Source organism: Coffea eugenioides, chromosome 9 (assembly GCF_003713205.1).
Source record: "Coffea eugenioides isolate CCC68of chromosome 9, Ceug_1.0, whole genome shotgun sequence".
NCBI classification, from domain to species: Eukaryota; Viridiplantae; Streptophyta; class Magnoliopsida; order Gentianales; family Rubiaceae; genus Coffea; species Coffea eugenioides.
Genome location: NC_040043.1, coordinates 36,710,090 through 36,782,178, shown reverse-complemented (window position 1 = coordinate 36,782,178; position 72,089 = coordinate 36,710,090). Strand labels below are relative to the sequence as shown.

The 72,089-nt window shown below is 36.5% G+C and overlaps 4 protein-coding genes across 5 annotated transcripts; 2 read left to right on the top strand and 2 right to left on the bottom strand.

Annotated features, from left to right (window-relative positions):
• The first annotated feature begins 283 nt into the window (after positions 1–283).
• On the top strand, positions 284–2,209 carry LOC113783667 (stromal cell-derived factor 2-like protein). Of its 2 annotated transcripts, XM_027329871.1 has the most exons (5): positions 284–713; positions 1,249–1,389; positions 1,472–1,588; positions 1,768–1,809; positions 2,044–2,209. In XM_027329871.1, the coding sequence occupies exons 1-4, from the start codon at positions 615–617 to the stop codon at positions 1,777–1,779; spliced, it is 369 nt and encodes a 122-aa protein (XP_027185672.1). In that variant the 5' UTR covers positions 284–614; the 3' UTR covers positions 1,780–1,809; positions 2,044–2,209. The 2 variants fall into 2 exon arrangements, with proteins under 2 accessions (XP_027185672.1, XP_027185673.1); XM_027329872.1 differs by lacking the exon at positions 1,768–1,809.
• A 23,947-nt stretch (positions 2,210–26,156) lies between these two features.
• On the bottom strand, positions 26,157–56,841 carry LOC113782493 (golgin subfamily A member 6-like protein 22). Its single transcript, XM_027328385.1, has 4 exons — positions 56,538–56,841; positions 54,995–55,097; positions 27,543–28,624; positions 26,157–26,689 (listed from the first exon to the last, which is right to left on the bottom strand). The coding sequence occupies exons 3-4, from the start codon at positions 28,600–28,602 to the stop codon at positions 26,157–26,159; spliced, it is 1,593 nt and encodes a 530-aa protein (XP_027184186.1). The 5' UTR covers positions 28,603–28,624; positions 54,995–55,097; positions 56,538–56,841.
• Positions 32,667–53,140, top strand: LOC113782848 (DNA-directed RNA polymerase III subunit 1-like). Its single transcript, XM_027328781.1, has 27 exons — positions 32,667–32,891; positions 33,010–33,139; positions 33,628–33,777; positions 34,518–34,695; positions 36,494–36,681; positions 36,813–36,925; positions 37,998–38,097; positions 39,410–39,625; positions 39,795–39,943; positions 40,034–40,175; positions 40,256–40,396; positions 40,557–40,745; positions 41,277–41,472; positions 42,794–42,887; positions 44,535–44,769; positions 45,754–45,945; positions 47,132–47,230; positions 48,396–48,599; positions 48,688–48,966; positions 49,765–49,912; positions 49,997–50,148; positions 50,502–50,657; positions 50,735–50,848; positions 50,977–51,065; positions 51,465–51,669; positions 51,797–51,999; positions 52,854–53,140. The coding sequence occupies exons 1-27, from the start codon at positions 32,818–32,820 to the stop codon at positions 52,900–52,902; spliced, it is 4,185 nt and encodes a 1,394-aa protein (XP_027184582.1). The 5' UTR covers positions 32,667–32,817; the 3' UTR covers positions 52,903–53,140.
• LOC113782492 (vicilin-like seed storage protein At2g18540) lies at positions 53,959–55,069 on the bottom strand. Its single transcript, XM_027328383.1, has 2 exons — positions 55,043–55,069; positions 53,959–54,993 (listed from the first exon to the last, which is right to left on the bottom strand). The coding sequence occupies exons 1-2, from the start codon at positions 55,067–55,069 to the stop codon at positions 53,959–53,961; spliced, it is 1,062 nt and encodes a 353-aa protein (XP_027184184.1).
• Positions 56,842–72,089: the final 15,248 nt, after the last annotated feature.

The window sequence follows — 72,089 nt, the reverse complement described above, 5'->3', positions numbered from 1 at the left end:
TTCATTTGCTTAAAATACTCAAAATTTTCATTTTGCCGGCCAAAACACTTAGTCAAAACATTGCTCAAAATTTTCATTTTCCGGCTCCACCATTTCCAGCCCCCCTCCCCCTCTCTTTGTCTCTATTGGTTTGGGTATCGACGCCACCGTCCTCAACTCCTCCCTCTACATTGTCGACGGAGAGTAGCGGGTTGTCCTCTTCGACCGGTTCCGCGGTGTCATCGATGACACCATTGGAGAGGGTACTCACTTCCTCATCCCCTGGCTCCAAAGCCCTTCATCTTTGACATTCGTACCCGTCCCCACACGATTCCGATTACGATTAGCCCCACCTTCATCTTCATCATTAGGATCTTCCAAGCATCAGAGCCTGTGATTGGAGCTCTGATTTCCATAAAGCTTCAACCGTGGCTCCCTCAGGCAGCCAACAGCAGCATCAGCAACAAAATCTCTCTCGAAGGAAACCCACTTCCGGGTCATCATCTTTTTCTTCTTCGTATTCGGCTCAACAAATTTCTCCCCCGACTCGAATAGTTTATCGAGAACCGTCTTCCAAGTCCGATCTCAGTTTGCTCTTTTGGCAAACTACCTGGTTCATTGGCTTACTTTTACTAATGGCAATCTCATTTTTCGGTCTCGCCATTTTCCTTTTTCTTACCCTTGACTCCGATTTCACCTCTTCCCTCGTCTCTGCCACTTCTGAAGGCATCCAGGTAAACCGAAAGCCCACTTACTACTTCAAATTCGTGGTTTTTGCGTTCCTGTAGTTGCACAGATATGCAGTGCATCTTTGTGTGTGTGTGTTTTTCCCCCTATTTGTTGAAACTGTATGCAGAAAGTTGTTTTATAGTTATTTTTGGTTCAAAATTTTGACCAAGTTTGTGCTATTATAGGCATGTGATGGTTATAAATTCTAGCGTTTCAGAGGTTTCTAAGCTAAAAGAGGACAGGGAAAGAGGAAATGGAGTTGTTTGTGTAGAATTAGTAATAGCCTTCGACATGTTTGATGAAATGCCTCGATAATTTTTGTTAAAAATCTAGTTGGGTGTCAGTTAAAAATTGCAATTTGGATTTTTTAAAGAGCTGATTTATGAATTAAATTTGATTTTTTTTCCTTTTTTATAGTTTGTGGTTTCTGTTGTGTAGCGAAAATAAAAATGGTGTATGATGCTTTGAGTTCTAATAGTTGTATAATGGGGCTTTGTGCTAAGTCATTCTTATTTTGTTCGGCATCTGTGATTTTGGTAGATTACTTATGGGTCAGTGACCAAGTTGATGCATGGGAGAACAAAGTTTAGGCTGCATTCGCATGATGTACCATATGGCTCTGGTAGTGGGCAGCAGTCCGCCACTGGTTTTCCCAACGTTGATGACTCAAACAGCTATTGGGTATGTTTCTTTTTCTAGTATCTATTTTTTGCTAGATCATCATAATTTTCTAAGGTTAGGTATGATTAAACTTGGCTTGCAGATTGTTAGACCTGTATCAGATACCAATGCCCAACAAGGGGATACAATCAAAGGTGGTACCATCATCAGGCTGCAACACATGAGGACCAGAAAATGGTTACATAGCCACATGCTAAATGTAAGTCTTACTATGATGCCTATTGCTGTTATGCCTTATGCAATTAATCTTCTTATCAGTAAATAGCATGTAATGGGTAAAAACCACTATGCCTTACGAACTTATGTTGATAGTTACTAGGCCACTCACAGTTTGTCTATCAGCTTCTAAAACCGTGATACTTCTCTTTCTTGTGATAGATTCATAATTGATTCTACAATAATGTACTGCCTTGGTTCCGGGTAAGCATTCTGGTTTGTGTTTTCTTGCTAGTGCTCAACATTTGTGTAGATGACAGTAGATTGTTAGAAGAAAAATTTCTTTCCTGATAGGGTCCTTGAGACTCATTTGCATTAAAAACCATGAAAACATTATTGATTGTTCCGTATATACTCCTTTATCTTTCCATTTCCTTGGTCCTGCAGTCTTGTGTTGTCAAAATCATGCTTATATCTTGTTCTTCCTCTGTTTTGCAGTAGCATTTGATAGAAGAACTTTCAGCCTACAAGATACAAGTGAGCTGTTGAGAGTCGATTGACTTTCTTGATGTGTAATTCATGTCGTGTAAATGAACGCTAGTTACGCTTTTAGCTCCTTCTCATTAGCTTACCATTTGTCAGGTATGTCTGGATATCTGTACGGACTTCTTGTGGCCATTTACCTTACTAGTCATGTGCTCTTCTGTTATTTATGAATCATTCCTGTGAATCTTTTCATGTATGAAACATGATGACAAATCTACTCTCGCTTATGGGAGTTGGCATTTTCAGTTCTCATAATCACGGTGCTGCTCAAGTTTGATGTTTCTAGATTTTTGCATCATAGCATATTTTCTTATATGCATTTTGTTCTTTGGGATAATTTTACAAGTCCTTTGGGCTTCTGATTGACAGAATGTATAGCATGGAGCACTACCTGCAAGTTGCTTCTATATCAAAAAAAAAAAAAAAATTTCTGGCAATTAAAAGTGTCAGTATAGAATTCGAAATCCTAATGTTGTACTATAGCTATCCTGACACTTTCAATTATCAAGAAAAGGGATTTTTGTTGACGGATGGGAAGTTATAACAGCATAATTTTCCTGACACGTTTGAATATATGAGCCTATCCCCACATTGGAAGGGACAACACTCGTCTGAGGTGTGAGGAAAAGTAAAGTGTCAGGTTAGATTATCTATACTGACACCTTTAAATGCCGTTAAAAGTCATTTTTGTTGTAGTGCTGTCAGTTTTTCACTTAAATTAAAAGCACAATGGATGTTAGTGAATATTTTTTAATCACAAGGGGTGTGTCTTAAAAAGAGTTTAATCATAGAGGTGTCGAATTAGTAGGGTTGGGCACGGGTCGGGTACCCACCCCTATCATGATTTGGCTGACCCGACCCTAATATATCGAATCAGTCATTTTCCGACTCTAACCCGCTCCTAATGTCTTCGCATACACGTTATTCGGGTACCCGAAAAAAAAAGGTGGGTCATAGGGTACCCGCCCCTAAAAAAAAACTATTTTTCAATTAAAAAAATTATTTTTCACTTAATATCAACATGTTTTTCAATGAAAAAAACATACTTTTCCAATTAATATTGGTAGAGATATTGTAATTAAAGTCCATACATCACCATTCTCACACATTTCATCCAACAATCAAATCGATCTCATAAATTTAGTACATATTAGAATTATAATATCAAATGGACAAAACGAAATTTCATAATAATTTTGAGTACATCACCATTCTCACACATTTCATCATTCTACAACACAACAAACACAAGGATAGTAAGTATTTGGCAACTTCTCCAACTTCCTTAAGGATGTTATGGTACAAGACTGCATCCCAAATAAGTCGATTGTGAAATCAAGTTCGAAAAAGAATTGAATAGAACTAATTATTTTTGAAAAAAATATAACCAAAATAACCTTAAAAAATCTTCCCGAACTTCCTTACATCTTTGGAATAGACCTTATGGTATTAAAGGTGATGAAAAAAAAAGAAATTTCTTACACTAAATAAAAGAGACATAATTGCAATAAAATAAATCAAATAAATAAATAAATGAAAGACACAAATGTTTTAATTATCTAGCTAACAGAAAATTGAAACTCCAAATACAAATCTTTGATTGTACTGATGCAAAATTTCCAGGAAAGATCAATGGAGGTAGAATAAAAATAAAAAGGATGAACAATTTTTATAATAGAGTTTCACAAATTTTTTTCATTTTGTTCATTTGGTTCATGTTTCACCAAAAATATTCACTTTCTTCGAACAAGATGAGGAGAGGTGGATCATATAGAATTAGAATATGAGGCTGTGAGCCACTTCACTTGCACTTAGAATTAAAAATTACAAAGTTATAAAATGATTCCTAATTTTTTAATATTTATAAAATATACCCTGCGAGTCGGGTGCCCGCGGGTTTTTATTTTTCTGATCCGTATCCGTACCCAATTTTTGCGGGTACCAGACCCTCATCTGCCCCGCTAAGAAAAATTGGATTGGATATCCTATTTTTCGTTTCGGATCGGATCGGATCGGGTTCATCGGGTTTTCGGATTGGCGGGTTTTTTTGCCCACCCCTAGGAATTAGCCCATAATCTAATTTTCCTAAAGAAAGATTTTGGGTAAAAATAAGATGAGACAGAAATAATGCGAGAAACTGATAAAAGAAATCAAGCGATCGATTTTTACCAAGACGATGTTTCTTCTCATTTGTGAAAAAAATATTTCCGAACTTATCAACTTTTGATCTTTGGAAAAAAAAAAACACAAAAGATTATCCATGATTTATCGACACGAAAAAAAATAAGACATGTAGCATACTTCGAAGAGTTATTTCTAGGTTTTTGTTGTTTATGAAATTCAATTAGATTTCAATGGCACATTGATGAGTTATCTTAAAATACAAGTATATAAATGGAATATGCGGCAATCACAATAGTAGAAGAAATATTTAGGCAATCACACAGTGTTTTGTGTCCTTTGAATTGCGGACCACTTCAGGAACATTCCCGCTGTGGAACATCGATATGCATAGATTGGTTTTATTAATTTATTTATTCTAAAAGTATACTCAAAATTGCAAAATACTTCATTGAAGTTGTCTATGGAGTTCACCGGAATCCATGGAGAAGGGAAAGCGGTAGAGATTATTTAGAGGGTATACCCAACATCCAAATTTTCTACAAACACTTTCCATATGTGCATAAGGAAATTCAATAATTTAAAAAAGCTTTGAAATCGAAATTTTTTTAATTTAAAAAATTAAAGTACTTAAATTTGGAAAAAATTATTATGATGGCGTGGCATTTCCTACTTTGACATCTACATAAGTGGTGATACACCAGTGATCTAAAAATCAGTGATACATGTCATCACTCTCCATTTTAATGCCTTACAAAGCTTTTGCAAAAGGAAACGAAGGAGGGGTAATTTTCTACAATTTCATCTTGAAGGAGGGCAATGGTTTGGGATGAAACTGAAATTAAAAATATGTCTTATAGTTGCCTGCATTTTTTTTTTGTTTGGGTTTGTGTGTTGGGTGTGTGTGTGTGTGTGGGGGGGACATATAGTTGCCTGAATTGTTAATGCTATCTATGAATCGTAGTTTTAATTGCACCTTTTGCGTGTACTTCTTGGATAATTTGTTTGCACTTGTTGAGGGCTGACGATAGTTCCTAGGTCCTTCTGCAACTTGTTGAGAATGCCATTATGGGAAGAGTTTAGAATTTGGTACTTTTCCAGTTGCTTCCATAGGCTGCTAGCACAGAAGATGATCTAGTCTTTGCATTTGGAATCTGCCAAGAAGGGTGGCCTTTGTGATGAAGACTGCACCCCGTAGAGAATCTTTTTCTAATCCCATTTCCAGATTCTGAAGAAGCTTGAACCTGGTCACAATTACGTAGTAGATGAAAATATGAGAATAATATCTACAAGAGATATCTAAAATAGTAGATACCGATCCAGCATCATCTACTCTACCTCCACTCGTGTTCCTTATTATTTTCAAACTGCAATTGTCTACACCAACCAGAAACTAATTCAAACTGCTAAGACTAATAGCAATAAAGTAGTTAAAAGTTCAGGAGGATTCAAAACTAGGTTTAGCTTGACACTGATTAATTGGATTATTAGTTTTGTTTTTGTTATGACTAAGTTCACTTCTGCTAAGCATACGCAAGGAAGAATGTCAGATTTTTTGCAGCATGTCCAAAAGTACAAATAAGGTTGTATTGGCAATGTCAAGTTGAAAACGAGAGATCAAAGGGGATAAGTAGGATGTCCTGAATGCAAAGAAAAGATTGAAGAAAGGATCATTCCTGTTCTATTCTTTCTCACTCTTTTCATTTGGCCCCATATCACGACTAGGTTTAGGCACAAGATGTGTTAGGTCTGACCCTAAAAAATTGACAAAAGGATTTTTGGTAACTCCAAAAGACAAATAACAACGCAAAAATAAATAAAATAGGAACACAAGAATTTATATAGTTCGTTTAAATTGACCAACGTCCACAGGGGGAGAATGATCAATATTTTACTATGAAAAAGAGAGTACAAAAATGTCTTAGGAAACTATTTCTAGGTCTAAAACATCTAATACTTAAAATACAAGAGAGCCCAAAATATTTGACTAACCAAAAGGTTTAATGATCCAAAAGTCAAAATAACCCACGAAAACTCTTTTGGTTTGGTGCACTTAATTCCCATCACAGGCCCACTATATTTATAGGCAATTAAGGGACAAGTTCTCTTATAGAAAAGGAGATGTGAGACAAAGCCACTTTAACAATTCTCCACCTTAGCATGTCCCCAATATCGACAATAGCACATCTGCTTCACCTTCTCCATATAAGCTCCAATGGGCCTAAATCACTAACAACGAGTAACAACCAAGTTCAAGCATTGCTTGAAATTTCATGGGTCACCTCCTTGTCACGCACTTAATAAGAAATATATAGCACCAATATTATTCTAAACCATTTGAGTAGACAAAAACAATTCAAACAAAGACCAAAGAAGCTGAGTTAGCCAACAGACTCCCTGGTCAATACACGCCACTCTACGCCCCATCAAACCTACTTAGGTCTTGAATTAAAGGTCACTCCAAAATTGCTTATCAACATTCGTAAAGATCTCAAACTCTTGGGGAATCCATGGAGAAGGTAAAGCGGTGGAAGTGATTTAGAAGGTATACCCAAAATCCAAATTTTCCTACAAGCACTTTCCATATGTGCACAATAGAAAACTCAATGATTTAGAAAAGTTTCTATATCCAATTTTGAATGTCTATTCAGCTTTCGCATAAAATGTAACACCCCCCCCCCGGGCAAAAAAAAGGAGGACGAATTTTCTACAATTTCTTCTTGACGGAGGCAGTGGTTTAGGATGAAACTGAAAAACAATAGTTGCATGAATTGTTAATGCTATCTATGTATCATTGTTTTTGTTGCACATTTTGGGTGTACTTCTTGGATAGTTGTTTTGGCATTTGGTGCTTTTCCAGTTGTTTCCACAAGCTGCTTGCAGAGAAGATCATCTAGTCTATACATGTGGAATCTGCTAAGGAGAATGGTGGCCTTTGTGATCAAGACAGCATCACATAGAGAATGTTTTTCTAACCCAATTTCCAGATTCTGAAGAAGCTTGAACCTGGTCAGAATTATATAGCAGTTGAAAAAAGGAGAATATTATCTACCATAGATGTCTAAAGCAGCAGATACCGATCCAGTACAATCTACTCTCCCTTCACTCGTATGTCGTATCCCTTTCTATCTTTGAATTGCAACATCAAACCGCTAAGATTAAAAGCAATATTGTAGTTAAAAGCTCAGAAGCATTCAAAACTAGATTTAGCTTTATAGTAATTAATTAGATTACTTTATTTTTTGGGGTAATGGCTAGGCTATATGCACACATATGTACGGGAAGAATGAAAGATTTTTTAAAATATGTCCAAAAGTACAAATAAGGGAGCAATGGCAGCATCAAGTTGAAAATGACAGATCAAAGGGAATAAATAGGAAGCACTCAATGCAAAAGAAAAGATTGAAGAAAGGTGACCACTCAAGTTCTAGTATTTAGCATTCTTTTCATTTGGCCCCATATCACGACTAGGTACATTCAGGTACAAGATGGGGGCTTACTTAGCTTATTGAACGAAAAGCACTTGGGAAAAAATAAAATGCTATCAATGCACTGATCACATATACAAATCATCAAGAAAGAAGCTCTATAAATAGCAGCATTGAAGCTGATCAAAAGCATAGGATGAATTAACAAAGCAGCAGATGTCCTCTAGAGTTCCCTCAGAACACTTCACTGGGGGGGACATGTTTCTTTCTTTGACTCATTTAGGGCCAAAGAACTTTGCCTACTGAAGTGTTTGGGGGAACTCCTGAGTCCATTTGATATGTACTGAATAAGATTCCAGATTTTTGTTGTTGTCTTCAAATTTCTTCCTAGCTTGTGAGCTTGAGCGAGCATTAGGATTGTGAAAAAGTAGTTATTCAAGCTAGTTGCTTAGATGTTTTCTTACAGTTTCTTTGAGTTTACTTGTGTAGTTATATGCCTTCTTTCTTGGTAGAGATGAGTTGCATGAAGCAAACTACATAAAGAAAAGAATAAGGAACTTCAATTAGCAAATGCCTTGTAAATTACTAGTTCAAATTACTTATAGCCTATGCTCATTGTTAGTGTCATGCTGGTATTTTATAACATGTCTAGTTTCTAGCTAATGCTTTAGATGAATTAGGATGGCTTGGGGAGATAATATCCAAAAAGAAACGGAGGAAAATGCATAAAATTGTTTCAGTACTGTGCAACAACTATCATCGGTTTCAAGCTTATGTAGAGTTTGTTAGAACTATAGAAAATCTCAGTTACTGTTGCTCAAAAATCATGATAAAAGTGTTTTTTCTTTTGTTGCAATTCCTTTCAATTTGTCTTACAAATCCAACCCCCCTCCCCCAAAGGTTTCATAGGACTATTGGCAAGGTGACAATAGCAATATGTAGTAAAAAGGGAATTGCAAGATTTGTAATGGTGGTTAAGAGTACAGATACTCAAGCATGTTCCAGCTTTAGTGTTTCTATTAGTTGTACACGATAAATAGTGCATAGTGCCATCTAAAAAATGTTTTTGTGCATAGATTTTCATAAATTTGTATAAATGGTTTAACAAATGGATAAGTAAAACTACATAATCACTTTTTAAAGATAAAAGTCGTGTACTTTTATCTTCGATTATGTAGTTCGATTTCATGATATATGACTAAAGTTAGTAGTGTTATACTATTTACATCCGTATGTTGGTTGCCTAATGATCAAACCTATATTTTTCTCCAAAATCGAACCTCATTTGATATGCCTCTCAAAATAAGTTTCTTACTTCAGGTAAAGGAAACTGTTTTCGATTTTGCCGCGCCTCATATGTTGGACGATTTGAAGACCGAGGATTCTGTCTTTCTATAAGGAGAGAAATACACGTATTTACCAGGTGATTATTCAGGCATAAAGGTTGCATACATTGAATAACATCAAAGGGATTATTTTCAGTCAAAGGGAAGTCCGGATACCGGTACCAATTTCATGGCAATGTTTCCAGGCCTCTCTCTATAAACTTAGCGTGGATTATTTTCTTTAGGCAATTCGGGGTTCTCTGGCAGAGGAAGCATTATTCGTGATACTTAGGCAATTTTATTGATGGGTTGACATGGAAGCAGGGTTTGAAGCTCTGTCTTTATTGACAACTCCGGCCAGCGCTCGCTCAAATGGACTGGAAGATTGTGATCAGCTTAGTTTGCAATACAGTAGCAATTCCATGGAAAATTGTGTAATTTAAGAAATTAAGAAGTTTGCCTCGGATGAAATTTTTTCTATTAAACTTGTGTAGCGGCGAGTTAGAAGTCTTTATCTAAAGTTGAAACTTCAGAAATTCGAGATTTTGATCCAATCCCCTCTCCCTTTTTGATTTCTTAAAATTTCACCCTTCCCTTATTATTATTATTATTAAAAAGTAAGTGGCAAATGCACTCGCTAATATAGATAGCTCAAGCAAGGCAACAAAGCACAGCGTGCTGTATGATTTGAGATCCTTCTTAGTCACGTAACTGGCCTAAATATCATGCTGGATAGGGCGCATGTTCTTATATATTAGGTTTATATGGTTATGCTCATTTGTAAGCAAATAGTACTTTTTGTTTTCCTTACTGCTTATTATGCTTATTGGTGATATAAGTGCATTGTACAAATTCTAACATATTCTCGTGATTAGATTAAGTATATTTATCTATTTAGTTCACAATTATATATCCCTTCTTAATTCAATACAAACCCTAAGAGCATGTTTATGGTGGCCATTCACAAACATGTAATTAAATCAAGGCAAAATTTAAGAATTTAATTAAGATAAATAATCAAAACTTGTAAGCCCCGATGCAACCAAATACAACCAAAATACTCAACCAGACAAGTAGTCAAGTAAATACAATGACAAAGAATATAAGCAATTTTAAAGCACAAAAATAGAGTAACAATAAAGTAAAAGAAATTCAAACCAATCAAACTCCCAAACTTCTTCCAAACTTGGAGTTGAATCCACCAAATAGTTTCTTCAATTGATGGTAGTGCTGACCAACTTGTACAAGTGAAGGCTCACTCCTTCCTCACCCCAAACATACTTTGGTTGAGCAAAGGAATTTTACTACTCTCCAAGTGAACCCTCAACTAGCTACAATTGAAAGCTTACCCACTCAATTAAGAACTACTTTATACAAGTGAGGCAACCTTTATCAAGGTTTTACCACTCCAAGTGATAGGTTCACCTTCACCAAGGTTTTACTCCTCCTAGAGAGTAACTTTCACTTGAGCAACCTCACAACCCAACTTTCCCAACCCCTTATACAACCAACAAAGAATATTTCTACTCAAAGATCTCACTTGTAAGCTTGTATTTAGTGTTGGCAAAAGTCTGTGTCTTCTTGTGCTTTGGGGTATTTATAGAAGGTGAGAAATGGCTCCAAAAGGCTCTCCAACGGTCAAATATTAAATGCTGTCGAAACTAGCCGTTGGCCTGTCGGACGTCCGAACCATTTGCTCTGCGTCCGAACCATGCGTCCGAACCACCTATCGGACGTCCGAACCATTTGTTCTGTGTCCGAACCCTGCGTCCGATAGAAGTCAGAATGTTCAACGTTCATTCTTTTTGTGTCGGACGGCCGAAGCAATGAATGAGCGTCCGATCCAAGCGTCCGAAGAGTATCGTCGTCAGTCGGACGACCGATCCTCTATCGAGCGTCCGATCCTCTACGTCCGAATCTTCATATTTCTTAACTTCTCTTTGATTCAAATCTTTTCGATTCTCTTTTGAATCAATGACCTGTTCTAACAAATTTCTCACATAAAAACATTAGTCCAAATCTACATTTGGGTTTGTTAATCATCAAAACCAAGGACTGATCAACCAAGGTCAACAAAACTCCTTCACAAAACCTTGACCCTAGATATAATTTAGTTCAGCATATTCATAATTAAAACCAAGAGTTCAAAGGAAAGATACAAATAAGAAGATAAAAGTAAAGAAAACTTCTCAATTTCCCTTGCTTCGATCTCCATCTTGCTCTTTCTCTTTGATTCTTGATAGGTCATAATTTGTTGCTAAATTTATAATTATTCTTACCTTGATTTTAGCCAAATATTTTTTTAGTTATCGGATTCTACTTATATTTGGTGTTTTATGTTAATTGTAGGACATTGGAGTAAAAAGTAATAAAAAGGTGATTTTCCAAGAATTGCTATCAAGTCTAGAGATATGGTGTTCATGCATGGTACTTTTCCAATTTAAGTCAAAATCTAAAGGGGCATGTTTCCAAATTGTATTGGGAGACAAATTAGATTATTACGGAATATCTTCTTCTTAGGAAAATTAGAAAGTTTTACTTTATTTGGGAAGCTTAAAAGTAGGAAACGGAAAGGAAAGAAAGCCAGATCCCGCATGATTAATACTTGGAGAAAGGACGGTAGCCGCGGGGCTTTCTTTTCCTCTTGGTAGTTGCTTCTGTTTCTTTTCCTTTTGACCAATCGGGAGAAAAACAATTGCAAGCTTCGAACAAATTATCTTTTGATATGGCTTGTTCTCCCTTAATCGAGAATTAATTTCGTATCTCTAGTCAAGGAACACCGAGAATTTGGTTCAACTATCACTGTGAGATCTAATTGATTTTATTTATTTCTTCTATTCTTTAATATTTGTACATTTTCTGCTTTATAGAGTATGATTCTTGTGTGTGATTGAATAGGTGTGCAATATTTAATTATACACGTAATCTATTTGCTAATTAGAATAGTTGAATCCGTAATTGTTTGACTTTTCTAATCCTGGTAGCAACTGGCATAATTGGATTTATATCGGGGAAGCGTATAATCTAATTTAAATAAACCCTTGTAGCGTGTTTATTGATTAGAATAGGGTTTCTCTAGTTTCTAATGCAATTGGGGAATTACATCATGTGGTCATTGATAAGTGACTAATTTACGTAATAATTGTATGACATTTTATATTATTTTTAGTCACTTTGGTTATATTATTGGAAGAATATGAATCATTTTGGCTATAATTGGTGAATAAATGTTTTTAAGTGATTAAATGAGGTTTTTATCACTTTTTACTTGGATTTTGTGTATTTTGACAGTTTTGACACATTTTCGTATTTCGGCTATAACTTGAGTTACAATGATCGGATTGGGATGATTCTTGAACCCATTTGAAGATAAGAGATAGATCTACAACTTTGGTGAAGACATCTAAATCCAGTTTGAAGGTTTTCCAGGTCAAAATGCCGAATTACAATAGCAAATTTCTACTGGTCGAAGCTGGAACAGGGCAATGAGCAGGCAAGGGTATTTCAGTCATATCTCAGCCTACACAGATCCAAATGAGGTGATTCTTGATGCATTAGAAAGATAACTCAAAAGGCTACAACTTTCGTGTTTTAGACATGAGCTGGTTCAGCCTCTAACATCAAGAAAAGATTGGTTGAAGTTGGGCCAAAAACAGAGCAAGTGATCCACACTCGGATCCACTATTCATCCGAACCCTCGGTTGTTTCTGGGTTAGTGGATCCGAGGTACTGTAGCAGCTCGGATCACTGGTCAGAAAAGGCTGCTCTGTACGCGTAAAACTCAATTTCACCTCCACCAACTCACATTGGATGCTAGACATGTGAGAAACATTCCCAGCTGTAAAAGGGAGATGTAATCCTCATTTCTTGACCACCTTTCATCATTAAATAGCCAAATTCATTGCAAAAAAAGAGAGGGGGGAGTTCATAGGAGAAAAATAGAGAGAGACATACGGGAGAAAGCTTGAAGCTGCAGAAATGTAGCTCTTTCATCTCCCTAGTGTTAGTTTAGCTTAGTATAGAGTAGTGTAGCTTTTCCATTCTTGTTTATTATCTAGATTAGGATGAAGATGGAGGATGAAGAAGGCAAGGAAGAAAGCTCATGTGACAAGGGTTGTATTCCTTCCAAACTCTTTATCTTTTGTATTTGATTCCAAATTTAGTTAATATACAAGTTCTGGATTTTGTGTTCAATATGTGTTTCTAAAGTTTATACCTTGGGTTTGGTTGAACTTTCTATAATTGTTAGTGTTTATTATTTGGTTATTTGACTGCTATGATTTGAGCAAGTTATTTAGCACTTTAGCTCTTGAAATCATGATTAATCTGGTACCATTAATTGTGATTATCTAAGGTGTTGTTTCTGCAATGAAAATTGAGATTTAACACTAGTTCAAGAAGTGCTAAACATAGGGAGTACACTCACGAAAGTAGAGGTGCACTTATGTGGTTTTTAGTGATTCATTTCATGTAATTTCATTGAAGAAATGAACTTGTAGCTAATTTCATAACCATGAAAATAGGTATGGATTAGTTATGAGTATAATTGATTCACTACGAAAGTAGGATTCAAATGCATAAGGAAATTACACCATAATTAGCCTAGATGTAGTATTCAATGATCCAAATATAGCACTTGCATGAGTAGTTAGGGATACCACAACCCAAGGAGCTTTCATTTGTTATTTTGTATAATTTCAGTAGGTTTAATTTGTTATAATTCATTGATAGTCTAAATAATAGAGAAGCTTTAGTAGTACCGGTAATTGCAATCTTCCTTGTGGGATCGACCCTTAATACCCTATACTCGCTCACGATTCGTATACTTGCGATAAATCGCGTGTGGGGTATTTAGGAGTTTATAAATGTAAAACTTGATTAGGATGAGCTTAATTGTATATGTATACTCCGCGCACGTCAGTCATACCTAGGGTTATTCCTAAATTAAGGAAATAGTCAATGGTCGTACATTAATTATCGAAACAATAAGAAGAAATTGACCGTCAGATCGTACCCCAGTTAAGAACCTGTTTATTAATGAATATTGGAATTTTAATTGCATCAAGGATCAATTACTTGAACCATCTCTGAAATGTAACCTTGGCTAGAGTTTCCCCCCCATTAATTGTCCTAATTTCTTTTGCATGTTTCATTACCTTGGTGATATTCTACTAGTCATTAATTCTTGAAAATCCCCCCACTCCGTTTTATCTTGAAAAAGAGCAAATTTTCGACCATGCTCACTGCTATATACAAAATTTATATTTTTGTTGAATATATTTTTATTATTGCACAGGCTCGACACCTGTCAATTTTTGATGCCGTTGTCGGGGACTGGTGTCTGATTAATTTGTTTACTTTTTGAATTCATCTTGTTTTCATTTTTTTCATTTTTCTCTTATTTTTTTATATATAGTTTATGGCTGCTAACATTCCGTATTTTGGTGATAGACTGGATTTTATTTCTAGAAGGGGTTATGAGACTCATGTTTTTTCTAATGATCAATTGGCTGTTGCAAATTGTGGAAGTTATTTTGCCTCAGATTATTCAACCGACATATATCCCGTATTTCAAGATGGCCTAAGTGCTCCAATCGATACTTTTGGAGATTTTTCACCTCAATATCAAACGTGGTATGACCCTTATTCAAACACGTATGATCAAGAATGGTGGGATGATTCTAATTTTAATTATGTGACCAGACCAATGGGTTTTCAACAACAAGAGTCTCAAAAATCGCCATCCATGTCAAGTATGTCTCTTGAAAAAATAATGAAATTACTAACTGCTAATACATATCTATTTGAACAGGAGGCACAAATGAAAAGTGGAGAGACGAAGGATGAAATGCGTCAAGAACCATTATTTACATCAGATATGTCTCTTGAGGAAGTGGTATATTATTTTCAACAGCACACACAAATGATGATTAAAAGGATGGAAGATGGAGAGCGTGAATTGGCATCTACACTGACAAATTGATTTCTCCAATATGTGAAGAATTGCCCTCACAGACCATCGTCGACCTTAAGAAAGATGAGAATGTAATTGTCCTGACAAGTGACATGGAACTGCAAGAGTCTCAAGAAAACGGATCTAAAGATGTAGTTGAAAAGGAAGTTGAAGTGCAAGAAATGGGACCTCAATATCAAATTGTTCAAGTGAATGCATCCAGTGAACAATCTCCAAATGCGATGACATCTCCTCCATTCCTTAATCAATATTCTCCCGACTCTTATTCTTTAATTCCGGTTAGTGAGATTGACTTTATTATACCAGAAGATTTTGAGTTTCATAATAAGAATAAATTAAGAGTTGCGATGACAAAATATCTTGAACCAGTAAATGCTCGTAATGGAGGAGTGAGTGAAGAATTAAAGTCATTACTTGTTTGTTTGGTGCCATCTACTAATCCATGGAAGACTGTACCTCATGTGCTCAATGATTACTCTATTTACGAGGAATATCAGGACTACATAGAAGATAAAGCACTGAAACAAGCTATACGATTTTATCCTCCGTGAATAAACATGGCAATGTCTAACTAAAGATATTAAAGAAAGGCGCTTATTGGGAGACAAGCCAATCCATTTTTTTTAGTTGTTTGTTAACTTTTTTTATTATTAATTATTTATTATGTGTTTCAATATGTTTCTCTTAAACTTTTCATATTTGGTGGCTTAATTTTTCGTTGCTGATGATTAACAGGCTTCCTACCATTATGACATGCCCACGCCAACTGGGCATGCCTAAGGAAGGCAATTTTCGTCTGCAGGCAGAAAACTCTTTAATAGTTAGACGTGCCCACGCTAGGTGGTCACGTCTAAGGCATGAATTTTCGTCGTTTCGGCAAAAGACTAGGCATTGGTTGGGCGTGCCCACGTCATGTGGTCACGCTTAAGGAATTTAATTTCCGAAGGTTAGTCAGAAGACTCGAGGGTAGTTAGGCGTGCCCACGTCTAACGCAGCGGTTAAAAAAAGGGAGTAAAAGACAAAATTGCCCTTTCTTACTTCCTATCAATTAAACAACGGTTGCCTTCTTCTTTTCCTTCTTCTCTTTTTCTTTCTTTTTCTTTCTTTTTCTTTCTTTTCTCCCTCCATTTTTCTTCCTTTCCTGCTGCCGCTGCTATCTTTCCCTCTCTCCGCAGATGTACGCGGCTGCCAATCACAGCTCGCGCACCATCACTGCTGCTTGCGCCGTTTTTGCTCATCACCATCGCTACCACACCATTAGCCACCACCCATGACCATCTTCGTTTCCGCTATCTATTGGCATCTCTGATTTTGGTTTGGGGGTAGTGGAGGTCCACCATATTGGCTTTACACCACCATTCCCACCTATGCCATAGCTGCTCGAGACCATCCATTACGTGCTCAGGGAAGTTTCGTTGTCCCTTTTGTTTCGTATTCTATTTTTTATTTCTTACATTAGAGACAATGTAAGATTTAGGTGTGGGGGGAGTAGTATATTGATAGTATATTGAAAAAATGCAAGTGTACGTATTTTTGTTGAAATTTTTTGTTTGACTTTGTCGAATTTTATCCAATTTTTGCCATGTCTTGTGCATTTTTTGTGGTTGTTCCTGATAAACGATGGTTAGATATTTCAAATTTTTTTATTTACTAAGATTTTATATTCTAAGATGTTAAGTATGACATGGTTAAGTTTAAAGGTATCTCTTTGGTGAATATTTGAGATTTTGTGACTTTTGCACTTTTTGGTTAACTTCTCTAAATATTGTAAATATTTGTCTAGCATTTTTTTATGCAAATTGGTTCAACTATTAATCTTAGTTCTCCGTGTTTAAGAAATGAAGTGGGTTTCTGTGATTTCTAATTATAATTTGGTGCTCATTATGAATAGTATTCGGCTATACTTCGCTAGTATCGCTACCTAGTAATCGGAGGTCTTCACCACAAGTGTCGATTTTCGTGTCAAAAGCTGTGATAGCTATGAATATTGACGTGCGCAGGATATACATATAACATTAACTTCATCCTAATCAAGTTTTATATTTATAAACTCCTAAATACCCCACACGCGATTTATCGCAAGTATACGAATCGTGAGCGAGTATAGCGTATTAAGGGTCGATCCCACAAGGAAGATTGCAATTATCGGTACTACTAAAGCTTCTCTATTATTTAGACTATCAATGAATTATAACAAATTAAACCTACTGAAATTATACAAAATAACAAATGAAAACTCCTTAGGTTGTGGTATCCCTAACTACTCATGCAAGTGCTATAATTGGATCATTGAATATTACTATCTAGGCTAGTTACATGTGAAACCTACTTTCGTAGTGAACCAACTATACTCATAACTAATCCATACATATTCTCATGGTTATGAAATTAGCTACAAGTTCATTTCTTCAGTGAAATTACATGAAATGAATTACTTAAAACCACATAGGTGCACCACTATTTTCGTGAGTGTACTCCCTATGTTTAGCACTTCTTGAACTAGTGGTAAATCTCAATTTTCATTGCAGAAACAACACCTTAGATAATCACAACTAATGGTACCAGATTAATCATGATTTAAAGAGCCAAAATGCTAAATAACTTGCTCAAATTATAGCAATCAAATAACTAAATAATAAACACTAAAAATTATAGAAAGTTCAACCAAACCCAAGGCATAAACTTTAGAAACACATATTAAATACAAAATCTAGAACTTGTATATTAACTAAACTTAGAATCAAAAACAAAAGATAAAGAGTTGGAAAGAAAGGTAACCCTTGTCACATGAGCTCTTCCCTTACCTTCTTTATCTCCATCTTCATCTTTGCCTAGCTAATAAACAAGTAGGATGAACTATACTAGCTAAACTAACCTACACTAAGAAGATGAAAGAACTACATTTTTGCAGACCAAGTTTCTCTCGTATCTCTCTCTTCTTGGATCCCCTCAATCTTGCAAGTCTTGGCTATTTTATGATGAAAGCTAGTCAAGAATTGAGGTTTACACCTCCCTTTTACAGCTGGAAATGTTTCTCATATGTCTGGCATTGCATGTGACTTAGTGGAGGTGAAATTGAGTTTTCGCGTAAAGAGCAGCCTTCTCTGACCACAATCCGGCCGGATTGCTACAGTGACCTTTTGGTTACTTTCTGTTCAATTTCCAGCTCTGCTCTGATTTTGACTCAATTTCAACTGCATTTTTCTTGATGATAAAAGCTGATTTAGCTCTTGACCAAAACATGAAACTTGTAGATCTTTGAGTTAGCTTTCCAATGCATCAAGAATCACCTCATTTGAATTTGTGTAGGTTGAGAAATGATCGAAATACCCTTGCTGTTCACTGCCCTGTTTCAGCTTCAACCATAGAAAATTAACCACTGTACTTCAGCTTTTTGACCTAGAAAACCTTCAAACTGGATTCAGATGTCTTCACCAAAGTTGTAGATCTATCTCTTATTTTCAAATTGGTTTAAAAATCATCTCAATCCGATACTGTAGTTCAAGTTATAGACGAAATACGAAAATGTGTCAAAACTGTCAAAATACACAAAATCCAAATAAAAAGTGATAAAAACCTCATTTAACTACTTAAAAGCATTTTTCACCAATTATAGCCAAAATGATTCATTTTCTTCCAATAATATACTCAAAGTGACTAAAAATAATATAAAATGTCATACAATTATTACGAGAATTAATCACTTATCAAACTCCCCCACACTTAAATCATTGCTTGTCCTCAAGCAATCCACACATAATCAACTACAATAATTCAAGAGGTGAAACAATATATGCACTTTTGTCAAATTTAATTCCTCAAGACTTGGAAAACAATCATTATACAATTGTTCAAATTACACTAAATACTCATAATATCAAGTAAAGGAAAGATCATTATATCTTAATTCAACAAGTTAAACTTAATCTCTTACCCCAACCTAATTTCACAAATAAGCAAATCACATAGTCAATTTATAACATTCCTCCTCCTATAATCATCATTTTCTCAAAATTTTACAACTAAGAGGGATTTATTCATAGTAATTTTACTTAAATGGTGAGAATGTCTTTTTTACACGAAAATCGACACTTTTAGGTGAAGATTCCCGGTTACTCAACATTTCACCTATTCAAGTTGCTATGCATACTCTTAATTCAAGTACCTTTTTACGCGAAAATCGACATTTGTAGATGCCAACCCCCGGTTACTCGATATAAAAATCATTGGAGTAGAATAATTTTTACTTTCTTTTCTTCTTTTTTTTCTTCTTTTTTAGAAATAAAGAACAATAAATAGATATTCCCTCTTAGAAAATATATAAGAATAATCAAAGGAGGAGTATAACCTTTTATCAACTACATCAATCACTTACTTATAAAATTAAGTAAAGAGAAGAAATCTCATTAAACATGTAAAATTATAGGCATAATTTTCCTCACTTTACCCAATATACTTTTTAAAATGCAAAAATCCTAATTGCATAATAACCATTTTCAAGTTAAATGAGGACTAAACCTTCCAAAATACACATAAAGTTTCAACAATTGGAAGAATTAAACACTTAAAGTTGGAACAAATTAGCTCTTTTTGAATGAAAATGCAAAAATTTGAAGACCTTTTGGGCTATAGTGAATTATTGGAAAAAATTTTACAGAGTTTCTCCTTATAAGTGGATGAAAACTCCCTGCCAACAAACCCAATTTCAGGCAAATTATCCACATGGCAAATAATTCAAACACAATTCCAATATTTCTAAGCATTTAAATCCACAAAATATCATCACATAGCATTAGAATGCAAGTTCAAATATTTCCCTCCCCCACACTTAAACTTCACATTGTCCTCAATGTGAGAAAAGGAAAATAAATAAAGAGTAAAAGAAAATACTCCCCTTATGACTTGCGCGATCCAAATCCATGTCAATGTGATGAATTTCCAGCTGTATTTGAGGAAGAATGGAGAGTTCACTTATTGCACCCTAAAAAAGACAAAATCAAAACAAATAAATTTCTTAAAAATAAAAGGTTGCAATCAACAAAAACATGCAAGTCAAGGAAAAAGGAAAAATGATCAAGCATCTGGAACCATACAATGTTCATGGGATAAAAACATGAAATAAGCTAATCTTTGCTAATCAAATATATGCATTAGTATCCAAAGCAAAGGGAAGCTAATTTCACACAAAAAATCCACAATCATGAACAAAATAAGTTCCATTTATACATTTTGTCATCAATGATCAAATCCCCTCAAGTACACAAATAATCTCATAATGGAGGCAAACACACCAAATCAAAATATAAATGACCTTCGTGAGAATTCATGAAATACTAAAAACTATTGAACTACAAAAATTGTAAGTGCATTTATGAATTTCATCAATTAAGGCCATCTTCAATTCATCTCTTCTTTTAGAATTACCTAAGAATTCAAGAAATCATTCAATCAAGCACCTTTTCATTCATTAGGTAATCTAAATTACTCACATGAATATCAAAAACTCCCACTAAGCTAATTAAAATGCTATATTGGCTACTTAATATGCAACTTTGTTACCAAGCCAAATTAAGCATAAAACTAGCAAGAATTCACCAAATAAATACAATAAATGCAAATCACAAAATATATTTATCACTAACAATCACCAATAGCAGCAATAATCTCAAATAAATACACCTAACTTCACATATAAAAATTGCCTAAAAATAGAAAATATTCAATCATGGCAAAACTCAAATAACAAAGTTAGGTGAAGAATTGTTACGTCAAATTGGTTTGGTGATGTTAAGTGATGAATATGATGTGAAAACCCTCAAGAAACTTACTCCAATTTGACCTCAATTGAGTGATTTCAAGAAGGTAGAACCCTAACTAATGGTAAGATTGAAACTACTTTAGAGTTGTTTTTGAAAGAATATGAACTATGAAATTCACTCTAAAAGATGGGAGGAAGTGATTTGGTGAGGGTTATTTGAAGATTAAATGGTGAAAAAGTGGTATTTTAGTTAGTAGTGTGTGTTTTAGGTGTTAGTGTGTGAGTTGGGTTGAAGAAAAAGGAGAAAAATTGTGAGAAATCCGTGAAACGGATTTATCTTGCGCTAGTTACTGTTCACAATCCGGCCAGAAATTGGAGCGATTCGAGGAGGGATTGCTGGAGGGATTTTGGTCAGATCTTTTTTTTTTTTTGCTGTTGCATATCCGGCCAGTTTCTGGCCGGATTTCAAGCCGGATTCTTGGCCGGATTGCTACAGTAAGTTTTTTTTCTTGTTTTACAATCCTACCAGTTTTGGCCGGATTTTCGGCCCGATTCTGGCCAGAATGTCCGAAAAAAATTTTCTTTCTCCCCTGACTATCCAGCCTTCAATCCGGCCAATTTATGGCCGGATTTGCTGCAGAAAAAGCTGTTTTCTGCAGTTTTTCCTCCAAATTTGCTTGGCCAACCTTCCACATTCAACCTACTTCATGTTCTTTGAATAAAATTCAAATTTAGCATGATCATGCATGAATATAACTTAAACATAAAATGCATGAAATGCAGCTATTGAACATGAAAACTCCCTTTTTGTCTCAATATAAACACCTTTGCAATTGAGATCATTTGCATGAACTCTTGCCATTGCCACCTACAAAACATACAAAAACATTAATCGAACAACTTAAACTTACTAAAAATGAGAAATCGTTGGGTTGCCTCCCAACAAGTGCTTCTTTATAGTCATTAACTTGACTATATCACCTCATTATCAAGGAAGTTTAGTTAACGAATAATCCACCATTTTAGACCTTGGTAGATCATTAAATGGTGATTTTATAGCAAAAGTCACATGATCTAAGAATGTGAGAAATGAAAGTGACTTACCTATGCCAAGTGTTTCATAGATATTATCTTGAATATGCACCACTTGAGAATTCACCAAAGGAAATGTCATGAGAGTATCTTGGGTAGGAATACCTTTAAAACCTGTACTTTTTATACACTCCTCAAGAGTGATGAAAAATGAGTCATTAAAACTCATCTCTTGAGATTCAAAGTTAGCTCCAAAGATATTATTATGTGAAATGGACATTTCTTCATTGAAATACAAGTTAGAATCATCATTTTGATCAAAATGCAATCCATTTTCACATACAACATTCCCACCATTCATGCTAGGGTCTTTTTGCAAATTATTAGAGGAAATAACTTCACGCAATGCATTCAATTGCTCATGTATTCCACCAAAGTGAGAAGTTAATTCATCTATTCTTTTCTCAATCCTATCAAAACGGTCGGAAGTTGCATTTGCTAGCTTTTCTATTACTGAATCAAATTGATTAGAAAAATTTTCTACAGCTAGCTCCCAAGATGCATTAGAATCATTAGTTAATGGTTCATTCTCTAATTCCCAAGGTAGAGGTGCATTAGCTAACCTTTCTATTGCCAACTCTCAAGATGGTTTAGACTCATATTGGACACATTCAGATTGGTAATCATAAAAATAAGGAGACTCACTATACGTACGTTGATTATCCTAACCATAAGCAGGGGAATTGCTCCAATTAGCACTATATTGATCAAAACAAGAATTGTAATATTCTAATTCATCATAATAATCCACATTTTGTACTTGCATACAAGTATAAGTAGCATGATAACCTCCACACAAGTCACAAATCACATGATTAGAATTAAAAGCATTAACATTCCTCACTTGCTCAATTTCCTGCATCATGGTGTCCATTTGAACTTGTAACTTAATTACATCAAATTTTTCCTTTAAGCACCTTAAACCATCTTCAAAAGACATACATTCAGTAAATTCTTGGTTACCTCTGTTGAAGGAGCTTTGCACTTGGTAACCATCCATTGTCAATCTTCCACTTCTCAAGCATTGTCCTCCCCTGTTTTCTACTTTCCTTGATCCCCTAAACATGCTCTCAAAATAGCTCAAAAACAAGTTTAGTCAAGAAGAATAGATGACTTTAAATATACAAAAACAAAACACTAAACATAAAAGACACAACAAGACTCAAAACAAACAAGACACTTAACCAACAAAAACAAGTGAAATTGTCTAAATTAATAAAGTAGCTCTTCACACCGATATTGCCAAATCTTCCCCGGCAACGGCGCCAAAAAACTTGATGTGCGCAGGGTATACATATAACATTAACTCATCCTAATCAAGTTTTACATTTATAAACTCCGAAATACCCCACACGCGATTTATCGCAAGTATACGAATCGTGAGCGAGTATAGGGTATTAATGGTCGATCCCACAAGGAAGATTGCAATTATCGGTACTACTAAAGCTTCTCTATTATTTAGACTATCAATGAATTATAACAAATTAAACCTACTGAAATTATACAAAATAACAAATGAAAGCTCCTTAGGTTGTGGTATCCCTAACTACTCATGCAAGTGCTATAATTGAATCATTGAATACTACTATCTAGGCTAGTTATGGTGTAATTTCCTTAAACATGTGAAAACTGTGGCGGCCCCACCTCCCCCTAAGGCGAACCAGAGGGTTCGGCGAGTCGCCTGCCCAACTCTCGCCGGGACTCACTCACTCAATCATCTAACATCATCAAATATAATTCGTAAATAAACTTTACTTCTCGCATAAGCCAAGTACTTAAACAAACCGTACCATTCAACTTACTCTGTCCAAAAGTACAATTTCAAGCATCAAAGAAAATGTCTAACTTAAAATACTTAAATTCAACTTAATTTACAATTTAAAATTCCTAATCCAGGGCACAGAAGCACCACAGGATTCACATTTTCCCAAAGACACAAAAGTCATCCAAAAGATACTAAAGTTTTCCCAAAGTACATATACAAAAGTGGGCATTCAAAATATAACATTTCTTTTCTAGTTCTCCAAGACTTCATGCAACTCAGAACCTGTCAAGGAAAACAAATTGGAAGGGATGAGCCAATAGCTCAGTGGTGCCTCGAAACATGCAATTCACATAGGGCAATTTAACAAGTACAAATGGACAAGTAAGCAATTAACAATTTAGGAAATCGAAGTAACATGACAAGAAAAGGATACGGGGCTCTCAGGAGCCAAAGTCCACGCGCTTGATCAGGAAATTTTTAGTAGTTGACACTCCGTCAACTTTCACTACCTAACCTCCATGTAGAATATTTCCTACTCTACTTGTCTCCTAGCAACGACTTCCCCCTTATTTTCGGACCCGACTCCAACACGAATTTTGCAAGCACTTTTACCAAGACGGCAGAGAGGTACCTCCCACTCTAATAGAGCGTGGTACGTGCATCCGTTTGGTTTATTTAGTCGACGAGACCACGCTCCAATCGACATTGCAACACTTGTACTTGTGATATTTCACGCAATCACATAGCATATAACATTTCATGATATCTCTAGCAAGTACTTTTAACAAGTAGTTCAACTAGCAGTTAAACACGATTCACGCAAGAGACACTCACCTCAAGTGAAGTGTCTAGAATTCCAAACTTTGATCGAGATTGTGCTCTTCACCAACTCCTAAAATCATACAAATAATTCACATAAATTTCCACTTTTGAGTTGGCGAATTTAACTCGAGTCAACTAGCATTTAATTTCACTCAAAAATCCCAACCTAGCATTAATTGTTTTCTCAAAGTGAAATCCACAATTTCGAGTGAAATTAAATTTTAAGGTTTCTTTAAAACCAAAAACTTGCTAAATTCGTCAAATATTCCAATAACCAAGTTCTAGAGTCATATAAGCAATTAACACCACTTTGGTGTCACAAGTTGAGAAGAATCACATTTAACTATTTAGAAGAATTTTCCCCTCTAATTTTCCCCAAAAATATCTTGGGAAATTCCTTTAAGAGGAAATCATATAAACCAAGTAAAACTAGTCGTTGGAATTTCTATAAAATAGAAACTCCTTAAGTTTGCCAAATTCCATTGACCAACTTGGTTCAAGGATTTTTATGAAAGCAAAAACTTGAGTTTTCAAGAAAATTTCCAGATTTGGCATATTTCTCGAAATAGGGCATTTGGTTTAATAAAATTCAAGGTTATTGACTCGAAGTGGACCTAGTAACAAAGGTTAATGCTAGAAAACATTTTCGGGACAATTTAGTCCACATTTAATCAAAATGAAATCCAAACGTCAAAATCATTTCTAATTTCAAACAAAATTTCTGTTTTGGTAGCCTCGTGAAGAATAAAATTTTGGCCCACTTTTGAACATAAACTCTACAAGATTTTGTCCCCAAATGGAGCTATACACACCCCTTAACTAAACACAAGTCAAATTGGGTTCATGTTAACGTGAAGATTATTCAACATGTCTCATGCAAAGCTGGACAAATTTCCAAGTGCATTCGGTACAAGTAGTCCCTTTTCTCTTCAATTTGTCCAAAATTTTTCAACTACTTAAAGGCTACATTTTTACCCAAACAATACTTCACATATAGGTTAACATGTTTACAGCTCAAATGGTTCAAAAACTTGTCAAAACCAAACCCCAAATTCGCCCAAAAATCTGGAAATTTCCAGAATTTTTGGGACAGCTCAAAGGCATTTTTCTCTTTGATTTTTCAATGAAATTTCCCATTGTACCAAAGCTGCATTTTCACCAAAACTACTCTACACATATAGGTGAACATATACATGATTTAAATAGCTCAATAACTTCACAAAATCCAGTTCAAGAATCTGGGCAAAGTTGGAAGAAAAACAGGCCTGCTGGTTCGGTTGCAGAGCAGAATTTTTCTCTTCTTTTTGATCAACCATTTCCAACTTATAATTCATACTTTAAGTCCCTAACAATCACCACTAACTAGTCTAGCCCCCAAACAAACAATCCAGTTCATTACCTAAGCGAAATTTGCAAAACATCAACAGGTACAAATCTGGAAAATTTTCCCTTCTCTCGGCAGCACCCCAGCTTCATTCTAAAAAAATTTTCCCAACATTTAACCACCTCAAAACATACATATAGCACATAAAACACCTCTAGCTTCATCAATCATTAGCTTAGAGGATCAGCAACCCAACATGTTTCACCAAGACAAGCTAAAACTTCAAGAACTAAAAGCTGCAACAAATCTGAAATTTTGGCTAAGGGGGTGAAGCGGAAGTTTTTGGGTTACCTTTGGTGGTTGTTTACTAGCTAAATGAAGTGCCTAGTTCCCCAAGTTCGCTCCTAGAATCACTGAGGTCAGTCGGCACCCCTTGCACTCTGTTTCCCTCTCGGTCTAACCACCCACAGCAGCAACCCAGCAGCAAACGTTAAGGTGAAAAGAAGCTTGGGACTGGGGTTTTTGAGTCAGCTTGGAAGGTTCTGTGGTTGGAGGAAAGAAAAATGGCAGCTGGTTTCTCCTTCTCCCCTGGTCCGACGCAACGCCGGCAGCAGCAGCAGCGATCTTCCTCCTCCTTGCTTGGTCGAGACAGCAGCCAAGAATGGAGGTGGAAGCCGGAAATGGAAGCTTGAAGATTGGGGTGTGAATGGCTGAGGATGGAAGGCTGTTAGAAGCTTGGAATGGCAGCGGTCTCTGCTTCTTCTTGCACCAGAGGAACGAGCTTGAAGAGAAGAGAAACGGCTGGTAGTTGGTGATAAGATGGGTTGAAAATGAAGGTAAGCTAGAGGTATAGGTTTGAAGACTTTTTGGGCATGCCATTAATGGTGACAAATTCGAATTTGAATCGCGTTTAAGCGCGAAATTCTTATCTACTAGTAGAAATTCCTCATCTAGCATTTTCTCAACTGAATTATACATTTTTATAACCTCTACATATCATACAGTTCAACTTAGAGCTATATTGCGTATGGGAGTACGAAAATCCAACTTAATGTTTAGCCGAACGCGAACCGTCAAATAAATTTTGAAAATTCATGTAAATAAAAATATAACATTTATATAAGTGACAACATCATTAATAATATAAATACACATTTTTAAATATAAATTCATATTATTTAATAATTTTCAAAGTTTAAATAATATTTATTTTAATTTTCAGAAATTAATGAAATTTTGAGACCCTCACAAAAACTACTTTCGTAGTGAATCAACTATACTCATAACTAATCCATACCTATTCTCATAGTTATGAAATTAGTTACAAGTTCATTTTTTCAGTGAAATTACATGAAATGAATTACTTAAAACCACATAGGTGCACCTCTACTTTCGTGAGTGTACTCCCTATGCTTAACACTTCTTGAACCAGTGTTATATCTCAATTTTCATTACAGAAACAACATCTTAGATAATCACAACTAATGGTACCCGATTAATCATGATTTAAAGAGCCAAAATGCTAAATAACTTGCTCAAATCATAGCAATCAAATAACCAAATAATAAACACTAAAAATCATAGAAAGTTCAACCAAACCCAAGGCATAAATTTTAGAAACACATATTAAATACAAAATCCAGAACTTGTATATTAACAAAACTTAGAATCAAAAACAAAAGATAAAGAGTTGGAAAGAAAGGTAACCCTTGTCACATAAGCTCTTCCCTTACTTTCTTCATCTCCATCTTCATCTTTGCCTAGCTAATAAACAAGTAGGATGAACTATACTAGCTAAACTAACCTACACTAAAAAGATGAAAGAACTACATTTTTGCAGACCAAGTTTCTCCCGTATCTCTCTCTTGACACCTTCAACTCCATCCATGTCTCTTTCAATTTCCACAATCTCTTGCTTAGTATTATTCTTAACCTTATCTATTTCCTCTCTATCTTCACCTCTCCCAATCTTCTCCTGTTTCTTCTTTTTCCTTTCCTCCCCAACCCCACTGTCAGGGCTTCGCTCAATCTGTTCTCTCTGCTCACTCCTCACCTCCGATTGGCTATTTTTCTTTCCTTTTTTGCCAACATTTTCTCCATCCTCCTCACCCTCATCCTTCTTTTTCTTCTTCTTATCCTTCCTCTTCACACTTTCACCTTCAACTCCATCAATAATGTTCCTTTCAACTTCCACAATCTCTTGCTTAGCCTTATTCCTACCCTCATCTCTTTCCTCTGTATCTTCACCTCTCACAATCTTGTCATGTTTCTTCTTTTTCCTTTCCTCCCCAACCCCATCAGGGCTGTGCTCAATTTGTTCTCTCTCCTCATTCCTTAACTCCGATTGGCCAGCTCTCTTATCTTTTCTGTTCTTGTCCGAACTTCTCTGTACCTTAACTTTGTCAAGCCTATCTGCTTCTTGGCCAATCTTCAACAAGCCTTCAGTGCTAGGCTCAAATTCGCGATTTTTCTTATGTTTTTCCTTCTTTTCCGACCTTTTCACGGCGTTAACTTCATCAATCCTTCCTTTATCCTTCTCAATCTTTAACGGTTCTTCATCATTTACCTCTAATTCGCGATTTTTCTTCCGCTTGCCCTTACTTTTCACATTCTTGATCTTTTCTTCATCTGGGTTTTTGTCAACGGTGGCTAAAGTTTCAATCTTTGTATCAACAACAAGAGGTTGAGATGCCTTACGTTTGCGATTCGAATGGGGCGCTTTTAGCTCCTTGTGGAATTGAACCAAGTTGTTGAAGGCATCAGAAGCGCGTTTCAGATACACGCGGACGGCATCGGAAGCTCCGTTCTCCTCTTCCAGGGAGGCAAAGGCGGAGAGGTTTTTGGCTGCTGAAGATAGAGAGACTGGCTTTGTTGATACCACTTGGCCTGTGACAGTCTTCATTGGAATTTGACTATTTTGATACTTTTTGGGGTTAATTCAGCTGCGATTTAGGGTTTAAGGGGTTTTCGTCGGGGTGGCGATCAGTTCAAATCGGGTTGGCAGGTCGGGTTGAGACTTGGATATAACAGAAAATCCCGCTGACTCGAACTCGAAAATTTTGGATTGGATTAGCGAGTCGATATGAAATGATTCAAAATTTAATTTTAATTTATTAATTTATCACTGTATTTTTTTATAAAACCAATTTCACACAAGATTAATTACATAATCAAGTAATAAAATTTTAAATAAATAATTTCAAATCAAATATAAAATAAATAAAAATAATATAAAAGTAAAAAATAATATAATACAATATTTATTCAAATGTAATAATTTCAACTTCACACAGGTTAAATAAATTCATTTAAGATTAAGTGATTAATGTCTTTGAAAAAAAAGAATAACTTAGTTTAGTTAGATAAAATAATTTTTATGTTTATCAAATTATTTTTAATTCATAAACGGATTATCGGATCACCTACGGGTTGATTCGAATTCGACTCGTTTTCTTTTCAGGATTCATCGGGTTTGACCTGATTTTGATTCGAACCCGCGAGACCTCAATTAAAATCCATTAATTTCGCGTTAAATTCATGTGTCGTGTCAAAAATTGCCATCGCTAGGTTTTCGGAGGTGAAGTCAAACGGGGTCGAAGACAATGACATTTGGTTTCTCAGACCCTCAGCCAAGACCGGAATCTCAAACGGATTAGACCCAATAAAACAAGAACTGCTAAAGTAGGGCAAAAATTTTTCTGAATGAAAATGTAACACGTTAAAATAAATTTCCCGCTGCAAAAATAGGAAATAGGAAACTTAGGAGTCAATAGCATGTACAAGTTTGATAAGACCATTGAAATGTACACGAGATCTTCGGTCTTCCTCAAAAAAAAAAAAAGTATACGTTGTCATACGTACAAACATGAATATGATACATATTTACATATAACAATTGATTTAGGATTCTCTTGATGGAATACACTTGAGTAATAACAAGTAATACTGATATCTTGCTTAATTTCATGTTAGCATCACATATTATAAGATACAGAATAAAATATAAATTTATGTTGAATTATCTTCTAAACTTCACCCTTACAAAATGGAGAAAAATTAAAACACAAACCAAAGGGGGAGAAAGGGAAAATTTTCAATTATATCATGTCAATTGGTCATTCTTCTCAATAATAAATATAAAACTGTTTTCAACTTTCTTACAAAATAATAGATAACATGTATCTTAAAAAATGTTATTACTTTTCTCCTATTCTTAATGTAACAAACGTTAATTTTGTAGTTATGAATGGACTGAATATACAACGTATGAAGGGAATGTTTGGTTGAATGATAAGATAGAAGAGATTATGAATGAGAAGTTTTGAAAATAAAGTTGTATATCTTACTTACACAAAGTTTTAAAAAAATACAAAGGTGTATGCTTGTGTATATTTACTTTAAATTACACATTTATCTTGTTTCATGTTTTCCATTTACTCAAAATCTTACATTGATAGCTTCCTCATCTCTTTTCATCTTGAAATTCTTATTATTTTATCTAAAGAAAGCTACTATTAGAAAACTTCCTCCTCAATTTTCATCTTGAATTCTTATTTTTTTCTCCTCTTAATATTCCTGTTATTTTCTCTAAAGAAAGCGAGCATTAGATTTACTCTTTGGAGGGTTAGAAGGCATCTAAACTCCTTACATATTAAACTTCCATAAAATTTCAATATCAAAGATTAAAATGAACACAAAAATTTAGAAAATCCATTAGCTATTTGTGGTACAAAGTCCTTTTATCTTTCTATTTGCTTAAAAGGGGGGTGAGGAAAATAAGAATAATATATTTAAGGCAATTCCGTTTGTTAGACTCGATCCCGCAACCGCCTTCGACGGAGGAAAACAGAGCTAATCGAACCCGCAACGTTCTCACTCCACCAGCACATCGTCTTGAAAACTAGGTCAACCATTTGCACAAATTTTTAGTTCAGCTATTAACTTTATATGCTGCCTCTGCCAGCTTTAGGCTTCATTTGGATAGAAAGAAAAGGACAGAAAAGAAATGATTCTGAGAGAAACCCATACCGTTTCATTCATTTGGGAGTTCTAAGATGGACAGAAGAAAAAAGGAAAGAACGGATAAGAGTCCCTCCAACTGGTGAAAATTTTTCCGCCCAAAAGTGGGAAGAAAAGGACGGAAACAACTTGGGCGCCAAAAGACATTTCTAATATGACAATTTTGTCCTTTAAAAGTTGATACAAAAATTCATTATACCTAGGGGTGGGCAAAATTATCCGCTAACCCGAAAACCCGTCATATCCGATCCGATCCAATCCGAAAATTAGGATATCCGATTTTTATTATTTGATCGGGTCAAAAGAGGGTCGAGTACCCGCTAAGATGCGGGGCGGGTTAGGATCACATAATTAAAAACCCGCGGGTACCCGATCCGCCCCGCATATATATTTGTTATTTTATTTTTATTTTTATACACACACTATAAAATAATAAGAACTAAATAAGTAATTTTATTGAATAAATTGTATTACAAATATGAGAGACTATAGTTTATTTACAAGATTCATTTGTAGAGGCCATGATCTTATATTTTATAGAAAAAAGTTTAATTAATGTGGAACATATATATTAAAAAATGTGCTACTTAATTTCAAACTTTTATTGATTTCGAATTCTTTTAATTTTTTTCCTTTATCTTATATTTTCTTCACATGCTTGTTTCTTGGTGGGAAACCTTTTTTTAGAAAAAAAAATTTCTTAAATCTTAGATGAATGTGTAAAATATAAAATTAAATTGGTATAAATTATTTTTTAAAAAATTAAATAATAAATGGGGCGGGGCGGGACGGGTACCCGTTGACCCGACCCTATCTCAGCGGATACCCGATTATAGGGTACCCGCTGATATACGGGGCGGGTAAGGGTCAAAAAATGGTTGACCCGCAATGTGCGGGTCGGGTCAGCTAAATGGTGAATGGGGCGGGTACCCGACCCACGCCCACCCCTAATTATACCCATTATATCCTAAAGTTCATTTGTAAACCACCGGTGCAAGGCTTTCTCAGCTCTTACTTTCAAATTTCAATCCTTGCAACTAGATTCACCTGGCTTTCTTCCGTTCAACACCGACAATTCAATACAAAAGGTATTTCTTTAACTCAATCTCTTCTTTCTTTCTTTCTTTGTTCAATCTTCTCAAGAATTATGAAAAAAGGATTTTTTGTGTAGATTGTTATTGTTTATATTCTAAATTTTTTTGTTCATTTTCTGTCATAAAATTCTTGTCCACGAGAAATCTTGATTTTTATATTATTGATTTGTGATTATATCTTGCATGGTTATGGTAAATGTAAGTTTCAGTGGTGATACATGAATATGAAATTTAAATGCATACATTCTGTTTGTTTATTTGTCTGTGTAAGCTTCAAAATATTGTATAATGATGAATACAGAGTGTTTGGCTGATGTCAATATTTGTCAAAGTGTGGCCATGTAAACTTTTGTGTAATGTTTGTTAATTCTTCTAGACTAATTGTTGGGGTGGCTCACGTTGAAGACTTCGAATGAATAGCTGAGCCAGAGAAACGTGCGAATTGTGAACAGCAAGCTCTCACCTTTGCAAAACTGCTTCTGAAAGAAAGGCGAAGGTTCAAGAGCATTGGTGAAGTTGTTTCTGCCATTCAGCAGCCTAAATCATGAGAAACTCCTCCTCAAATTTATGATTTTAGATATTGCAAGGATAATTGAGTTAAATTGTGATAGCTCCAAAGGACAAGCAGAATGTATTCAAGGGTAATAAGAGATTTCTTCGGTTTTGCATCCCAAAAAAAATAAAAAATGAAAGGGCAAATACGTAAAGTTACATTCTGAGAAAATTCTTTCTTTCCGTATCTCTCCAACTCTCAAACAAGGGAAAGATGTTTCTTTTCTTTTCTTTTCTTTCATTGAACTCCCAAACGAAATATTCATCTTTTCTCTTCTTTTCTCTTCTTTTCTTTCTTTTCTAAGTTATCTTTTCTCTTCTCTTCTCTTCCTTCGTCTACTCCCAAACTAAGCCTTATTTATCAGTTCTGCACCCGCTGAGAAACTCTAAAACCCTCCCGCCTAATTCTTAAACCTCAGTTTTTCTGCGTAAATTAGCAAACATTAGGAAAAATGACGAGGATAGCGCAAGCTCCGATTCAATTCACAAAACAGCCCTACATTGAAGATGTCGGCCCCCGCAAAATGTAACTGATCTCTACTGCTATTGCTCTGTTTTTTTTTTTGGGTTAAATCTTAAATAAGTGAAATTCCAACGTGTTTGATAATTTCTTTACTGTTTTTTTTGTGGAAATTTGTGAACAGAGAAAGTATTCAGTTTTCTACATTCGGAGAATCCGAGATTCTGAAAGCAGCTGAAGTACAAGTATACCGCGGTGTATATTATGATTCTGCGAAAAAGCCTTGGGAGAATGGCTTATTAGACCCTCATATGGTATCTTATTTAACGTTCATTGTTTCTTTTAACAGTGGTGAACTATTTTTGCGTACGATGAACTGATAGCCGTGATTCATTTTCCATATTTTCTATCTGATGGAGAAGAAAATGTATCTGCTGTTGTTATTTCACATTTAAAAGAAGAAGAGAAGGGGAGTTCGAATAAATAGCATTTTCTGGGGAACTGATGATGCATCAGTTATCTTTTAGGTCTCTTTTGTGCGGCTAGAGTTTGTTTAATCTGTCAAATTATGCGATAGGAATTGCTTTGTTCAGTAAATTACTTGTAATAGTCTATTGATAAGGGGATCACTTCCAGTGACTTTCTAATTTTCTAACAAGCTAAATCAATGTTGTTTTTGAATGTAGGTACTGCTGTTGTTTCCAATTTATTTATAGTTCAGAAGTGTATTAATTTATTGGTTACATTTTTGAGTTTCTGGAATTGATTTTAGAAATCTTCTGAAAGGTGCTGTTTGGTCCAGGGCCCCGCAAACAAGAATGGAATTTGTGAAACATGCCATGGGAACTTTAGGGAATGTCCAGGGCACTATGGATATTTGACTCTTGCTCTTCCAGTTTACAATGTTGGATACTTGATTACTGTCCTCGACATCTTGAAGTGCATTTGCAAGGTAGATGCTTATAGTTCTACTTATATGTTTGTGCATAGTGTTTACTTTGACCTGCAAATCTCTCTCTCTCTCTCTTCTGGATTCAAGTTGATGCAAAGTATACTTCTTATTTGCTGTTGGTTCATCATTTTGTACGTAGGACTGACTTGAATAATTATGGGAGTGCTAGGATGACATTCTTTTGTCTGAAAAAAAAATTCTTTTACCAATCTGCCTTCTATTTGCCACTTGTGTCCTCATGTGCCCAAAAAAAAAAAAATCCCCTTCTCCTTGCACTCAGAACATGCAAAGAGGTGCTGTTTCTAGAAGCGACTACTTCTGCACGTGGGAAATGCTAAATTTGCTAATGGGAGTCATCTGTAGAAGCAGCTCTGAATAGTTTAAGACTATCATCTTGGAATGTTAAGAGGTTAAAATGGCCTTCTCTCATTTTTCTGTTGGGATTGTAGCTAGTGATATGGTATTTGGTAAGTTCTTCTAATGAAAATTTCATCTGAATTTTTGAGATAAAGTTTCTTTCGGAAGTTTCCTTCCATTACTGGGAGTCAAAGCACATGAGATGAATAATTTTTCCCACGTTGTCATTTCTTAGTTGCCTCCTCTCTCTCTCACACACACATATTTTGGTGAATGGTGCTGGGCGTGTTGAATGCTTTATCAGAGTTAAATTTTGAGCTTATTCATTTATTTTTCTCCTACTATGCTTTCTAGTTTTGGATGATTTTCTCTTCTTCAAACAGCAATGTTCACATGTGCTTCTCGGGGAGAAAGAACGCCTTAACTTTCTAAAGAAGATGAGAAATCCCAAAATGGAGCCCTTGAGGAAGAGCGAGCTACAAAAAATGGTAGTGAAGAGGTGTAATGCCCTAGCAAGTAGCAGAAAAGCAGCTACTTGTTCTAGATGCGGCTATGTAAATGGTTTGTGCTTGTACTTTCTTTCAATATTATAGTCAATTAAGTCCAATATGGTGTTTGGTTAACGATTCAATCAAGTTTAGATATGGTGTTTGTTTAGCAATGTATAGTCCTAAAACTACCACTAATTTCCCTTTAGTACTCCAAAAGCAAGGTGGGAATAGGGAAAGGGAAGAAAATGATACAAAGTAAGTGTATAGAAAAGAGAGAAAATAGGAAAAAAAAAGATAAAGTAGTGGGCATGCAAAGTTAAAATAAATAAATGCTTTTTTGCTGTGTACTTTCACATCAAATTTTGTATTACTTTGGGTTGTGAAGATAATGTAAGGTTACTCTTAAAAATAAAAAATCTGTTTGCTCATTCACCTTAATACATTTTCTGGATAAGGGTTTGTAAAACTTCAGGATGTACTTACTGCATGAATGAGAGGTTTAGGCATGTTATTGGGGGCTATTTGTTTAAGAAGCAGTATGAGTCCCTTTCCTGCAGTGTATGTTTTCATATGTATGTGTATATATATGAGGAAATTTCATGTGTATGTGCATATATAAGTGGAGATACATGTTTGCAGTGTATATTTCTCTGTTTTAGTGATATGAATGTGAGCCAAGTGTTTTGCTTTTATCTTCTTAAAGTCATCCCTTTTGGTTAAAGCTTTGAAAATGTAAGACATAAATAATAAGTCAAGCATGAGAATATAGTGTGTGGATATTTGTATTCACAAGATCAATGAGACAAGAAGTAATATCCACAATCCCTGAACATGATTCTGCTTTAAGCTTCGATTCTTAGGAACTTCATTTGGGTGTGGATGCAGAATGAGACCTCTGAAGAGAGATGATTGGGGATGCTAAACGTCCTGGTGAGAGCTTATTTTTGGTGGGTGAGTTGCTGTTACGGTCACTGATAAGAATGAAAAACCAAAAAGGCAAAAGTTGTAGTTCATATTCTTTTTGGTACTCTGGTTGAATTTCCTCAAGTCACAGAGCAACTTATTTTTGCAAAAGTAGGGCTGAAATTTGTTTTGATAGTGGAGCAGTTGTAAAGCTTTGGTAGGTTATTTTTGCGGGCGTAGTGTGATAATGAGACAAAGAGGGGACATCTTTGTACACAACTATACATTATAAAATTGTTTTCAGTTTGTCCCTGCTGGTCCCCTCCTCCTGCCACACTCGTCATAGGACCTCCACAAAGTGTTTCGAAGTTAGCCAACATCCCTGCAGTTTAATTTAGTTGGTCATTACACTTGTAAAGACAATCAAGAGGGGAAGTTTATCATGTCACAATCGAATGGGTAATTTATACAAATTACTTGAGGGCAAGGTCCGTTCAACTTATCAAAAACTAGGGAGGGGGAGGTCTGTACCGTGAATTTTGTTCAACTTTTCCATGTTGCTGTTACATTAAGAAGCTTATTCCTGAGCTTTTCTTGATCATGTTTCAGTGTTTGGAGAGAGATTTCATTTTTATTTGATTGAGATAAACTTACTAATTACAGGCATATTTTTTCCCTGAATAACCAAATTAAGTTTATTATCTTTAAATTAAGAATATTCTTTGTTTCCATTTATGAAGAGCATTTGCATCCTGAGCTGAAACCTTTGTCCTTCAATAATATATATATTATTCTTTTTATTAAGTGCAGCTATGTTTCTAATTTCGTACTTCCAACATGCTGGAAAAGTGTGTCCCTTGGAAAAGGCTTAGAGAAATTAGGTTACAAGTTTGTGGGCAGTTGGAGTTTTACCTGTTTCAGTGCTGTAAATTTACTGACATCTTCTCAACGTGGTTTCATTGCAGGTATGGTGAAAAAGAATACTAAGATGTTAGGCATCATGCATGAAAGGACAAAAGTCAATGACAGTTTCTTAAATGAATATGGTTCTGCAATTTCACACACGAAAGAGTCTAACACATCCAATTTTAGTGTTCCCGATGAAATTGACCCTAAAGTGGTTTATTCCCTTCTCAAGAGAATGCTGGATGAGGTATTATCTCTTCTGTGATACAAAATTTATCTGCTCTGTAGCTTAGATCATCTACAGATTACTTATCTGAGTTTGGCTCACATTTATGCAATTGTGTTTCCTTTGATTTCCATCTTGACTCTTCTCTACAGGACTGCGAGTTGCTGTATCTAAATGATAGACCTGAGAAACTCATGATTTCAACCATTCCTGTGCCTCCAATAGCTATTCGTCCATCAGTTTTTGTGGATGGTGGTATGCAGAGGTAATGTCAGAAACACATGTGCTATTTTTTGTCATTGCACCTGTTGTCCAATCAATTGGGAGGGAATGAATAGATTTCTTTTCAGGAGCAAAACGTACTGGTTTCAGTTTTGCTTTTTTTTTTTGGTGGCATTTCTTCCTTGAATAGATAGGAAGAATGTTAACTGGTACTTGAGTGATAGGTTTATGTGGTCAACTGAACTGTTGATATGCTTGTTTATGTACTAAATATTAGTGAAACCCTCTTGAGTGGATCATATTGCAAGATGTTTAACGGAAACCAAATTGAATCATACTCAATAGGTTTCGAATTATTGTTAATCCTCTTGAAATTTTAGTTTCACAGCTGAATTAGGGTAACTTGTGATTTTATAGTTTTATAACTTAAATTTGGAATGAAAAGGTATTAGAACAATCCTCATCGACTCAAATCCTTTATGGATCTGTGTCTAAGACAGGAGTGGAGGGCAAGGCATGCAAGGAGAAGCAATGCAATGGAAAGAAATTGTTATACTGGAATTTCTCTATTGCCTTGTACTGATGTATGTTTTTTTTTTAAGACCTGAGGCCTGCTCACTCGGGGATTTTAAGTTCACTTAAGTCACTGATTAACATAGGCGTCGTCAATCATAATTATTAAATTAACTAAGTGTATATAATGTAGCTTTATATTCTGGGCTTATGTTCTAGGTTTATTATATCAGCTTAGTTGCATTATGAAAAAATTGGTACTATATGGATGCTAACATGGAGTATCGATCTTGGAAAGCTTCAAGGAATCTTGGCTTGGTATACAAACCAAATGTTGAAAAATTGAACTTTGATAGTTGAGCTGGCATAAAAACCTAGCTAGAGTGATGCATTGAATTTTTCTTTTTCCTGCTCGAGCCACATAGTTTGGAGTGTTGTGGAAGAATTTATGCAATTAAATTTTATGGCTGGCATGTTTGAGGAAAATTCTATATAATATTCTGGGAGATGTATTTATGGTTCTTCGGAAAAAGAGGATTAAAAATCTTTTGGATCCTGCTAAATGCCTGCACATTGACATTGTACAACACTAATATGTGCAGTAACGAGAATGACACTACAGAGAGACTAAAACGCATTATCCAAGCTAATGCTAGTCTTCGTCAAGAAATATCAGACACAAGCCTTCCATCCAAAAGCTTGGTATGATTTTTGTTTCCCAAGTTCTATATTCTCTGACTTTGGTTTGTTATTTACTTCCATATCCATTTTGTAATTATTTGTCTGCTAGATTTGTGTCACACATCTTTGATAACTATTCTCTATGCTTACTTTTCTTTTTGAGTTTTTATTGTGTCTTTCTTAATTCTGAATCTGCATGCTAATGATTGTTAGAAATGTAAACACAAATAACTTTTTTTTCCTTACATAAAATAGGATGAAAAGAAAGAGGACTGGCTGCAGTATCATCTTTGACTCTGATTGATTCTCTTATTGTTGTGTAATTTGAAAAGAAAAGTGCTTCAAATTAAGAAAAATTGCACAATGAGATGACAGGCACTGCTCCAACCCTATCAACGAAAGGAAACATAAGAAAACAAAGACTATACATGCTTTTCTTTGCTCCCAACTGGAAAATCTGATTGCTCATTTGTCCTCGTGTTTGGCAAAGCATGTTTCGTGGGGATGTTATCATGTTTCAGTGATTACATTGACCCAATCCATCATATGCTAATTTATATTCTTGTATTGTGGATACTATTGTTCGGGATGTCAACATTTTGCTGCATGCCCTTGACTGTAGTTGAATGCATTGGGTGTATCTCACTGAAATCTCCAATGCCTATTGGTTATGTGGGGGTGCTATGCTATCTGTGGATTTCATCATTTTGTATTACCATGCATTTGGAGAGATTTATGGGCCTTTTATCCTGTTTTGTGTGGTTTGCATTCATTCCCATGGTTATACCAACACCACAGCTTCTTGCTTTCCCTGTCCGATGGTGTAACAAGTTCCTTCCCAGCAAAGCCCATCATACCTTCTGAAAAAACTGAAAATGCCAAAAAGTTAAAATTTGCAGCTAGTATCATTGATTTAATTGGCATTGACATAATAGTAATATTTCATCTATTAAGAAGGTCACCCTGAATACCTGAAATAGAGAATTATAGCAAGATTTCACTCCTACATCTTCTAAAGCCCCTTTGATATCTCTTCATCTGCAACTAATTCTTGGTTTGTCGGGTAAATATTTAACTGCATGTTATGGAACTGTTTATATAGACTTGAATTTACAAAATTTCCTGGGAATCGTGTTCTACATTCCTGTGATAGTGGTATTTTTGGATAAATCTAAATGAAATTGTTTCTTGGTCTTCCATTGCTTCTCTTTTTCAATGTCCAGGAATACGTCACAAAATTAATTGTATTGTGCCATTGCAAATGTAACATCACTTCTGTCTTTGAGTATATCTTCTAATGCACTTCTAGTGATTTGTTCTTCACCTGGTTTAGAATGGTTGGATTGATCTGCAAGTGGAGGTTGCACAATATATAAATAGTGATGTACGTGGAGTTCCCTTATCTGCACCAGCTACCAAACCTTTAAGTGGTTTTGTCCAGCGTCTGAAAGGGAAGCAAGGAAGATTTCGTGGAAATCTATCAGGAAAACGTGTTGAGTATACAGGAAGAACTGTTATATCTCCTGACCCAAATTTGAAAATCACGGAGGTATGTTGTTTGAGTTAACTCGTTTCTGACTTAAGATGATGGTTTACACCATGAGAATATCCTGTCTAGGTGATTAAGGTAAAAGTAATTTAGCCCTTCTTACAGCGTGAGAGCCACACCAGTTTGTGTCCCTTTTGATTGATTTCATCTAACAGGCTTTCTTTTCCAGGTTGCGGTTCCTATATTGATGGCTCAGATTTTAACGTATCCTGAGCGAGTGTCCTATCATAATATAGAGAAGTTGAGGCAATGCGTGCGAAATGGGCCTAAAAAGTATCCTGGAGCAAAATACATCAGGCAGCCAGATGGTACCGAGATGTAAGGAGTGTGTATGTTGGGGCCTTTTTGTTTGTTGGCTAGGTCTTATGTTTCCTTATTTCACAAATGTTGTTGTCCATTATGCTGCAGATCATTGAAGTTTAGTTCTAGAAAGCGTCATGCTGATGAATTGAAATTTGGTTACATAGTTGATCGTCATCTAGAAGATGGAGATGTTATTCTCTTTAACAGACAACCGAGTCTGCATAGAATGTCCATCATGTGTCACAGGGTAATTACTGCAGTATAAATACTGAAGCATTAGAGTGTCCTTATTTAGTTTTTAATTTATTTGTCCTTTTTTATTGGCAGGCAAGAATAATGCCATGGCGAACATTGAGATTTAATGAGTCCGTCTGTAACCCATATAATGCTGATTTTGATGGTGATGAGATGAATATGCATGTGCCTCAAACAGAGGAGGCTCGCACAGAGGCGCTAATGTTGATGGGAGTAAGTAGTTATTCATGCCTTATTTATAGATTTAATTTAGCACCAAGTTTTAGAACATCTTTTCTCGCGATTGCTAGTAGAATTTCATCGCTGCATTTTCAGCGTTTTGTTTTGTATGTGATTTTCTTTTCTCTTTGAAATGTTATTGACAATTCTGCAGGTGCAAAACAATTTATGCACTCCAAAAAATGGAGAGATTTTGGTTGCTTCCACACAGGACTTTTTGACATCTTCATTTCTCATTACAAGGAAGGACACATTTTATGATCGTGCTTCTTTTTCACTTATGTGTTCATACATGGGGGATGGGATGGATCAGATTGATTTGCCAACTCCTGCACTACTTAAGGTTAGTTAAACTGATGTAATTATATTCTCTAATTGCTACTTGATTGATAATGTCTTTTTTATTATTATTTTGACCTATATATTCACCTCTTATTCTTTTGGATGGAATAGCAGATCCTTTTACCTTTAAGTTTCTTAATACACCATTTTTTCTTTTACTAAGTCATATTTCATGAATTGCCTATAATGTGCATGAAGTTAATATTCTTAACTACTTTAGACCTTTTAGGTTGAAAAATGATCATGGCCTAATAGTAACCCTAAAGTGGTAGAGAATGTAGTTGATCTTCTTATATTCAGTTCCAAGTTGGAGGCCTAGTTTTTCCCTGTCAAGTGGGTACCATGCTAGTTCTTGTAGTTTCTTGTTCAAATTATAAGGTGCCCTGTTTGGAAAGTAGGAGGATTTGGGAAATTATAGTGTTGGTTCTTTATCCCTTTTTTTTTTGTTGTTTTTGGTGTGGGGGGGGGGACGGTGTTGTATTGTTACTTGCACTTGGTGCTGTTACTGTATATATGATTTTTGCCTGTGCAGCCAGTTGAACTTTGGACCGGTAAACAATTGTTCACTGTACTACTGCGTCCATTTGCAAAAATGAAAGTCTATGTGAATCTAACTGTTGCTGAAAAGAATTACCAAAAGCCGAAAGAAACCATGTGCCCGAATGATGGATTTGTTTGCTTCCGTAATAGTGAGCTGATCAGTGGACAATTGGGAAAAGCTACATTAGGTGAGATTCTTTCCTTTACTCCAAAAATATAATGCGTGCCTACTTTATGAATTTTGGGTTGCTTCTGCTGTTAATGTTTTCTCTCTCTTGCACTTGTTTTATGAGGAGCAACCTGTAAGTTAATTGCCAAGTTTTCTTATTTAGCCTAATTAGAGTATGTTGCAGAGTCAAAGTATACCACTTTTTGCCTCAGATTCAGGCTTTTATGTTGAGATGCATTTTCAGCTTTGCATACTAAATGACCCACAAACTTTGACCTATGCATGAATTTGTGATCATGAGACCTGCCTTTAGATTTTACAAAAGTTCCTCTAATTTAATCTGTGGTCTTTTATTGGATTTTTTTGAGCTGATATCATGTTGTGGAAGAGTTGAAGGCTAAGATTGGGTTTATTGTTTTAAGGTTGATGCCTTCTTTTTGAAGGGATGATTCTGAAAGTCATCTTTTTGTCTTGAAATGTATTAAGTTGTCATGAAGCTTTTTTTGGAGAACTATTACTTTATCATGTTTTTAAGAAAAGTTCCACAAAAAATATGAATGTAGAAGATTGAAACACAAAATGGAATCCTTATCAAGTTTATGCATGTTCTTCTGTTTGTTATAACTTTTCATACTGTGAGCGAGAAAACCCATACTTTCACCAAAAAAGTATGAAATGTGATTTTTAGAGCTGGCTTTAATGGGCATCATGTTCATTTTAGCTCAGTTTTCATTTGATATTCCATCCTAAAGCAAGTAGTTTCTGAATAGATTCTAATCCTCAAATAGATAGTCTAATATGTTAATGAAAAAAATAGGGATGATTTAACCACCTCTCCCGAGATTTATGACATTTCAGTTAGCTCCTATCAGATTGCAATAATTAAACTTGCATTCTATTTTCATACTGATAGAGGTCAAAAAAAAGTTACTTTACTGTGTAAAGTGTCTGTTAACCTTCTCATGTTCCTTAACGTAATAATCTAAAAACAAAGATAGAAAGAAAGAAAGAAATTCTACTTAGAGTGTGGCATCACAACTTTATATGCTATCTGAGGGTGGCATCACATTATTTGTTTGTCCCGTATATGCAATTTGTGCTAGTATATCCATCTTTTGCCTCATGTTTTTGGCTTTAGAAAGAGCGCACTAGAATAATTTAATTCATTAGGATAAGAAACTTGAGTGTATTTAAGCACACTGTAGCTCAGCATTTGTGTGCTGCAAAAGATTTAAGTTCTAATTTCTGCAATATGCTGTTTTTTGTGTTTATTGGTAGCTTTGGATGCCTTAAAATGTAAAGCTCAGAACAAGAAGTACTTATGTTTGTGATTGGAACAGGGAATGGGAACAAGGATGGTCTTTATTCGGTCCTCCTAAGGGACTATAAATCACATGCTGCTTCAGTATGTATGAATCGCTTAGCAAAGTTGAGGTATGTTAGTAGTGGCTTTTGACTGGCAACCAACCTTTTCCTCGTGTCTCAACATTGTCTGTTAATAAGGTTTCTCATTGAACAGACACATTAGTGTGTCATATACTTTCCAACCACTCATTTTGGTATTTGTTTTAAATTATTGATGTATGTAATTTGAACTTTGTTTTGATAATGTAATTGTTAAGAAGCAAACCTCCTGTAATTTTTCATATATTCCTCTGTATACTCTCTGCCATATCTTACAAGTAATATAATAGGTAGTTGCAGTTTTTGTTGAAAAACAAAATTCAGAGAGTTTAATATTTATAAGCTCATTTATTAAGAAGATTGTATAATCCAATGCTTTTCAACTATTGATTGTTGTATATGGTTTACTATTAAATTTCCAGGTGTTGAGCAATGGATTCCTAGTAAACTTGTCAGTTGCCCGGACTCTTATCCATATAGTTTTTCTATGGTCAGGCTTACCTGACCTCTGCAAAATTTTGTAGTAACTATAAATCGTGTCTTGTTATTTTCAAATTCTATTGGATACAAGTGATCAGGATACCTTCCTGCACAGTACCTGATCAGGATAACTTCCATCTTTAGCCTCATGATCTAATGAAAATCTACCACTTAAAAAGTGCTTTGAACCAAGCTCCTTGTGCTTCTCCAGAACAAAATGAGATCTGTAACTAAATATTGCATCGACGATGGGCATACTGGAGCTCCATAACTGCTGAATGTATCTCTATCTTAAATTTACTTAACCCCCTACTCTAGACGGGCTTCATATTTTTCTATGTATCTGTTCACTTTTAACCCTCTTTATGATCTCTTGGTGGCAGTTTTTTTTTTTTTAACTTGGAAGTTAAACATCCTTAATATTCTTGTCTTTCTTTTGGGGGGATGTTCAGAGATCTTTTCATACATCTTGCGCGACTGGCTCTTGGAATTCAAAATCATGTTGTCCAATGAAGGCCAGTCTTTTCTTTACTTCCCTAGTCAACCACCATCAGCAATATTTTAGCCACTCTTTTACACGCCCAAGCCCCAAAACCAACCCCAACCCCAAAAATAAAAAAAGAAGGCAATATCTAATTTGATTGAATTACTTGAACCTGAAACTGAAGTTATTTATCATACCGAGTTTGGACATTAATTTTAGGTTCTTTGTGGAATACGAATTTGAGCACGCTGGATTTCAAGTCCATTTCTTTTAAATCCTCGCATAAATTTCGATCTGCCTATTCTAACAGAACTTTAGAGTCTTTTCATCTTGTCTACTGCTTAAGGATAGCTATTGCCCACTTACTGATCTTTTAGGTTCTTTGGAAAATTATTTTGCAATTCCTGTACTTTGTTTTGCCCATATATGTTGAGTGCTTTATGGTTCGATATGCTGGATTTTAATTTACCTTTTGTACTTGTATTCATTGCTATGCTAATTGATGAACAATGCTATTTTGGGTTGTTAAGATGGATTTTAGTGTCTTTCATGTGAGGCTGACAGCTTATCGTGTGATACAATTGCTCTTGAAGTCTATTATATTTGCTTCTTTATCTGGACACTTTCTCAGGACTTAAATTTCTGTCACAGATTCAAAGTAGCTCTACGCAATGAGTATTATATTCATTTTTCATTTAAAATGTCATTTGCAGTGCAAGATGGATAGGGAATCATGGATTTTCTATCGGCATTGATGATGTGCAACCACCTGATCGTCTAATTACTGCAAGGGATGAAAAAATTTCCACAGGATATGCAATGTGTGATGAATTAATAGAGAAGTATAACAAGGGTGCGCTTGAGCTGCAGCCAGGTCATGATGCTGCACTGACACTTGAAGCTAAAATAACAAAAGTTCTAAATGACATTCGAGATATTGCTGCCAAGGTACTTCCTGTTTTTACCCTGTTGTAGCACTGCTTGCATATCTCTGATCTGAAAGTACCAGTGAACAACTAAGAATGGGTCAGGGAAGATATACCAAGTGATTCCTCGTTCTTTTGCCAGCCTGTGACCTTGTCCCTGACCTTATCCTGCTTTATGGGTGGCATAGATTGTCCAGCTTTTGCCATTGGCAGCAAACCTCTCTTACTGGTCTTCTTTACTTTCCTCTAACTTAACCCTCCAGAGACATCTTATAACTTACAGACTGACTAGCTAAGACCAACAAGGCACAAATAGAAGTGAAGTGAAGGCATCCGTTTTCTTCCCCCAATGTTGAGGAGGATTTAATTGCCAGTTGTCCATGATTACCTTGTGCATTTCAACACAAACTTCTTTATGCCATTATCAGCTCCTTATTTTTAATTACTATTCTAGAATTTATCATTGGCTGGGTCATCTGAGTAGTAACTTAAATTGGCAGAGTTGGACAAACTGATAGAAAATATCAAACTTTAAGTCGTCACCAAATATCTTTCTTTCTGCATTGAATATGTGCACATGCATATGTACTGTTTCTGTCTTGTTTGCCTTTGGGGAAAGAGCCATTATCTGCAATAGCTGTCTGTGTAAAAGGTTAAATGAAGGAAATGACTGGACAAGTCAGAACATTACATAAGTTAGACTACATGATGGAAGAACATTAGGGGATCAGAAAGGAATCTGGCTAGAGATCAATGATAAAATGTGGTTCTGTGTCTTGTCAAAGGATATTAGTCTCTCTTCTGCTGCAGCTCTTTCTTATTTTTGTACTGTTCTACTGACTTGGTTATGGATCTCACACAGGTTGAAGTCACTATGATTATCTGTGATAGATTTATATTTTTCTAATGTATTGCCTTTTGTGACTTCTTATTTCCCCTTTAGATTTTATGTATTGTTTCTCCATATAATGATCAAGCCTTTTTAATGATTTGAAACTTTTTGTAGGAATGTTTGACGTGTCTGCAGTGGAGGAATAGTCCTCTAATTATGTCACAATGTGGTTCAAAGGGATCTCCTATAAATATCAGTCAGATGGTTGCATGTGTTGGACAACAATCTGTCGGGGGTCGTCGGGCTCCAAATGGTTTCATTGATCGTAGCCTTCCTCATTTTCCCAGAAAGTCAAAGATCCCGAAGGTTTGTTCATTTATTTCATCCGGATATGAAATAAATTTTTCTGGTCTGCACCAAAGTTCATCTGTCAGCAGAAGTCTTGGACTAGGAAGAGGGGAAAAAGAAGAAGGGATTGAAGGTGGAGTCATGGATGGATGACTCTGTGGATTTAACGGGGAATATCATGTAGTGGGAAGAGAAAGGGGTATGCATTTGAGGGGGGAAAAATTGATTTAGTGTTTAGAAATCTGAAATACGTTCTGCAACTTAACTTAATTTCTCTTACCTTGTGATTAAGAATCTTTCATGTATCATTTATTATGTGTATCAGCATATGGTTTAATACTTTAGAATCTGCGGGAGGAGTGGTGATATCATTTTTAGTTTACAAATGATATCATATCATTTTGCAGCTTAGGTTATGAAGTCTTGAGAGTTCTTTCATATATTGTAGAATTTTGAATAGGATTAGGGCCATAGATTTCATTGGGGTAAAGATTGGGATCACGTCTTTTTTGTTGAAATGATTGGTTGGTTCCTGTGGTAGCTTTCTGGCTTTTTTATCCTGGGCATTTTCTTTTGGCGATATGTAACTTTTGAGCCGATTGAAATTTGTGTCTGTCTTAAGATAAATGAAATGTCTTTTCTGGTGATTGCCACAAGTATTTAAAGCTTTAAATTTTATTGATAGCCAATATAAAATTGTCCACAAGTCAATTGCACTTTGTTTAACCAGTTATGTTGGATTGTGCATGTTACAATGTGGAGTGAGACTTGGATAAATAATACTATGTAATTCTTTTCGTGCCTTTTTTAATTATTGCATAGTCTCCATTACCTGTCCTATTGTTGTTTGAGCTGCTGATCTGCAGACTATGTTTCAGTCTTGTTCATTCTGGGTTTATCTTGTGTCCTTTCCTAACACGATCAACAGTCAAAAGAATTGTCATCATGTGGAATAATTATAAGTGTCGGATAAAACTCATCATAGTTGTCTATTTATCTCTTGAGATTTTATGCTTCTCATTAATGTTTTGTTAATTGATCATCAAAATCTAAAATTTGCATGTTGGGTGTTATCCTAAAGATGTCTTGATGAGTTGCTACCATTGATTACTTGAAAAGATGCATTTTTATTCTATTCTTACATTTTCTCATTTGGTGTTCCACTTTGAATCTAATACTTAAGTTCATCTAATATTTCTTTCAGGCGAGAGGGTTTGTGGCAAATTCATTTTATAGTGGTTTAAGTGCTACAGAATTCTTTTTTCACACAATGGGAGGAAGGGAAGGCCTTGTGGATACAGCGGTATGTATGATCTTTTTTTTTTCCCTTTACACAGTTGCCTTGTTAAATTACAAAGGTTTACACGTTTTCTTTATTTATGTGTTTGTTTATTTTTTGGGTCCTTGATTGCGATTTCCTTGTTTCATTTTTTCTTTTCCATTTAATTATGTATTGAACTTGCAAAAGTATTGACTTAGCAATGTTGTAGTGGTTAGTATTGATCTGCTAGTACTATATATATATACATATATATATTTTTTTTTTTGTCTTTTTCCTGAAGACCTTCTGGTTGTCTTTCTTTCCTGCCAAGGTTTTGTTCCAGAGGTTTTTGTGCTGTACACAGAAGCTTTATTTGCAATGCGTTTATATTCCTGTTAGTGCAGCCTGAGATTTTCCCTTCATCTTATTGTCTAATACTGCATCCTCAATTCTGGTTGTTCTGAGTTTTTCAGCCACATAACTTTTTGAAATTTATTCTTTCCATGATCTCAGTTGGATTGTTAATTCCTTTCCTTTTCTTCCATAAGCAAAAAGTACTATTTTCTATCTTTTCTGCTTATTTACATCCTTTTCACTTACTCAAGTAAATGATAAAGTTTTTCAGAACTATTTGTGGCACTCAAAAGCATGGTACTCTTTGTTTTGTGTTCTAAAACAGTTTGATAACTCTTTATCGTGCTTAGAAAAAAAGATAATTGCTGAGTGTTTATACTTTGATTTAGTGTCTTTTGGTTAGTTTGTTTTGGGGAATTAGTGTATAAATGTCTACTGCTACATCTTCTATTTTCGGTGTGAAATGGACTGCAGATTCACAATCAGATTTCTAGAAAATCTGTCGAAGTTAAATTTTATGTACGTTGTTTCAGGATAATTGTTGAAAATCTAGAAAAGGTTGTGGGCTTCCTCTGGACAATCTTGAAGGCACATGAAGTTAATATCATAGGGTTTTGAACGTTTGACTTGCTTACATGTTTCCTTACTCTTCTCACTTTAGAACTCTTATCCGTTTTTGCAGTTCTGAGATGTTCTACGATGTCATATCTTGTCACTGATTAAACTGTTGACTTTGGGATTTTCTTTGAATACAATATGATAATTTGGCAAAATTCTTCAACTAATGTGATCCTTCAAAATCTTGTAGTCTGCAAAATTATGATGCTTGGGCTTCAATTTTATATTATTATAGGTTAAAACTGCTGATACTGGATACATGTCTCGTAGACTCATGAAAGCTTTGGAGGACCTTTCAATTCAATATGACAACACTGTCCGAAATGCTAGTTCTTGTATAGTTCAATTTGTTTATGGTGATGATGGCATGGATCCCTCACAAATGGAAGAGAAGAGTGGACATCCTCTGAACTTTGACAGATTACTTATGAAAGTGAAGGTTGTGTATTCACATCTTGAGATCTCTTATACCTGGTGCCATGAAAGTAAAACCAGATCCTCTTATACTCGTTTATTTCCATTGACAGGCCACCTGTCCTGCCGGTGATCAGAAGAGCTTGTCCCCATCGGATATCTGCAAAAAGACTGATGAAAGGCTCTCAGAACGTGATACGACTCCCGAAGGCGGGTGCTCAGAGGCTTTCAGAGACTCTTTGTCCAAGTTCCTTAAAGTCAAATGTGTTCAAAACTTGGAAAAAACAATTGAAAGTTTGAAAGCCCAGGAAGATCAACAGGAAGAAGACCATAACAGCTCTTTCGAAAATATCTCTTCAAATATATCCGGCTTTACTTCTAGGCAGCTGGAGGTGAAACCTGATACTAAATGTTCTTTTCTGATATACATCTTACAATTCAACTACCTGAATACATTTCTGTGCATTCTTGCTGGCCGTCCTGCTTGCATTATTAACCTTTCAATGTGTTCATTATTTTTCTAAATTTTTTATTGTTGCAATAATCATTAATTGATATCATCATGATGCTATCATTATTAGGTCACTTGCTACAGCCAGGACATGTGTTTTGGCTTCAAAACTGGAAGTTTCTCTTAGTGAATTACCATCAAGTTCACGAAAGGGCTGTCTCTGTTTGGGTGATCTTGGGATGTTGATGATCATTTCAATTGCTTGATTTATTTTTGGTCCCATCATACACAGAATTTTGTATGAACTGTCACTAATTGTTCTAAAAATTTGACATTATGTGGATAAATTCTTGTTTCTTCTGATTGGGTAAATTATGATTCATGTTCTCTTGCATTTGCTTGTTCTAGTGAACAAAGCATGTATATATATTAACGCCACAAAAATCTTCTTAGCTTGTAAGATTACTGTTTTCTAGTTTCGGTATATACCTGGTAGACGTCTAATGTTTGTTTCTGCCTTTTTTTTTGTGTGTGTAATAAAGCATTCTGAAGTTTAGATTTTTATTCACGTTTTCTTTTCTTGAGCAAAAAATTTTCAGATCTCATTGTTCACAAACTATTGAGCATGTTATGAAAGGTTGTGAGCTTGTGTCTAAGTTGTTCTCATTAGGCATGTAGTTTCCAGAAGTTAAACAAGTTTTCATAATGTAACAGGACTTGTATTTTGTTAATGTGTTAGGTGTTTTTAAGAGTCTGCATCTCACGTTATCATACCAAAAGGGTAGAAGCTGGAACTGCAATTGGTGCAATTGGAGCTCAGAGTATTGGAGAACCAGGCACACAGATGACGCTAAAAACTTTTCACTTTGCTGGAGTTGCAAGCATGAGTATCCTCACTAGTTGCTTAGTATAATTTTTGGTGTGATATTCGTCTTACAGGTGTTTCATATGTTACCTTAACTCTGCCTTAGATGTTACACTTGGAGTCCCACGTATAAAAGAAATTATAAATGCAGCTAAAAGGATTAGTACTCCAATCATTTCTGCAAAACTGGAGCATGAGGACAATGCAAAGGAGGCTAGCCTTGCAAAAGCTCGTATAGAGAAAACACTTTTAGGGCAGGTCAGCTGTTTCTGACTACCTTCAACTTAGTGATCTACCAAGCGTGTAATAAGGGATGCATTGGTGTTTTATTTGTAATAGTGACAGCATTTTAATGTAGACATGGGGTGACACAGTCTTGACGAAATGGCCATATTTAAGGCTTTTAAATCATCTCTCCTAAAGAACCTATTCCAATCTTCTCTCTCTGTGTTTTTTTTTTTTTGAAAAAAATGGCATATGGCTTTAATCTGCAGCTAAGATATCATGCTGTTTGTATCCAAAAGATTGTTTATTCTGCTTGTATCCAAAAGATTGTCTAAGATATGGCTTTATTCTGTTTGTATCATTCTGACTTTCTCTTTAACGTGTAGGTAGCCAAAAGTATAAAGATTGTCATGTCGGCAAGGTTAGCATCCATAGTAATTACACTTGATATGGAAATAATACAAGCATCTCGGCTTTGTACAGATGCTTATAGAGTGAAAGAATCGATTCTGCAGACACCAAGGATCAAACTGAAGGATCAGGTGTACTATCATTTTCTCATTTAGATCATCTACTTTCTCATATATTTGCTCAAAAAAAAAATGTACGGTTTCTGCAGCATGTTAAGGTCTTGAATTCCAGAAAGCTGGAAGTAGTTCCCCAGACTGACAGAAGTAAACTTCACTTTGAGCTCCACACACTCAAGAACAAGCTTCCTTCAGTGGTTGTCACAGTAAGACAAGACATCTAGTTTTGAAAGTCGTCATATAATGTAAGAAAGTGCAAGGGTATTTTTCTTGCACTATGGAATGTTGAAACTTGTGTCACTCTAAGTTTGTCCATTATCTTTGGAAATGACAGGGAATCACCACTATTGAACGTGTCGTAATTAATAGTGAAGAGAAGAAGGATTCTGGAGGAGGTCCCAAGTACCTCTTGTTTGCAGAAGGGTAAGTTCTGTTATGGTGATCTTTTGCAGAAAGTTTTGGTATTGAAGTAAATGATGGTCCTCTTGTTTATCAAATATGTCATCCTTCTGTGCCTTTCTGGTTGAAATAAATATTTTCTTCTAGTTATAATATTGTTGTGTAGTAATATGCGTAGCTTTTCAATTGTATTACTATAAGCAGAGAATTTGTACGGGTACTTTCAAATGACAAAGCAGAAGAAGCAACTTCATTTATCCTATCAGATATCAATGACAATGGTGTAATTAATTACTTCAATTGATGGTCTTTGTGGTGATTGGTTTCTACTTGACATGGAAAATTGTCAAACTACTATTGATGGATATGATATTCAAAATTTTCAAGCTGTATTCACAAGTTATGCATATCTGCTTCTTGCAGGACAGGTCTCCTAGGTGTAATGGGCACTGAAGGAGTAAATGGCTATGAAACCAAAAGCAATCACATCATGGAAGTGCAGCAGACGCTTGGAATTGAAGCTGCAAGAAGTTCGATAATTGATGAAATTAAGCATACCATGTCTAGTCATGGAATGACTATAGACATACGTCATATGATGCTTCTGGCAGATCTGATGACATTTAAGGTAGTTCCTTCTTCATAAGTCTATAGTGATCGTTTCAGACTTGCATCATGGACATATTCATGTTCCAACGCTAAGTGTGGCATTTACCATCAGATGCTAATTTTATGTACTATCGCATTGATGCCAGGGCGAAGTTCTTGGTATTACAAGACATGGTGTTCAGAAAATGAAAGATAGTGTGCTAATGCTGGCTTCTTTTGAGAAGACAGCAGATCACCTTTTCAATGCTTCTGTAAATGGACGGGATGATAAGATTGAAGGAGTAAGTGAATGCATCATTATGGGAATACCAATGCAGTTAGGCACTGGGATGCTTAAAGTGAGGCAAAGGTACATGCTTGGCAATTGGCTGTCATTTGAATTGATTTTTTTTTTTTTTTGGGTTTAATCAGTTTGTCTTTAACCCTTAATGCATGTGGCTTATCTTCTGGGTGGTAGAAAATCATAAAGATGAATGCCACAGATATTCAGCTATGGTCTGCTGAGTTTTTATGATATTTGACTGAGCTTGTTAAACTTAGAGAACTTAGCAGTTACTGTTATGATGGTAATGAATTTGAGGGGGAGAATAGTATCTGCCAGGGAAGTGTTTAGGTGGTATAATGATGAAAAATGTTGACTTTTGAGTAAGAATCTAGGTTGACTTTATACTAAATACTTTAATTGTAGTCAATGGCGGTACTAAGCTACAACATGACAACAATGAGGAGTGCAAAAGGAAAGAGCAAAACAAGTTTGTAACTTGGAAATAGAGTGCATGTTGTTCGCTTATTGATTCAAATACAAGCTTGATTCGTACATCCTTGATTTTTGCTATTACTATCGAATTTGAGTTCAATGCAAATTATTACATGAGCACCTCAAGCCTGAGCTAAGAAAATTTTATCCAATTAAGGTTTCTTTTAAAGCTCTATGCAAGCAGCTTGGTTCGTTTGGAACCCTGACTCTTACTATCTGGTGTTGTTAAGTATGTGTTTCTCTTTTGACTTGATGGTACTTCTTTCTCACCTTCTAACTTATTTATGTAGTTTCATTGTTGCTGATAGTTTCCGAACCTCTATGAAAGGAAACTTTGTGCCACGTGATATTCTGAATTGAGCCTTGTGTATTCTCTACCAGCCTCAGACATGTGTCTCTTTTTGTTCCCCTTTTCTTAAATTTCTTTAATTTTACATTGCTTGCAGAGTGCAGCAGGTGGAGCTGAATTATGGGTTGGACCCAATCCTGTCCTAAACTTGTTTTCGTGGTGAGACCAGTATGTTGTGCTACAAATGTGCAAAAATGATCGTAATTTCTCAAGACGACGTCAATGTTGAAGGAACTGGACAGAAAATTTTCTGAGCGAGCATTAACCTTGCGGATTGCTGTGCATGTTCTTTGGCCCATTTTTCTCCTCTTAAACAGAAAAGATTGAGGATTATAGAATAGTAGACTTTCATAAGAGTTTAGCGGACTCTCGCTTTCTCAAAAACGCGGAAAGTCCATGTTTACCATTCAACACACATATGATGCCTGATGTTGATTTGAACGACCTCATAATTGTCTAATAGTTCCAAATATATAATAGGACAATCTGCAGAAAAACAATGTTGTCTTGATTCTTTCAAGATCTCAATCACAATATAAGAAAATATGGAAAGAAACGGGTAAATAATCTAAGATTCCCCACGTTGAAAGACGCAACTTTCTCGTTGAGAACTCAACAAGATATCTAACTCCACAATAGCAATGCTCAGCGCTCTGCTATGCTATGCTTTTGCTCTGATTATTGTTTATTTACTGTTATCCAGCACCAGACAAAAGCCAAAATGAGATCTCTTATTGAACTAAATTTTCAGTGACAATCAACACAATATAGCCACGACTTAAGTCCTTTGTGTCTGTTACTTACTCAAATATATCATATTAACCTGACAATGCACATTGCCTCTTCTAGTTTGCCAATAACTTAAAAATTTTCTACTATTACATGAAGAACAGGTATTACGAATAAAGTCAGTGCTGCAAAAATCTCGACCATGAAAATTGTAGGCACAGGTCAAAATTTCCCCTCATGTCAATGAATCACAAGAAGAAGAAAATGAGAGAGTAATACCAATACATCGTCATAAATTCCATCAAACCCTTCAGTTTTCCTCTTTTTCCTCTCTCTTTCACTCTGCTCGTGCAGAATCAACTCTCTCGTCCACCATCAACCTCCTGCTCTTCCTCTTCTTAACCCTTTTTCGTGCCTAACATTTTCTCCATCATCTCCACCCTCATTCTTTTTTTTCTCTCTTCTTCTTATCCTTACTCCGTGACACCTTCAACTCCATCCATGTCTCTTTCAATTTCCACAATCTCTTGCTTAGTATTATTCTTAACCTTATCTATTTCCTCTCTATCTTCACCTCTCCCAATCTTCTCCTGTTTCTTCTTTTTCCTTTCCTCCCCAACCCCACTGTCAGGGCTTCGCTCAATCTGTTCTCTCTGCTCACTCCTCACCTCCGATTGGCTATTTTTCTTTCCTTTTTTGCCAACATTTTCTCCATCCTCCTCACCCTCATCCTTCTTTTTCTTCTTCTTATCCTTCCTCTTCACACTTTCACCTTCAACTCCATCAATAATGTTCCTTTCAACTTCCACAATCTCTTGCTTAGCCTTATTCCTACCCTCATCTCTTTCCTCTGTATCTTCACCTCTCACAATCTTGTCATGTTTCTTCTTTTTCCTTTCCTCCCCAACCCCATCAGGGCTGTGCTCAATTTGTTCTCTCTCCTCATTCCTTAACTCCGATTGGCCAGCTCTCTTATCTTTTCTGTTCTTGTCCGAACTTCTCTGTACCTTAACTTTGTCAAGCCTATCTGCTTCTTGGCCAATCTTCAACAAGCCTTCAGTGCTAGGCTCAAATTCGCGATTTTTCTTATGTTTTTCCTTCTTTTCCGACCTTTTCACGGCGTTAACTTCATCAATCCTTCCTTTATCCTTCTCAATCTTTAACGGTTCTTCATCATTTACCTCTAATTCGCGATTTTTCTTCCGCTTGCCCTTACTTTTCACATTCTTGATCTTTTCTTCATCTGGGTTTTTGTCAACGGTGGCTAAAGTTTCAATCTTTGTATCAACAACAAGAGGTTGAGATGCCTTACGTTTGCGATTCGAATGGGGCGCTTTTAGCTCCTTGTGGAATTGAACCAAGTTGTTGAAGGCATCAGAAGCGCGTTTCAGATACACGCGGACGGCATCGGAAGCTCCGTTCTCCTCTTCCAGGGAGGCGAAGGCGGAGAGGTTTTTGGCTGCTGAAGATAGAGAGACTGGCTTTGTTGATACCACTTGGCCTTGATACTTTTTGGGGTTAATTCAGCTGCGAAAACTCTGAATCAAATCTCGAAACCTTAAAGTTATTCTTCTCAATCGCCATTCAATACCACCAGCATACACATAAGCCCCTACCAAATTTAAAAAAATACAAAACTCAAAAAATTAGAACTTTCTCAACTAAACCATCACCCAGCTACAAAAAATGCATAGCAACATTAATTTCCCAAAAAAAAAAAAAATTTTAAACCGAAAAAATAAAAGCAACCCACATTCTAATTCACAAAACCCGTGTCAAGAAACCCAAAAACAATCCAAATACTAAAACATATTCCAAACCAATAAAAGAAAATTCCAATCTTTCTTCAACCAACGAGCAGGAATGAACATAAAAACAGCGATAGATAAATGAAGAAGAAGGTGAGATTGGATCAAACTCATACCTGAGATGTCGTTGATGGACTCGAGGCCAGGCCAACAGGAAAAAAAATGAGAATTATGATAAGAAGAAAGCAGGAGAAGCGAGGCGAGAGAGATTTTTTTTTGGAGAGAACAAAATATAATAAGAGTGGGAACCCTAGACTGCAAAATAGGTCAAAATTATGATGAAAGTTGTAAAATTTGATCCAAATGTAAAATTTACTCAATTTAACGACGGCCGTTGCCTTGCATTGGCCAAGGCATGGGCACGATGCCACACCGACGGCAAGAAAAACGCACGACGGTCCCCCTCATGGCTAGGCGGTGGGCCTTAGGCCGTACGACGGCCATTGCCTTGCGTTGGCCATGGCATGGGCAGGACAGCCGTTGCCTTGCATTGGCTAAGGAATGGGCACGACGGCCACACCGACGGCAAGAAAAATGCACGACGGTGCCCCTCATGGCTAGGCGGTTGGCCATAGGCCGCACGACAGGGGTGAGCATTCGGTGCAAATGCGGCAATTCGGTGCACTGAATTCGATGAATTCGGTTATTGCACCTATAGAAATCTAAACCGTTTTCAATTTCGAATTGGGGATAACCGAATTCATTCGGTAACCGATTTCAAATTCTAAAACGGTAATGAATTCGGTTAGACCGAATTCATCTATTATTTAAAAAAAAAAAAATACCCTGAAGCAAATTAAGTTTGCAACGCTGCTTTTCCCGAATTCATCTGTAATCAATCCAGTATTCTCTCTTTAACAAATTAAGTTCATCTTTCAAGGATTAACGAATGAAATATATGTTAAGTAAACAGCAAATATAATTGTCAGCCCTTAATGGAATAAAGATGAAGGCCCCAACAAGAAAGTTAAAGGGAAAATCCCAAGCCAGAAACTTAAAGTGAAGATGCCAAGCAAGGAATATATATTTCCATTGCAAAGGAAGGCATCCAAGTTAAGAATAACTCTGCACTTTTAAGTGACCAAATATCAATGCTCTTCTCTCTTTAACCACTAGTAAGATTACCAATTTTTGGCTGCTAAAACTTCCCATCTAATCTAAACTACTACAACAGTTAGAGTTTGCAATTGGAAGCTCAGATTTCGTCGATCTTGGCCATTTTACTGCCAGAGAGGAGCACTTACCTAAGCGAGCCAGAGATGAGCAGTGATTGGTGCTTCGTCTTCGACACTCGGCAGCGATAAACCAGCACGGCAGTGATGAACTGATGAAGTGAGAAATGAGGTCGAATGAGGATTGAGATGGAGACAGCCGATAGGAGACGTAGAGTGCGGCGGACTGGCGGAGGCCGGAGAGGCAGAGAGCAGCTTCGATTTGGGATTTGGGACTTGGGACTAGGGAGTGTTAGTACTGTGAAAGCCGGAGGTGAAGGCACTATGCAATATTGCAATGGTTGTTGAAATTGTCAGCTGAAAATGAAATCCGACTTTTCCCAAAGGAAGTGATTTTGTAATTTTTAATTTACAAATTGGGGCTCCTAAATTATAATACATTTATTATGCTCCTCAATGATTTAAAAATTATTACTAATTTGATCCCCAAATTTATTCATAATTTAACACATTCCTTATGTTCTAATCATTTTGTGGTTTAATTGGCATTTATTTGATCACTTATACCTAAAATCCTTGGTCTATGATTTAAGAAACACATAAAAAGTGATTAATTTAAACTAGAATAAACCTTAGACTATACAATGATTGGTGATAATTTATGAATTTATAATTTACAATGATTGATAATAAGTAATATTAGTTAGTAGTTACAATGAATTTATAATTTACAATGATTAATAATAAGTAATATTAGTTACAAATTTACAAATTACAATGATTAGTGATAAGTTATATTAGTTACAAACTTATAATTTATTTCAAATCGAAATAAAACTTATTTACTTGATTTGCAACTCACATGCATTCACTTGCACTGTTTAGTTGTCTTGTCTATATTTAAAGTCTTAAGATTAGTAAATAGATAATGTCGCGCCCCACTTTTTGATTCGTGTTGTGTTGCGGTGTGAAAGTGTGTAGTGAAATGTGAACGTGTGTAAATGAAAAGTAAATGGCCATGGGACTTGAGAATGCGACGATTTGGCCAAACAAAGTTCAAAAGGGGGTTTTTAATGAAAAATGGAGTCGCCACTTGGTATAGAGTTTAGGGTGTACCAAGTCACCCAAAAAGAAATTTTCTAAAGGAAAGATAGAAAGAAACCCCTTTTGAACGACTCCTAGTCCACGTAAACCAACGAAAAAGGTTCGGGAGTCACATTTGACGAAGGGGAAGGCAAGGATAAAAATCCAAGGCACCCCTTTGACCTAGCCAAGGCTAGTTGCGTGATTTAGCCCTACCTTTCCTAATTTTTCTACCCAAGGTATGTATCGCGTGTTGGATATGACTATATGAATGCAAAAACCTAGACCTAAGGGGACATGGGGAAAATTTCTCTTCAAAGGTTGAGTGGTGCCAATCACATTAATTGTGAAGCCCCCTAATGAGCCTTTGGAGAGGTCACACGTAATTCTAAATGACGTAAAAATGAATGGAGTGCATGTCATGTGAAAATGTAAGTTTATGTGAAGTGAGAAAAGTGGAGGTGTGCAAATGTATTCACAAGGTAAGGTGAGTAAAGAATGATAATGTGAAAATAATATAAAGTGCATGTGTGCGAGTGATATGGTATAGAGTGTGAGTATTTGAATGAAAACGTGTAAAAGTAGTGTGAAGTGAGAATGTAGAAAAAGAGAGAGAATATAAAGTAAGTGCATGTGATCGTGAATGAAAAATGCATGAATCCTATAGGAATGCATCAAGATGGGAACGGGGAGTCCTAACTTTGTGACTTAATTTTCCCTTTGATTAGAAGGGGGAACTAGCGTGCTAAGGCTATCGAGTAGCCACACTCGCTCGTTTCCCTTATCAGAAGGGGACTCTCAAGCAAATAGACTCTATAACTAGTATGAGATGCAAAACCTAAAAATGAGGGGAAAAAGGGTTCGAGGAGCATGCCAATGATAAAACTAAGAAAAATGTATGACATGTAGTGAACATGCAAATATGCACTAACAAAAGGGGATGGCCTATTGGGTCTAGCGTTGGACTAGCCCTTTCTATGAATTCCTAATGAAATAATGAGCCACAACTAGCATTGGACTAGTGTGGTGACGTACATTCATCCATCACATTCATTCATGGCTATGGAAAGCGATTAGACATGCCAAACACCTATAAACACATAGCACATAACAATTAGCATGCTCGACTAGATGCAAGAACCTAATAAAGCAAATTAACACATAGCAACAAAAGCAAGCAATCAAGCTAATGAACCTATTACATTTGCTAACTAAAACAAAAGGGGAAGGGAAAATGGACAAAATGCTCGCCAGGCCCTATCTATTACAAGCCAAGAGGTGTACACATACCCCATAATGAATAACTTAAATAAAGCAAAAGTAAATGAAATAAATGAAAGGAATTAAAGAAAGGCAAGGAAAGCAACGTAGACATGCAATTCACACTTAGCACGTTGGATCACATAGGAGAGACAAAAAGGGATAAAAGAAGTTGTACCTCCCCCCGTTTGGAATCAAATGAAGTAAAATGGCTTCAAAACAATAAAAAGGTCAAGGCACCACTTTATTTAAGAAAAATAAAGAAAATAGGCAAACACCAGCTCACTTGGCCATAAAGCCCCTAAAGTCATGAATTAAGCGCAATTGAAGCGAAGCATGGTAGACAATTGAAACAAACAAGCAATGAAGTTGTAAAATTAAAACTACCAAGGACCAAATTGAGGAGATTATTCAATTGATTGGGTCATAGTAGGACAAGGGGAGACTTGGGGGGTCAAAGTGCAAATTTCAGAAAATATTTTCATGCAAAACATGCAGCTACGTATGACTTAAACTTCTGCAACTAAAATGCAACATGCCTTCTTCATTTCTGGTTACTATGTTTCTGCCAATGCTTCTCATTAGCCACCCAAACATCTTAAACAAAGCTTCAAACTCAACATTTATTTGTTTCTTCAAGGCCATCATCATGCACAAAAACTAATCACGCAAAACACAAAAAAAAAAAAAAAAAAACAGAGAGTGGCCATAGGGAAGGGCTCTTTGCTGCAAATTTCTGCAATTAATTTATGCAAAGCCGTGAGAAGCATTCTGCAGCAAACAAAGATGAAACTTGCTGCATCTTTCTTACCAATTCAGATTTTTATCAAAGCTTTGATTTAGATGTTTTTAAAACCCAACATCACAGCTCTAAACCAAGCCATTAACTATACCACCACCATGATCCTAACAAGCTGGAAACTCAAGAAGATGTCATACAAAATTCTGGAATAAAGCTCAAATGGTTCGGCAGCCTCAATGGTTCATGTTTAGCAAGTGTTTAAGTGTGATTCAAATATTTTGGACCATGAAACAAACAAAGCATCAGAACATCTTGCAACCATGAAGGCTGATGTGTAAATACCATCCAGGTATGAAAGAAAACAGCAAAACGGTAATGGAAAGAAAGAGGAGAAGTGCCGCAGTTTTCTGCAATTCTGATTTCCAGGGATTTGCGCAACATTTCAAGACAAAAGGCTAGCAACAAAAATCTAATCTCCCAGCTCTCATTTAGTATAACAAACTCATCCTCAAGATATCATGCCAAGGGGAAGAAAAAATCTGGGCAGAGAGGGGCTAACAGCATACAAAACATTTCTTTTGTTTCAGATTTTTTCTCTTCTGCATTAGGCATCGATCCATTTCTAACCGAACATATCATTAACTCCTGAATCAAACAAATCTAAGATCCAGCCCCCCCCTCCTTCAATCATCAAACCAAAATCTACTCTTTTATTGCAAGATTTAAATCAGCAAATCTGGAGTGATGGCCATCAGGGATAGCAGCAAAACAGAATGCAACAAAGCAACACCACTAAGAACCATGAAACCCGTCAAAAACTTCAATTCTAGCCCCTTAAAGATATTTAACCCAGCCCAGAAAATGAGTACCCCAACAGAAATGTAGCCATAAGCAAAATCACGGAAGACATGCTTCAAAAGCTTGAAAGGAACTGAATCTTAAGGAGACAACTTACAGTGCTTCTCAGTTTCTGAAGTTATCTTGAACCCGGAGTGGTGGTGGTGCTGGTGATGGTCGTCGGACAGCAGCAACAGCAAATGTGGACTGGTGGTGGGAGGTTCGCGGGAGGTGGTTATGGAGTGCACGGCAGTAGAAGGAGAGTGGCAGCAGAAATGACAGCGCCACCACTTCAGTTAATGTCGACAATGAGATCCTCTGGGGTTGCGGCTGCTCTGTGTTTCCCTTTTCCTTCCGGCCGCTACTACCGAAGCTCTCTTCTTTTTGTTCCAGTTCAAAGACCGTTCCTTTCCACCCTCAACCTTGCTGATTCTCCTCCAGCTCTCAGCCCGTAAAAGCTTTTCCTCCCTTGAACCGTGGCTCTCTTTCTTTTCTTTGGCCGAAGCCCTTCCCCTCTAATCTTTCTTTGCTCCTGTTTTCCTTTTAGATTTTTAGCCGCCCACTTCATCAGGCTTCGCTTTCAGCCTTCACCTCATTTTTCATCAACTGTCACTTGGATTCTATCTCTGACCTCCATTTCAGCCGTCCCTCATTTTTTAAAAGCTGGAGTCTTGCTACTGCAGGTGCTATTTTCTGATGGGTTTCAGCAGCAAACTTGAGTAGCGGCCCCTCTCCCTCCGAAATCTCCAAGCTTTTGCCCAGCCGTGATTCCCTCCTATGGTTTCTTTCTTGCTCTCCCCTCTTGCTCCCGTTTTCCTTTCCGTTAGCTCCTTGTATCCCCCTTGCGGCTGCCTTTTCTTTTCTTTTTATACCGGAACCTCCAACCCTTCATCCTACGGCCCCCAAAGAACCTCTCTTTTTTTTTCAGCCGTCCCTCTTCTGTTCTTTCTAAAACCTAGCTATCATCCTGGATTCATCTCCCCCCTCCAAGTGTCCTAGACACCTGGCCATTTGTAGCCAAAATTTCTCCTTTAAGGACCTCCTGCAATCATCTTTTGCAAGCTGCGGCAAAACGTAGCCTTCTGCATGTCGGTCTTCTTTTTCTTCTTTTCTTTTTTTTTTTTTTTAAATAATAATTTAATACAAAAAAAATGAAAAATGATATTTAAATAAAGAAAAACACTAATTTAAGAAACATCAAACAAAAAGAAACAAACTAGAAGTAATAAACAATCACAGTTGCAATTTTTCCATTTTTCTTTTCTTTTCTTCATTTTTTAAATAATGAAACTAAATCCAAAACAACTAAAACATATTGTTTGAACACTTCTCTTTTTTCTTTGAGAAATTCTACACTAAAATGGCTAAAATAACTAAAACTAAAAGTAAATAAAACTAATTGTGACAAATAAAAATAGAACAAATAAAAAACGAATAGTAAATAAATAAATAATAAAACACCAAAAATTTGGTGTCTACAGTTTGCCCCTCTTTGTCTGAGTTTTGAAAAAACTTGAGACAAAGAAGTAGACACCAAATACTTACCTGTGTTATTTGGCTGTGAATTACTCAAACGATGGGGACTGACCCGAGACAGGAATTTAAACGGGACTGACCCGAACAGGAATTTAAATGGGACTGACCCGAACAGAAATTTAAACGGGACTGACCCGAACAGAAATTTAAAACGGGACTGACCCGAACAAAGAATTTAAACGGGACTTGACCCGACAGGGGAATTTTAAACTGGACTGACTCCGAACAGAAATTTAAAACGGACTGGACCCGACAGAAATTTTTAAGGACTGACCCGAACAAGAATAAACGGACTGACCCGAACAGGAATTAAACGGGACTGACCCGAACAGAAATTTAAACGGGACTGACCCGAACAGGAATTTAAACGGGACTGACCCGAACAGAAATTTAACGGGACTGACCCGAACAGGAATTAAACGGGACTGACCCGAACAGAATTTAAACGGGACTGACCCGAACAGAATTTAAACGGGACTGACCCGAGCAAGAATTTAAATCATGGGACTGGCCCGAATAAAATTAAAAATCATGGGACTGACCCGAATAAAATGAAAATCATGGGACTGGCCCGAATAAAATGAAAATCATGGGACTGGCCCGAATAAAATCTGAAATCATGGTGCACACTAGTGGGACAGACCCACGGCTAATGGCAATGACAAATGAAAGACACACTAGTGGGACAAACCCAACGGCTAGCGGCGAATGCAAATGAAAGGCACACTAGTGGGACAAACCCAACGGCTAGCGGCGAATGCAATTGAAAGGCACACTAGTGGGACAAACCCAACGGCTAGCGGCGGATGCAATTAAAAGGCACACTAGTGGGACAAACCCAACGGCTACGGCCGAAGCAAATGAAAGACTCACTAGAGTGGGACAAACCCAACGGCTAGCGGCGAATGCAAATGAAAGGCACACTAGTGGGACAAACCCAACGGCTAGCGGCGGATGCAAATGAAAGGCACACTAGTGGGACAAACCCAACGGCTAGCGGCGAATGCAAATGAAAGGCACACTAGTGGGACAAACCCAACGGCTAGTGGCGAATGCAAATGAAAGGCACACTAGTGGGACAAACCCAACGGCTAGTGGAAATGCAATTGAAAGGCACACTAGTGGGACGAACCCAACGGCTAGCGGCGAATGCAATTAAAAGGCTCACTAGTGGGACAAACCCAACGGCTAGCGGCGGGATAAAATGAAAGGCGCACTAGTGGGACTGACCCAACGGCTAGTGGCGGTACAAAATAAAATGCTCACTGGCGGGACTCACCTCACGCTCCAGTGGCTGTGAAAAATGAAATGCTCACTGGCGGGACTAACCTCAAGCTCCAGTGGCTGTGAATGAAATGCACACTGGCGGGACTAACCTCTGCTCCAGTGGCTATGTAAATGACATGCACACTGGCGGGACTAACCTCTGCTCCAGTGGCATTGAAAATGTCTTGACAATCGGACAGTGGGATCAAACCCGAGCCTGCCGAGGTTGGCGGGATAAAACCCGGCTCCAACGTGATTTTTGTGAAGTTTGTGAATGGTCAGTGGGATAAGACCCAGTTCTGCCGAGGTTGGCGGGATAAAACCCAGTTCCAACGTGAAAAGCGAAGTTGGCGGCACTAAATCCAGGCCCAATGTGACATTTGTGAGATTGGCGGCACGAAACTCAGGCCTAACTTGATTTTTGGAATGTTGGCGGCATAAAGTCCAGGCCCAACGTGATTTTTGAAATGTTGGCGGCACGAAACTCTGGCCCAACTTGATCTTTGGAATGTTGGCGGCACGAAATCCAGGCCCAACGTGATCTTTGATTTTTCCTTTTTTTTTTCCTTTTTCCTGCTTTTTCCCTCTTTTTCCTTTTTTTCCCGAGAGAATTTTTCCAAAATAATTTGCCCCAGTGTCGGGCCATTTTTCCCTCCTTCTTCTCTTTCTTCGGCATCGGCCTTCCACAACTCAGAAGCTTTTCGTCGACTTCAACTGTGAATACCTGCACAGGAGCTTACATGCATTTAAATTTTCATGAAAAGGGCAGCGTGATTGATTTGAAAGTCTTGCTTGACCCTTTTGATGAATTCCTCAAACAAGCTATAAAAAATTTGCCCCAGTGTGGGCTTGTTTTGCGAAATTTTGCAAATAAAAATTTTGCCCCAGTATGGGCCCATTTGAATGCAAAAATTGGTTTGAATGCCCCTCCATTTATCTGAACAAAGTAAGAAACTGAACGTCTTGCTTAAAACCACAAAGAAAATTCCATGATGAATTTCTCAAAATAATGCCAAATTACAAGAGATTTCTTCCTTACCTTAGCATCGAAGCTTTAGGTAATGGGCGTTATTTCTGATTTGGAAATGGGAGGTCAAGATTTGTCTTATTCATGTGCTCAGATGGTATGTAATCCCTTCAATACCACATCTTAGCGAAAGCAAAGAGTTTGTCACCCTTATTTCTTAAGAAAACTTAGTCAACGTATAAGCTTCATGGGTTTGCAAAATTTTGGGTAGAAATGATAGCTAAACATGTGAAATCTGGTTATACCCTTATGATCATGAGTGATCGATGAATTTTTATGAGCATAATCCTCACTTTGGATTGTCATGAAGGAATAAGTCAACGATGGACTTTATTAGCTTGTAATTTGGCTTGAAAACGATAGCTAAAGAAATAATTTTCAAAGGACATTGCACCGAAGATCGCATTTTTCAACATTGCCCTCATCTGGACTCCAAATTCTTGGACTTTGTTTGACTTTTTATCATCACCCAACAGCATCAAATCTTTTTGCATCTTTCTTATTCATTTCGCTCGTTTCTTCTTTTCTTTTCCCCCTTTTCCAGAAATACCCTTGCGGGGTTTCACATGTAGAGCAGTGTCAACCTCACACCTAATCAATTCAGAATACAGCTAAAATTTTCCGGCATCAAAAATTTTCTTGATAGGGCCATTGCAAAGAACAGAAGTCAGGGCTTTCGGCTTTTGTAGTGGGGTCAGGTGGGGTGCTTAGAAAAGTTAAGGCTTGAAAGCGGATTCCAAAAGCGGTTTGAAAAATCTGAGATCGCATTGTTGCGTCAACCCTATTTTAGGGTTAAATCAGAATTTGCCCCAATTTATGCTCAATTGAGGCTTTTCACTTTCATTTTCTTTCTTTTTTTGACTTTCCGGCTTTTTGCCATTCTTTGAAATTTTCACAAAATTTGCCCCAGTTTATTTTTGAACTGAGGTTCTCTTTTCTTCTTTTGTTTTTGTGGCTTTTCACTTTTCACTTCTTGAAATTTTCCTTTTTCAACTCAAACTTGCCCCAGTGTGGGGTTTGCGATTCTCAGGGGTTGCCAAACGAAATAATTTGTTCTGAAGGCTCAAAAGGGATAACTAGAGGTAGAATGTTTGATTGGAAAAGAAGAGGGCCTGACTTTTTATTCCGTCCCCTACAATAACTCTGAAAAGAAACTTTCATTAATGGGAAATTTCTGGCATGTATCTGAATTAACTGACTGAGGAAGACCCTTGTTCATCCATATCTGTGAAACATAGGCGGTCCGTGCGGACAAAATCTCTTCCTTTTCTTTTTTCAAAATTGGAATCCAGGTAGAATCAAATTCCCCCCAATTCGTGGTTCCCTCTTTATCCTAGCATTTTGCTTTTCCCCTTTTTGGAAAATTCTCCAATCTCCCTCCCCAATGTGGGGTGCGATCATATGTGCACTCGAAAAGAACCACCAATTTTAGCTCAAATGAGGATGCAAGGGATAAATAGTGTTTAGGTTATAGAAACGATGGCCAAAGTATCATTCTTACGCCTCATGACAACCAAGTAAAGAAATTGCTTGTTAAGAATACATTCTCTTTTGAAAATCTTCCCAATGTAGGGTAGTGATCATTAAAGCCCTTATTTGAAACGAAATTATTCTTTTAAAGGCTCAAATGGGAGAGCAAATGATAAAATGTGTATAGGTAGAGAAAAGAATGCTCAAAGTATCACTCCAAATTTTCAAAATAAACAAGAATAATGCACATTTTTGCTTTCACTTAGATGTGATTGAATCGGATTAGACACCGCGAACATTTTCAAGCAAAAGTTGCCCGAATTTGCAATTTATCAATCAATGTGACTGATTTTATTTTGGGATTAAGTGCAGGAGAAAAGGTATCTCATGGGCCTTCTGAATGACCTCTTTCAATTTTTGAGCACTCTTATTGTGTAGCTCGGATCACCAATCTGGTGTAGACATTTGTGAGTTTTCAGGCCAAAGGTTGAAAAATCTCAATTTGAGCTTATTTCTTAAAATTCACCATGAAATCTCTTAATGAGCTCAATAAAGAATGAAATGTACATGAATATACACAAAACAATAATTGTCCAAAAATTTTATTGCTGAAAAAGTTTGAAACAAAATTTCTCGTTCAATTATGATACAAATGAGAATAGAAAGTTTCTAAAGAGCTCCACATATATATCCCTTTTGTCTCCTTTTCTTTTGGCACAAAAATATATTAACAAGTCAAATATACAGAATCTTCCTTGAAAGCAATTATGAAATCTCTTAGAAGCTCTTAGCCTAGAGCTTTCAGATGGATCTTTCATGTTGCCATTGTTGGATCTGCCCAAGAATCAAATAATACTTTCTGAACTTTATCGGATCAAAAATTGTTATTCAATATAGGGAAATATTTTCACCTTATTGACACATTTTTATGAATGCAGGGGAGGGGGGAAAAAAAGAAAAATACCCAGAGTTAGTAGGCAAGACTACAAAAACAGTATGCATGTCATATGGGGGAACCCTTTTTGTGCCAAGGGTAGGCCTAACATGAAAATGCAATCCTCCAGAGCAGGCACTATACAATACCTGATGGATCCAATCAGCTTATGGAGTGAAAAATAATTTGAAAAATTTGACCCATTGGAATGAGAAGAGACGTTTGTCAAAATGAGGACCTCGTCCGAAGGGATTGAGCACTTTTGATCGATACAAGAACTTGCAAAAACGCACGGGTTTGACCTTGACAAACTTCCAATCGAAGAGATTGGAATTCGTTTTGACAACTTTTCTCAGTGAAGCACGGGTCAAAACTCCGACTGATCAAATGGCTGGATGCAATGGATGTTTTTCTCAAAATCGACTAGGTTTTCCATTTTGAAATTCGACATTGAAACCCTAATTGGTCAAATGAAATTGACAATTTATTAAAAATCGACCGGATTACCCTAAAAAGGGAAACAGGTCAAACGAATTGAATGAAATTCAATTTATCCAAAATTAATCAGATCACCCTAAAAAGGGTAAATTGATCAAATAGATTGAACGAAACTTGATTTATTCAAAATCGGCTCGGTTGCCATAAAAATGGGTAAATTGGCCAAATGAATGAAATTGAATTAGTGATTTATTCAAAAATCGGCCGAATGACCCTAAAAAGGGTAAATTGGTCACATAAATTGACGATTTATTCAAAATCGACTAGGTGACCCTAAAAAAGGGTAAGTTGGTCAAATGAATTGATGATTTATTGAATGAATTGGCAAAATGGATTGGTTGAATTGTCCGGCCATTGGTTATTTCAAAATTATTGAGGTGCATTAGTCTATGACCTTCTAAAAATCAAATTTTGGCCTCAATTTATTTATCGTCTCAATAGGAGGAATCATTTGTGAATTTCTTCAAATTAATGTCCTTCACGCAAGGGATTTTTACCAATTTTTGATAAAATGGCCAAAAAAATGATTATTAGATGCTCATATTCCAAAGATCACTCCATGAAAATGATCGGATCCCACCTTACCTTGTGCACTACCCCTTTGGATGGTACAAAATGTAAACGTGCAAGTCTCACTGGATTAAGTATCCGAGACACAAGGTGGCTTATTCCTAAACACGGGATTCCCTATGTGGCATTCCCTTTCTATGGTTTATGCATGATGTCATTTATTAAAGCAGTAAAACATGCAATTTAAAATGAAATCATGACCTAAAAGGACCTTTTATACGCCAAGGTAGGCTTAGAATGCTATGCAATTATTAATCTATGAATGCAATATCCCAAAATCTTCAAACGTGCAATAACCTATCTACGGGGGTAGGTTCTAAAAGAAGGTCACGCCAGACCTCTTATTTGCTAGGATTTGTGAATGCAATGGGGACACAAAACCAAGAAAAAGTTAGTTCAGCCAGATAAATACACATAACACATTGTAGCAATGAAATCAACACAAAGAAATAAAGCAATAAAAAGGAGAAAGGGGTTGGACCCCTCCCCTCGTGAATAGTGTCCCTAATAGGGTAAGGCCGACTCTACCCTAGGTAAACTACCATGGATGCATGAGGTATTGGTTCACTAATGCAACTAGACTCGATAGGTTTTAGGTCCCCGAGCCTTCAGACTTGGAAACCAAGGGTTATCAATCCCAAGGTCCTTTGTCGGTGGCTCGAGCGATTCCCCAGACATTGCTACGCACACATCGTGTCACGGCTACATGTCATGAGTGAATCTATCAAAACTCCTCAATCTTCAATCAAAAGCTAAAGGCTATGAACTCAAAGCTTAAAATGGAAGATCGAGTGACTCCTCGGATCATGCTACGCACACATCGTGTCGCGATCACAAGTCCAAGTGAGTCGCCTAAAATCCTAATAGGGTGGAGTGGCGTGACAAGCCACTAAAAGAAAAATAAAAGAGGGGTGAATAATTTAAAGCGTATGCACGTATGCTAGTGCTCGTTTGGAGGGGAGGGATCAAGAACCAACGCGAGGCTCTAGGGTATGTCCCCTACCCAAATGCAATGCAAAGCGCGAGATAAAGCAAGTAAATATACATCCAAACAACCAATCATACGTGAGTGAGGGAGTAGTTTGGTATGTGCGCGAGGCGAAAAGTCCTAAAATAGAAAATGCAACCCTAATATCCAAATGCAATGCATAAAAAGGGCAGAAAAGGGAAAAGAATAGCCAAATCAAATGCTTGGACCCACTTAGAAGTCCCCAGTGGAGTCGCCAACTGTCGCGCCCCACTTTTTGATTCGTGTTGTGTTGCGGTGTGAAAGTGTGTAGTGAAATGTGAACGTGTGTAAATGAAAAGTAAAAGGCCATGGGACTTGAGAATGCGACGATTTGGCCAAACAAAGTTCAAAAGGGGGTTTTTAATGAAAAATGGAGTCGCCACTTGGTATAGAGTTTAGGGTGTACCAAGTCACCCAAAAAGAAATTTTCTAAAGGAAAGATAGAAAGAAACCCCTTTTGAACGACTCCTAGTCCACGTAAACCAACGAAAAAGGTTCGGGAGTCACATTTGACGAAGGGGAAGGCAAGGATAAAAATCCAAGGCACCCCTTTGACCTAGCCAAGGCTAGTTGCGTGATTTAGCCCTACCTTTCCTAATTTTTCTACCCAAGGTATGTATCGCGTGTTGGATATGACTATATGAATGCAAAAACCTAGACCTAAGGGGACATGGGGAAAATTTCTCTTCAAAGGTTGAGTGGTGCCAATCACATTAATTGTGAAGCCCCCTAATGAGCCTTTGGAGAGGTCACACGTAATTCTAAATGACGTAAAAATGAATGGAGTGCATGTCATGTGAAAATGTAAGTTTATGTGAAGTGAGAAAAGTGGAGGTGTGCAAATGTATTCACAAGGTAAGGTGAGTAAAGAATGATAATGTGAAAATAATATAAAGTGCATGTGTGCGAGTGATATGGTATAGAGTGTGAGTATTTGAATGAAAACGTGTAAAAGTAGTGTGAAGTGAGAATGTAGAAAAAGAGAGAGAATATAAAGTAAGTGCATGTGATCGTGAATGAAAAATGCATGAATCCTATAGGAATGCATCAAGATGGGAACGGGGAGTCCTAACTTTGTGACTTAATTTTCCCTTTGATTAGAAGGGGGAACTAGCGTGCTAAGGCTATCGAGTAGCCACACTCGCTCGTTTCCCTTATCAGAAGGGGACTCTCAAGCAAATGGACCCTATAACTAGTATGAGATGCAAAACCTAAAAATGAGGGGAAAAAGGGGTTCGAGGAGCATGCCAATGATAAAACTAAGAAAAATGCATGACATGTAGTGAACATGCAAATATGCACTAACAAAAGGGGATGGCCTATTGGGTCTAGCGTTGGACTAGCCCTTTCTATGAATTCCTAATGAAATAATGAGCCACAACTAGCATTGGACTAGTGTGGTGACGTACATTCATCCATCACATTCATTCATGGCTATGGAAAGCGATTAGACATGCCAAACACCTATAAACACATAGCACATAACAATTAGCATGCTCGACTAGATGCAAGAACCTAATAAAGCAAATTAACACATAGCAACAAAAGCAAGCAATCAAGCTAATGAACCTATTACATTTGCTAACTAAAACAAAAGGGGAAGGGAAAATGGACAAAATGCTCGCCAGGCCCTATCTATTACAAGCCAAGAGGTGTACACATACCCCATAATGAATAACTTAAATAAAGCAAAAGTAAATGAAATAAATGAAAGGAATTAAAGAAAGGCAAGGAAAGCAACGTAGACATGCAATTCACACTTAGCACGTTGGATCACATAGGAGAGACAAAAAGGGATAAAAGAAGTTGTACCTCCCCCCGTTTGGAATCAAATGAAGTAAAATGGCTTCAAAACAATAAAAAGGTCAAGGCACCACTTTATTTAAGAAAAATAAAGAAAATAGGCAAACACCAGCTCACTTGGCCATAAAGCCCCTAAAGTCATGAATTAAGCGCAATTGAAGCGAAGCATGGTAGACAATTGAAACAAACAAGCAATGAAGTTGTAAAATTAAAACTACCAAGGATCAAATTGAGGAGATTATTCAATTGATTGGGTCATAGTAGGACAAGGGGAGACTTGGGGGGTCAAAGTGCAAATTTCAGAAAATATTTTCATGCAAAACATGCAGCTACGTATGACTTAAACTTCTGCAACTAAAATGCAACATGCCTTCTTCATTTCTGGTTACTATGTTTCTGCCAATGCTTCTCATTAGCCACCCAAACATCTTAAACAAAGCTTCAAACTCAACATTTATTTGTTTCTTCAAGGCCATCATCATGCACAAAAACTAATCACGCAAAACACAAAAAAAAAAAAAAAAAAACAGAGAGTGGCCATAGGGAAGGGCTCTTTGCTGCAAATTTCTGCAATTAATTTATGCAAAGCCGTGAGAAGCATTCTGCAGCAAACAAAGATGAAACTTGCTGCATCTTTCTTACCAATTCAGATTTTTATCAAAGCTTTGATTTAGATGTTTTTAAAACCCAACATCACAGCTCTAAACCAAGCCATTAACTATACCACCACCATGATCCTAACAAGCTGGAAACTCAAGAAGATGTCATACAAAATTCTGGAATAAAGCTCAAATGGTTCGGCAGCCTCAATGGTTCATGTTTAGCAAGTGTTTAAGTGTGATTCAAATATTTTGGACCATGAAACAAACAAAGCATCAGAACATCTTGCAACCATGAAGGCTGATGTGTAAATACCATCCAGGTATGAAAGAAAACAGCAAAACGGTAATGGAAAGAAAGAGGAGAAGTGCCGCAGTTTTCTGCAATTCTGATTTCCAGGGATTTGCGCAACATTTCAAGACAAAAGGCTAGCAACAAAAATCTAATCTCCCAGCTCTCATTTAGTATAACAAACTCATCCTCAAGATATCATGCCAAGGGGAAGAAAAAATCTGGGCAGAGAGGGGCTAACAGCATACAAAACATTTCTTTTGTTTCAGATTTTTTCTCTTCTGCATTAGGCATCGATCCATTTCTAACCGAACATATCATTAACTCCTGAATCAAACAAATCTAAGATCCAGCCCCCCCCTCCTTCAATCATCAAACCAAAATCTACTCTTTTATTGCAAGATTTAAATCAGCAAATCTGGAGTGATGGCCATCAGGGATAGCAGCAAAACAGAATGCAACAAAGCAACACCACTAAGAACCATGAAACCCGTCAAAAACTTCAATTCTAGCCCCTTAAAGATATTTAACCCAGCCCAGAAAATGAGTACCCCAACAGAAATGTAGCCATAAGCAAAATCACGGAAGACATGCTTCAAAAGCTTGAAAGGAACTGAATCTTAAGGAGACAACTTACAGTGCTTCTCAGTTTCTGAAGTTATCTTGAACCCGGAGTGGTGGTGGTGCTGGTGATGGTC

Bases quoted from the DNA above. Each gene is read 5' to 3' on its own strand.
- LOC113782492 (XM_027328383.1), bottom strand. From the start codon at position 55,069: ATGGCGATTGAGAAGAATAACTTTAAG. The intron at 54,994-55,042 runs GTTTCGAGATTT...AACCCCAAAAAG, and splicing joins TTGAGAAGAATAACTTTAAG to TATCAAGGCCAAGTGGTATC.
- LOC113782848 (XM_027328781.1), top strand. From the start codon at position 32,818: ATGACGAGGATAGCGCAAGCTCCGATTCAATTCACAAAACAGCCCTAC. The intron at 42,888-44,534 runs GTATGTTAGTAG...TGTCATTTGCAG, and splicing joins AATCGCTTAGCAAAGTTGAG to TGCAAGATGGATAGGGAATC. The intron at 47,231-48,395 runs GTATGTATGATC...ATATTATTATAG, and splicing joins AAGGCCTTGTGGATACAGCG to GTTAAAACTGCTGATACTGG.
- LOC113783667 (XM_027329871.1), top strand. From the start codon at position 615: ATGGCAATCTCATTTTTCGGTCTCGCCATTTTCCTTTTTCTTACCCTT. The intron at 714-1,248 runs GTAAACCGAAAG...TGATTTTGGTAG, and splicing joins CCACTTCTGAAGGCATCCAG to ATTACTTATGGGTCAGTGAC. The intron at 1,390-1,471 runs GTATGTTTCTTT...CTTGGCTTGCAG, and splicing joins ATGACTCAAACAGCTATTGG to ATTGTTAGACCTGTATCAGA.
- LOC113782493 (XM_027328385.1), bottom strand. From the start codon at position 28,602: ATGAAGACTGTCACAGGCCAAGTGGTATCAACAAAGCCAGTCTCTCTA. The intron at 26,690-27,542 runs GTCTGCAAAAAT...TATGATATGTAG, and splicing joins AGAGATACGGGAGAAACTTG to AGGTTATAAAAATGTATAAT.